This window comes from Dromiciops gliroides, chromosome 1 (assembly GCF_019393635.1).
Source record: "Dromiciops gliroides isolate mDroGli1 chromosome 1, mDroGli1.pri, whole genome shotgun sequence".
In the NCBI taxonomy this organism is placed as follows: Eukaryota; Metazoa; Chordata; class Mammalia; order Microbiotheria; family Microbiotheriidae; genus Dromiciops; species Dromiciops gliroides.
Genome location: NC_057861.1, coordinates 491,048,138 through 491,120,226, shown reverse-complemented (window position 1 = coordinate 491,120,226; position 72,089 = coordinate 491,048,138). Strand labels below are relative to the sequence as shown.

The 72,089-nt window shown below is 36.3% G+C and overlaps 1 non-coding gene across 1 annotated transcript; it reads left to right on the top strand.

Moving 5' to 3' along the window:
- Window positions 1–41,447: 41,447 nt before the first annotated feature.
- Window positions 41,448–41,554, top strand: LOC122737418. Its single transcript, XR_006354254.1, has one exon. It is a non-coding gene; the product is annotated as a U6 spliceosomal RNA (small nuclear RNA).
- Window positions 41,555–72,089: the final 30,535 nt, after the last annotated feature.

The window sequence follows — 72,089 nt, the reverse complement described above, 5'->3', positions numbered from 1 at the left end:
TGATTATGTATATTTGTTTCAATGGTTTTGATTTTTTTTTCCAGAGGAAGGAGAAAGAGGGGGAGAACAACAAATGCTTGATAATTGAAAAAAAATAATTTGATACCATGAGCTATTTGGGAGATGAAAAAAAAAGAGTCTATTGGGAAATTGAGAGTTGATTGTTCTGGAGAGACAATTATAATGGCTGAAGAGAAGACAGAGGAAATAGACTGAGAGAACATATTTCCTGAGACAATTGACACAATTAACCATTATTTTGTGAAGAATTCTTGAGAAAAGATGTTAATTTGTATTCAGAGAACTGAATGGTGCAACTGTATTTCCAAAATTGAGAAGTTAGCAGTTGTAGTGATGGTTAAAAGGAACTTTGGTTGGGATCTTTCTCCTATCTGATTTATTGTTAGTAATTATTTCTATCTTTGTTTTATTTTTTGTTATACTAAGAAAATAGTATAATCAATAGCCTTGATATCAATTTAATCCTAAAAGATTATGATAAAAGTTCATAGAGAAAAATAAAATGCTTATAAATAAACATTTGTCAAGTTTATTTTATTGTTTGTTTTTTGAGGGGCAGTGAGGGTAAGTGACTTGCTTAGGGTCACACAGCTAGTAAGTGTCAAGTGTCTGAGGCCAGATTTGAACTCAGGTCCTCCTGAATCTAGGGCTGGTGCTCTATCCACTGCACCACCTACCTGCCCCCAGTTTATTTTATTTTTTTTTAATTTTTTTTTTTATTTTTGTAGGGCAGTGAGGGTTAAGTGACTTGCCCAGGATCACACAGCTAGTAAGTGTCAAGCGTCTGAGGCTGCATTTGAACTCAGGTACTCCTGAATCCAGGGCCGGTGCCTTACCACTGCGCCATCTAGCTGCCCCCTCCCCCAGTTTATTTTAAAGTATTAAATGAACAGGAGTGGGAGCTCAAGGTTAATTGTTTAATTAATGAAACATGTTGCAATTTTAATAATTAATGTGAAAATAGCATAACATACCCATTAATCACCTTATGAAAGAACAAACAAGGAAAACATACTGGTAGCAGGAAGAAAATAGTAGATCATATGTGGGGCAAGAACACTATTAACCCTAAACCCCTACACTATGATAACAGTATGTTGGGTTGTACAAATGTATTGAAACCTATTGAAGCAGCTAAAGCAGTAGTCCCCTGAAAAAAGGCTGCCCTGAAAATGGGAAAAATATTTATGACAGTATTAATAGTTTAAAATAATAAAATAAAATGGAATTCTAGAATAGTCTTTGGTAGCAGCAGTTTTTTGCTTCTCACTACATGCTAATAAAATCGAAATGGAAACACTTAAAGGTCATATGAATTTTCTTCTTAAATTTAAAAAAAAACTCACAAAACACTCAATGGAGCAAAAGGCAAAGAAGTAGCTGAATTTCAACCAATAGGGAATGCACTACAATGTGATTTCATAGTTTAATCATCTGAATTCTGTAACACCCCAGAAAGGGTATGTAAAATTACACCAATGTTCACCAATTCAATGGCAAAGCTCAGCAATCTGTGGATGAGATTGTTGGAGAAGGGTTGGACATGAAGGGTTACACATAAATTGAATAGGAGATCACCTGTTTGAAATGACTTGCAGTGTTATGGAGACTCTAAGATATGCCTCTCACTTCTTAGTTTATACTCAAAATTACCAAGAGAAAACCAATATATAATATTATATTTCATTTATGTACATACATATGTATGTATGTATGTATGTGTGTGTATGTATATGGGAAAGAAATGAAAATGCTATTTTCTTCCAGATGGAATATTGGGTAGAGACAAGACGATTTTTAAGATCATTTGCCCTGTGGACTAATTAGCCTGATGACTTAACAGTAAGGGAAAAAATGAGGTGCCTTAATTTTTAAAGCATTGTTCAAATCAAACAGTATATAAATGATCTTATTCATGTAGTTCATTTGTTTTTAGGAAGCCAAATTTTCTTGTGTTTCATAAAATAACAAACAGAATGATGCAAACTTTGTATATAATAAGAGAAAAGTATCAGTAAAGTAGACAGCAATAAAGTAAGGAGCTGGGATTTCATTAGCTGGTTTAATGCCAACCTTAGAAAGCTTATCTTTTAAGCTGCATCCAAGACAGCACAAATTCTAGTTTTATTATGTTATTATTTTAATGCAACCATTAGTACACCCATGCCAGATTTTTGTAACTTGTTCCAACAAAAAAAAATGAAACAAGTAAGAAGCAAATAATTAAAATTGATTATGGTTTTACACATCAATAGCTGAATATAAATACCATCAGCTATAAATGAATATGTCAGATTAATATTTCAAGGGAACTCTGGATATATTTATTCAATATCTTCAGCAGCTAAAAAACAACTCTGAGTCTATACCACATAATTTACCACTTGATTATATACTATCTTGAATAGTTCCCTTAAAAGTAATGTCTTTTAACCTACAACTACATTATGTAATTCTAAAAAGGTTGTTCATGTTTTGTGCTTCTTTTGAATCACCTCTATGGTTCCTTAAGAAAAGGCAAGCACAAGACAAATTGTTTATCTACTTGTTCATCTGTTTGTCTATCTTTTTCTGTCTACAGTGTGAGGTAAATGCTAGTTGATTGACTATCAGTCAATCTATACGATAGACTTCTGATTTCATCTGAGTGAGGAATTCTCCACATGGAAAATCCCTCCATACTCTGGGACATTGGAGATTAAATTATTTACCCTTGATCACACAGGCAGTATGTGTCAGAGTTACGACTAGAACCCAGGTCTTTCTGGGAAATAGTGTGAAACAAGAGGAAGAGCACTGGCCCTGAATTTAAAAAAAAAAAACTGGGCTTAGAACCAAAGGCTTTCCAATATTTACTACATGTATGACCTTAGATTATTGAACCTTCCGAGGCCATGGTTACCACATCTGTAAAATGAGAAGATTGGACTAGATGACTTCTAAAGTCTCTTATAGTTCTAGTTCTATAAAGAATTACACCCTCTTGCACACAAAAGCAAGGAAGGGAAGGGAAGGGACTTTAAAGAGGAATTCCTAAGGACCCCAAACCCCTATCCCTTACCCCTTACCCCATTTTCCCCATGATAACTGTAAAAACAATATAAATAATAAAGAGGTGGAACATAGACTTCTGACCTCATCATTCAATTGAAATTCGTTCAACTCTTTTCAAAGTTGCCAGTCATCTCCTTCAAAGTTGCCAAATCTAATGTTCTCAATGTTTGTTCTTCTTGACTTCTCTGAGGCATTTGACACTGTTACCCATTCTCTTCTATAAACTCTCTCTTCTTTTGGTTTTTATGATTCTGTTTAGCCTGTTTCTCATCCTACATGCATAGCCTTTTGAGTTTCCTTTACTAAATCATCATTCATGACTGTAGGTGGGCACCAAAGGCTCTGTTATGGACTTTCTTCTTTATTATTTCTATATTGTCACTTGAAGATCTCATCATGCTCTACTCTCACTTGAAGATTTCATCATCCCCTTTGGGGTTCAATATCATCTCTATTCAGAGATCTAAATAGCTAGCTTTAGTAATTTATATGTTTTTTAAAGTTTACAAAGCATTTTACCTTCATCTTATCTAATTATCAGAACAAATTTATGAAGTAGTAGTTTTATATTCATATCACTTTATAGATGACACAAAGTGCTCAGAGAGGACTTAATCAGAGTGATGGACTTTTTTAGTGTTAGAGGCTGGACTCAAAGTCAGATGTTCTAATTCTGAATTCAGCAATGTCTTTGCTTTGCTTGTAATTTGTGGTACCATTTGTTATGGGCCCATAGTACCCCAGAAGTTCTCTGGGGCACATCAAAGAACCTTCTCCTTGAGGAACCAAACCAGAGGACAGACACACCTAAAGAGATAAGGTGAACCAGATGGGACTGAGCTATCTTGGGGACCTCCATCCTTCATTTTAGTCTCCTTCAACCCTGGGGCAATAAGATTAGGTGTGGCTACTTCCTTTGTGTCCAGAGGAGAGAGATGGCTTGAGAGAAACCATGAAAGAAATCCTTGGACTTCTCATGGGGAGAAAGGCATGGCAGAGAGCATGGCTCTGAGATACCAATCTCCTTGAGCAGGAGACAGGCAGGTACTTTTGTAGAGGACTGATGGGGGTGACCATCTGACTGAGGAAAGTTTCTTTAGTGAAGGAGGAACATCCCCCACTGATGTTGGCTGGGGGAATTGGGTGAGGGGTTGCTGCAGATCTCTAAAGCCATCTCTTTCTTCAGGACACAAAGGAAGCAGGCACACCTAATCTTATCGCCTCAGGGTTGAGGGAGACTAGAATGAAAGGGGGGGGGGGGTCCCCAAGCTAGCTCTGTCCCATCTGGTTCCACTTATCTCTTTAGGTGTGTCTGTCCTTTGGATTAGCTTCTCAAAGAGAAGGTTCTTTGATATGCCCCCAGAAACTTCTGGGGTGCTCTGGGCCCATAACATTCCCTACTTCTCTCTATATAAGGTAAGGGGACGATGATTCTTCTGAAACTGCTTCAGGCTGAGAGGGGCGGGGGGGGGGGGTGGTCAAAGAGATCATGGTGCATGGGCTGGTGAGGAGAGAAGTAGAGAAAGCCTGGTCCCCAGTGTGAGGAGCTGCAAGGTCCAGAGGATCCAGAGGGTGGGAGGCAACACATAGGCACAGTGCCATGAATCCTTGAGCCTAGATGGAAGAGACTTAAACAAAGATTTTAAAAGAAACCAGGGCAAAAAAATGAAAGAGTTTATCAGATAAGGAGTAAAAAGTGTTGCCATTTTTTTTCCCCAGTGGAAGCTGGAAAGGCTGAATGCAAGACAAGTGAAGGAGATCACACAGGGGCCTGAGGAAAACCCAGCTCTTTTCATGAGCTGCCTTGTGGACTCTCTGAAGAAATATACCAACCTAGACACAGAAAGAGATGTAGGAATAACTGTCCTCAGTATTCATTTTATCAGCCAATCTGCTCATGACATTAGGAAAGAACTCCAGAAGTTAGACTGGGGTCCCCAGACCCCATCCTCACAACTCCTTGATATTGCTTTTAAGATTTTTGGTAACAGGGACCTTGTGGTAGCCAGAGAGAGAAAAGATGGCTTGTGCCCGCTCCATAGACAAAGCCTCGCTAATAGCAGCAGCAATCACATCTGCTACCAGCAGATCTCCAGGTGGCCGAGATTCTAGCACCTGCAGTAAACTGGGACACAGGAGTGGGGGACACCGCACGAAGGTGAGTCCAGCTCTCCTACTTCTTTGTTCCCACGGCAGCTTCCAAGAGGTTGGCCTAGCGAAAACCCAGCTCTCTGCAGTTTGGTCTCCTGGCCAGCCCCACTGAGACCCAGGCTACCCCTCTGCTGTTGTGTGCAAAAAGCTGACCATCTCTACCTCCCTGCGACTCAAACAGGAGGTTGAGTCAGGTGGGAGAGGGAGAAAAGAAACTCAGAAAGGAGGCCCCTGCCTCCAGATTTTGAGTGCCAAGCAGAAAGAGGAAATTTCCTGTACCCTTCAACGTTTGGGTGCCAAAAATGTCATGGGGAAAATAGGGTAAGGGTTTTGGGATAGGGGTAAGGGTAGGGGTAATGGTAGGGGTTTGGGGTCTTTAGGAATTCCTCTTTAAAGAATTACATCATCTTGCACACAAAAGCTATTCAAATAAGATAGTAGTTTATTTAGAGGAAGGGGAAGGAAAGGGAAGGGAAACCATGAAAGAAATCCTTGGACTTCTCATGGGGAGAAAGGCATGGCAGAGTGTGGCTCTGAGATACCAATTTCCTTGAGCAGGAGACTGGCAGGTACTTTTTGTTTTTGTTTTGTGTTTTTGGTTTTTTTTTTTGTTTTGTTTTGCTTTTTACAGGGCAATGAGGGTTAAGTGACTTGCCCAGGGTCACAGAGCTAGCTAAGTGTCAAGTGTCTGAGGCTGGATTTGAACTCAGGTCCTCCCGAATCCAAGGCCAGTGCTTTATCCACTGTACCACCTAGCTGCCCCCAATATTTTTTGGTTTTGGTTTTTTGGGGGGGGTTGGGGGGAGGGGTTTGGTAGGTACTTTTATAGAGGACTGATGGGGACCATCTGACTGTGGAAAGTTCCTTTAGTGAGGAAGGACCATTCCCCACTGGTGGTGGCTGGAAGAATTGGGTGAGGGGTGGCTGCAGATCTCTCAAGCCATCTCTCTCCTCAGGACACAAAGAAAGTAGCCACACCTAATCTTATTGTGCCAGGGTTGAGGGAGACTAAAATGAAGGGTGGAGGTCCCCAAGATAGCTCAGTCCCATCTGGTTCACCTTATTTCTTTAGGTGTGTCTGTCCTCTGGTTTGGTTTCTCAAGGAGAAGGTTCTTTGATGTGCCCCAGAGAACTTCTGGGGTACTATGGGCCCATAACAAATGGTACCACAAATTACAAGCAAAGCAAAGACATTGCTGAATTCAGAATTAGAACATCTGACTTTGAGTCCAGCCTCTAACACTAAAAAAGTCTATCACTCTGATTAAGTGCTCTCTGAGCACTTTGTGTCATCTATAAAGTGATATGAATATAAAACTACTACTTCATAAATTTGTTCTGATAATTAGATAAGATGAAGGTAAAATTCTTTGTAAACTTTAAAAAAACATATAAATTACTAAAGCTAGCTATTTAGATCTCTGAATAGAGATGATATTGAACCCCAAAGGGGATGATGAAATCTTCAAGTGAGAGTAGAGCATGATGAGATCTTCAAGTGACAATATAGAAATAATAAAGAAGAAAGTCCATAACAGAGCCTTTGGTGCCCACCTACAGTCATGAATGATGATTTAGTAAAGGAAACTCAAAAGACTATGCATGTAGGATGAGAAACAGGCTAAACAGAATCATAAAAACCAAAAGAAGAGAGAGTTTATAGAAGAGAATGGGTAACAGTGTCAAATGCCTCAGAGAAGTCAAGAAGAACAAACATTAAGAACATTAGATTTGGCAACTTTGAAGGAGATGACTGGCAACTTTGAAAAGAGTTGAACGAATTTCAATTGAATGATGAGGTCAGAAGTCTATGTTCCACCTCTTTATTATTTATATTGCTTTTACAGTTATCATGGGGAAAATGGGGTAAGGGGTAAGGGATAGGGGTTTGGGGTCCTTAGGAATTCCTCTTTAAAGAATTACACCCTCTTGCACACAAAAGCAGTTAGAATATTATGGTAGTTTATTTAGAGGAAGGGGAAGAGAAGGGAAGGGAAACCATGAATGAAATCCTTGGACTTCTCATGGGGAGAAAGGCATGGCATAGAGAGAGTGACTCTGAGATGCCAATCTCCTTGCACAGGAGACTGGCAGGTACTTTTATAGAGGACTGATGGGAGTGACCATCTGACTGTGGAAAGTTCCTTTAGTGAAGGAGGACCATCCCCCACTAGTGGTAGCTGGAGGAATTGGGTGAGGGGTGGCTGCAGATCTCCCAAGGCATCTCCTCAGGACACAAAGGAAGCAGCCACACCCAAACTTATCTCCCCTGGGTTGAGGGAGACCAGAATGATGGGGGGAGTTCCTGAAACTAGTTCAGTCCCATCTGGTTCCACTTATCTCTTTTGGTGTGTCTGTCCTTTGGTTTAGTTTCTCAAGGAGAAGGTACTTTGATGTGCCCCAGAGAACTTCTGGGGTGCTATGGGCCCATAACACAGTCAGTAAAGAACATGTTAGCATTTTTCCTTTTTCTATGTATTTAAAATGTCTCTGTGCTCTAGCACATGGTTTCTAAAATTCTCTAAGAGTTTGTTCAATTCTGTACTATGCTTTTATATCATCTTTCTTTTTTAGATTTGCCTAGTTCCAAGGGAGGAATACTAAAGTTTCCTATTATTATTATGTTACCATATGTATCTTTTAGATATTCAGCTAGATTTTTCTTTATGAATTTTAATGTCATATGGCAATATATATTTACAATGTTTCTTATAATTATTATGTTGCTATATATTAACAAACACAATTGCCTGAAAAGTGACTGGACTCCACCTAATTTTATTCTCAGGCCAATAAATTGCCTGAGGCTAACTCACACTACTATTCTGTCTTCTGATTATTTTGTAAAGTCCCAAACTCTTCTCCTCCCTGAGATTCCCAAGGTTTCTTCCTGGATTCTAGATTGCTATGCAAAACAACTTATCTTGTGAAACTATGAGATACGTAATCCTCCCCAACACAATCTTGTCACTCTCTGTTTTTGTATCCTATATAAACCCTGTACCCAGTTCCCTTTTTCAGGTACTCTTAGCACTTGCTATGTGGAACCATGAGCTGTAGCTCCTCTGCCCCAATTAAAGACCTTAGTTTTGTTATATTGATTATTTTCATTAATTTTCAGGTTGACAATATGTCTTTTACACATTCAATTGGATTTTCCTTTATGGGTTTTAATGCTATGTGACATATATACACTTAAAATAGAAAATGTTTCATTGTCTTTTTGTACCTTTAAGTTCAAATCATATGTACTTTCTTTGTATATCTCACTTAATGTTATGGATTAGTATATTTGTTTTGCCTATTGACAAATTTTTCAACTTCTTCTGTTTTAGAATCACCTAATACGTAGAAAATTTTGTTTAACCTCAATTTTTTATTGAGTGTATCTTATTTTTTAGATATGTTCCTTGAATGTTAAAAATCGTTGGGTCTTTAAAAAAAATACACTCCTTTCAGTCCCCACTTATAGAGAGGCAGCATGGCATAGAGGATAAATTTCTGGCTTTAAAGTCAGAAAGAGCTGAGTGTGAGTTCTGCCTCTGACACAAACTGGTCATGTGATCACTTTTTTCCCTCCATGCCCCATGCAACTCTCAAAGATTATAAATTTCAGAGAAGATGCTGACCTGCATTAGTAGAGAGAGTTGTATCGGTGAAATCACAGTTCCAATCTCTCTTCTTATAAGGGAAAGTTTCTCTTTACTTTCCAGTTGATTAGAAAATGGAACTCTCCTCTCCTAGGCATTTTACTATAGTTTCTTCCTTTCTCCTGTTTAATCAGCAGATCTTTAAAAATAACTATCTTCATCATTCTCATTCTTTCTATTACCACTACAGTCAATTCTTTTCCTATTGGCACCACCCCCAAGAACCATTTGATAGACATCTTTTCATAATGAATATCTATGAAAATATTGAAATAACATCATTAATAATGGCCATCATTCCCCTCCTCTCCAGGGATAGTGCCTCCCTGTTAGCCTGAGGTAATATAGCATAGGGCATTAGGGTGTTTAGCTTGGAGTCAGCAAGAAATAGATTTGAATCCCATCTCAGATACTTATAAGCTTTGTGACTATGGACAAATCATTTAATAACCATAAGCCTCAGTTTCCTCATATGTTAAAAAAAAAGAATAATGATAGCTTCTATCTCATAGGATTATTGGGAGGATAAAACTGAGCTAATGTATACAAAGGATTTTGTAAATCCAAAAGTGCTATGTAAATATAAGGTAGTATTTTCTGTAAGAGCAGCAGCAGTAGCAGTATGGTCATAACAGGAACACTACACTAGTAATACTAGTAAGTTTCCATAGGACTCCAGTACTAGAAGAAACTTTTTAAGGTTCTTTTAATCCACTCTACAACCTCTAGATAGGACTGAATTTAAATCATCTCAGAAAGAAAATTACCATTTATTATCTGTGTTCAAAAGTTAAAGTGGCCCACTTTTAAATATTAGTAAAATTACTAACCCTTCTTCTCATTTGAATGGGGAGATTATACATCCTGAGAGCTATTAAATGGTCATTTCTTTTTAATTGGTGCCTCAGTTATCACAACTGCTTTCAGTGAACAGTGAATATCAAAGGAAAAGCTCTTGCTCTGCCAAAATCCTTTTCACCCCAATATGTTTTTCCCAGCTGTAGCTCATTATATTTAAAGCTCCTTTCCTTCCCAAGCCCCATGTGGTAGCCTATAAATGGCTCCATGTGAGGACCATATAGGAGCATCTCAGACAAGTTGTATTTTATTTTCATATTCACAGCTAAAGATTGCGTCATCTGTCCTAAAGAAGAGATAATGAATCATAACTCCTCCCTCACAACAGAGAGGTGACAGACTATTATTATATCTACCACCAGACATAGCCTCTATAGTGGATATCTTTGCTTAATTGCTTTTCTTTTTCAAAATCCAGAGCAGGGTGGGTAAAGCACCAGCCCTGGATTCAGGAGGACCTGAGTTCAAATCCTGTCTCAAACATTTGACACTTACGAGTTGTGTGACCCTGGGAAAGTCACTTAACCTTCATTGCCCCACAAAACAACAACAACAATGACAAAATCTAGAGCAGAGTTATACTAGAAAATGACTATGTCATAAAGACAAAAGGTAGCAATAGAATGCATTAAAAAATATTGTTGTCTTGGCATGCACAATTCATTTCCCTAACCCAAGTCAGATTTTATTTTCTGATAATACTTCTTCCATGTAACCATTATCCATGCATTGCTCTTACTTGTAGATATACATAATTTTATCTGGTAAAACTTCACCAACCATCACTCACTTTGTAGCCTAAATGATTGTTCCACATATAAAATTAATAACACTTAGTTTGCAGTTTTATTGCTTTGGGGTTTGGTGTATGGCTAGAGTAACTACTAGTTTGCAGTAGTCAGTAGAACCTCATGAATAAATACAACTTAACAAATCATAAATCCTCCATTTTATCTCCATCTTGCATATTATCTAAAATAAATACATATTTAATGTATAATAAGTGGTAGAACCTTTTAAAAATGTTCTTTAAAGTTTCTCATTATTGTAGCCTACTCATAATTGTCATGATATTTTACATTGACCATTGCACAACGTTTACTTTCGATTCTTAGAAAAGTACCATATTTCATGCCTCATTACCATACAACAATACCAGGAGGATATTGGTATTTAAAAGATCAGCCTTTTTTTCTGAAGAGAAACAAAGTCATTAAAGGATTTTGCAATTTCCCAAAGGCAATTGAACCCACTTTCCTTCCCTTTCCACCCACATCATCTGCTGCAGATAGTCATATTAATGGACAGAATACATCATTTGTCCACACAAATGCATGTCATCATTGGAACAATAGTTCATCAACTTGTTCTTGATTGTGTGGATGGTCAGGCCATAATCGCTTGAAATATTATAGATCTCTTCTAGGAGGTTCTGTAATGTTTCATACAACAGTGTCATCTTCAGAAAGGAGCATCTGGAAGACTTCAGCAAGCACTTGGACTTTTCAGCTTGACCTCTGCACAAGATATCCTCCATCACAGTGGCAGACACTTTTGGTAGTCAAACATCTCCCTGGTCTATGACTTACATAAAGCTTCTGGTAATTAAATACTCAGGGTTGTTTTTTTTTTTGGTTTTGGTTTTTTGGGTTTTTTGCTATATCATTTGAGGAATATTGAATGACTAATGTATGGATGGGTGATACCTTATTGGAAGAGAATACATTTTGTTCCACTGAAATATAGATTTTTTTTTGTTTTTCTCAAACTCAACATATGACATGAACGTTAGGATTGTGTACAATAGAGAATATGAACTGATCACATGGTAAGGATGAAGGGCGACAGGGGGACAGAAAGAATGATCCTCTGGCATCCTCAAATTATCCATAGGGAGTGAGGAGCTAGCTGAAGGGTACCCCCTCTGTTGCAGATATCTGGGAAGATTGGGCCAGAAGTTGCATAAGATATACAGGCACAGATATATTGTGCTCTACCTCATTAGAGGGAACATGAAAGTAAATGAGATCACAAATCCACCTAACTGTTTTGAGTATCAGAGGGAAATAAGAATGTGGGGGAAAACCCAAGGAGAACCAGCCTGGTATGGTGGAGACAGAAACAGTTCAGAAATTGAGACTTCAAATCTTTTTTCCAACAACAGTAGTGGCTTTGTGACTTTGGATAATCCACTTGACATCTCCAAGCCTCAGTTTCCCCATCTGTAGAAGCAGAACAATAACACTTGCACGACTTGCCTTGCAGAGGTATACGAAAAGTGCTTTGTAAACCTTCAAGTGCCATACAAACATGAGTTCTTAGGACAGTAGAAGAGAAAAACTCTAAAATCAGCTCTTTTCCAATGCCATTATCAATAAGAGTAACATGTATAGAACAAAGAAGGGAGATATGTATAGAACCACTTGATCATACATCTAAAATTCCTCAATTGGTTGTCATAAAGAGAATGTTTTGGGGGCATACAGACAGCAAGATTCAAGAAAAAAATCCTTGTAGCACTTTCCTTAAGGGGGTTTGCCACCTGGTATGAATTTAAGCATGTATGGAATTGTGTGTATATATACATATATATACATATGTGCATTTTAAATAGGTTTCTGTGAATATGTTTCTGTATACACATGTTTATGTACACGTTTTGTGTGTTTATTTGGGGCTACTGTTTTTCAGAGTTATTCTAGTGGTGGATTTGTTTCAATGTGCTCTATTTATTTATTTTTCAATGTGTTATAAATCTATAACATATATAATATAAAGACAGAGGAGGGATAATATAGGAATGCTCTATTGGATCCAGGATATCATTGATGGACTTCAGTAGTCATCTGTAAAATAAGAGAATTAGACTAAGATATCCCTCCAAGCTCGAGACCTAGAATCTAATACAATGTGGATATTCCTTCCAAAGAGGCAATCTGTAACCAATCCACAGTCTATCTACTCATTCTTTTTTACTCTTCTCTTGGCTATTTCTCTTATAAATTTGCCACAGCAAACTGGAGGCTTTCCTCATGTTCTCTTGATATTACACAGTTCCCTTTTTATTTCCATATGATCAGCCCATCATTTTATCAGGTGTTTATTTCTTTTTTTTTTGGGGGGGGGGGGCAAGGTTAAGTCACTTGCCCAGGGTCACACAGCTAGTGTCAAGTGTCTGAGACTGGATTTTTTTTTTTTTGCGGGGCAATGGGGGTTAAGTGACTTGCCCAGGGTCACACAGCTAGTAAGTGTAAAGTGTCTGAGGCCGGATTTGAACTCAGGTACTCCTGAATCCAGGGCCGGTGCTTTATCCACTGTGCCACCAAGCCGCCCCCGAGACTGGATTTGAACTCAGGTCCTCCTGAATCTAGGACCTGTGCTTTATCCACCTAGCTGTACCTGTACCACCTAGCTGCCCTATTTATTTCTTTGATAATCTTTTTTACACCATTTCTCTTGCAAGATTTCTTCTTGTAATTTGCTGCAGTCTGTCATGCACTTGTTCAAGGAATGATATTTAGGAATTATGGAATGGAAGGACATAAGTTTGGTTGTTTTTTTTTCTTTCCTGGATGTGGGGCTATTTTTTGTGATACTTAATAGGAATTGGGTTTAGTTAGTTAAATTTAAGGTTAGTAAAGGAAGTCATAACAAGCATAGGATCATAGCTCTAAAGCTAGAAGATGACTTAGAAGGCATTTAGTTCAACCCCTCATTTTACAGATGTAATGATTGGAATGACACCACCTGCTGGAGACTTACTGTAGGAAAGCTCCAATATGAGGAGAGGGTCTCTGAGGGCAGGACCATGAGGCTTTCTTTGGCATCAGGAAGTGTCATTGGCTTGTGGGAGGAGGAAGGGGGAGGCTGGCACACTGGATCACTCTCTTTCCTGAGGACTCTGGTAGAGAAGGGAGCTAGGAATGCTATCTCCCTTTAATAGATAGATGAATCTAGGCCTTTCTCTCTCTCTTTACCAAATTCTTGTTCTTAATAAATACTTAAAAGCCTAACTCTTGTAAAGCTTATAAATTATTGGCAACCACTCATTAGATATTTTAGACAGTATAGCTAGAATTTTAGCCCTTATGCAGATAAACCAACTGAGAACAAGAGAGTGGAAATGACATGTAAAAATCCCTTGTGAAAAAAATTGGAAATAAAGTGACAAATTGGCTAAGGAGACAGATACTTCAAGTTATAAGCTCTTTTTTTTGTGTGTGTGGTTTTATGATATTATTTAATTTAATAGTATTTTATTTTTCCCAATTACAGGTAAAGCTAGTATTCCACATTCATTTTTCCTTTGGCAAGGCATTCAGGGTAAAGTGACTTCCCATTGGGTCACATAGATAATAAGTATCAAACATCTGAGGCCAGATTTGAACTCAGGTCCTCTTGACTTCAGGCCATCCTCTACCCATTGTATTACCTAGCTGCCCCCATATCTATTCTTATAAGATTTTGAATTTTGATTTTTTCTCCCTCCCCATGTCCTTCCCTCCCCCACCTCCCCACTCTCTGAGCATACAAGAAATCTGATGTGGATTATACATGTGTGTTAAACATATTTCCACATTAGTCATGTTATTAAAGAATGAACAGAACAAAAGGGGAAAACCACATAAAAAGTGAAAAGTATATGTTTTGATCTATATTCAGACTCCATAATGCTTTCTCTTGATATGAATAGCATTTCCCATCATGAATCTTTTGGAATTGTCTTGGATCATTGTAATGTGAGAAGAGTTAAATTTATCATAGTTGATCATCACACAATGTTGCTGTTACTTTATGCAATGTTCTCCTAGTTCTGCTCACTTCACTCAGCTTGTCTTTCCACATTTTTCTCAAATCTGCCTGCTCATCATTTCTTATAGTTAAATAGTGTTCAATTATATTCCTATATTAAGTTGTAAGCTCTTAAGGATGGAGAGTGTGAGGGCCAAAATTTGATATACGGAGCATTATTTGGGTGACTCGCCTTAATATTTGGGACCCAGGAAATATGAGGGACCTTTTAGGTTTAACCCTCCCCTCTGAACTGCCCTTTTTAGATTTTTCTCACAGGCCAATAAGAAAGGAGCCTCTAAGCTTTAGTTCACAAAAGGGTCAGATTTTATTACTTGGGAATTAATTAAACAACAATGGTGAAACTAATAAAAATCAAAGATAAGGAAATAGGAAAATAGAAATACAGACAGATATTCTTAACTCTAAACTTAGCCTATGCAATCCCCAGACCATTTTCTATTAAGCTAATTCAAAGGAATTTAGGGTTTTCTGTAAGTAACTCACCCAACACCTGAACAGCCTGCCAGTCTAAGGTTGCTCACGCACCACCAGGACAGCAGTCCCCAAACTGAGAGAGAACTAGCATTCCAGAAGTGACTTGAGAGCTAGCATTCTGGAAGTGACTCCAGAGCTAGCATTCTGGAAGTGCCCTTTAACCTCCCTTAAGGGAGCATTCACTCTTTTCTCCCCCAAAAGGGGAGGTCCTTCAAAAGCTGCCTATACCACAAATAATTTTTACCACAAGAGAGTATTATTTTGTCTTTGTAGTCTGTGTCCTAGCACAGTGCCTAGCATATAGTGAGTACTTTTTGAAGTATTTGACTAAACTAAAGATCCAGTATATATCTGCAATTCTCCTGGGGAAAAATAGGATACCTTTTGGGATACCTTTTGTGTATGTGTCTGTGTAGTTATGAGTTTTGGCCCTGCTATAGAAGCGACATCCTCTATCTTAGACATTTGCATCAATGTCATCTGGAGCCATGTTTAACCTTCAATGGCAGGAAGGAATTGCCACGAACATATTGTGGAACATATCCAGGATGCCAGGAGAGAAGTGATGTTCATCTCAGTAGAAAGCAATTCTGGCAGACAGGACATTTTCAGAGGATGGATGATAGCAGGATATCAAAGTGAGCTAAAGTGAGGAGACCACAAGCTGAGTGAGCAAAAGCAATACTTTGAGGACGCACTGAAGGGCATCTCCAAGAAATGCTAGAAAATGTATAAAGTACACAGGACAACTTAACAAAATCAACATGAAATTAATACACAGTTGGCATGAGGTTAGCACACAGCATGTGGGGTAACTTTGGGGGGATGTGTAGATCACAAAGAGGAGCAAAATGGCAAACAGAGATTCACTTTAAAGGACACATAGGGGCACAGATGTAGAGTAGGAAGGGACCTTGGAAACAAACCTCATTTTAAGGATGAAGAAACTGAGGTGCAGCATGTAGTGCCTTGTCTAAGGCATTAAGTAGAAGAGATAGGTCAAGTCCTTTGATTTCAAATTCATGCCACAAAAATCTTCACATGGTCATTTAACCTTTTCATCTAGATTTGCTGATCTACTGGTCTTTTATCAATGCCTTACCTGTTATCGTTGAGAAGTAATGAGATTGGGAGCGGCTAGGTGGCACAGTGGCTAAAGCACTAAAGCACTAAATTCAGGAGGGCCTGAGTTCAAATCTGACCTCAAACACTTCACACTTACTAGCTGTGTGACCCTGGACAAGTCACTTAACTCTCATTGCCCCCAAAAAAAAAGGAAGAAAGAAAGAAAGAAAGAAAGAAAGAAAGAAAGAAAGAAAGAAAGAAAGAAAGAAAGAAAGAAAGAAAGAAAGAAGAAAGAAAGAAACAGAAAGAAAGAAAAGAGAAATAAGATCACTGAGAATAAAGAAACATTTAAAAAGTCATTAGAATCACTGTTAGTGCATAATCACCTAAAAAAGGTAACATCATTGTTGAGTAAAAGCCAATCCAGTAATAGCAATTTGTTGAAAACTCAAAACACAGTTTAGCGAGGAAACAAAATATTTAGAGTAGTGAATTAGAAGCCCACATAAGGAGTCTAGTGTAGATAACCTTCACAATGGTTAGTTTTCATAATGATAATTAAAAGTTGATTATATTTCAAATATTGGGTGTGTGAGTTACCCATGTTGGTTTTGTATGTATCCTCACAGATTTGTCTAAATTCAGCTCTTGGGAAAGCATGAATAAATTTCTCTGGAACCTTGCCTAAGATTTCTGCCTGAAGAACAATTGGAGAAGTCACAAGTGTGGTTACTCTGATCTCAAAGAGGATACTGTACTAGAATTATATAGATAGATACAGTGAAAGAGAGACAAAGACAGAGAAAAAGAGAGACAGAGGCAGAGACAGAGGCCCTGATCTCACCCAAAGGAAAAATCCCCAAAGTCTCTAGGGAGAAAACCTGGAAATCAGGGACACATTGAGGGGCTAGCTTTCCCAAACATGTCTATCTTCCTAAGTCTATTCTCTTTCTTTCTAAATTTCTTTTCCAAAAGGGTTTGTAACCACAGTATCTTTTCTTCAAAAAAGAAAACTGTCTCTTTTCTCCCAACCACCAACTCTACCCCTCACACAGGTCATATTTTCTCGACCAACAAGTGCCACCTAAGTAACAGCTCAAAAACACCTCAGAATTTCGAAGCATGGGTTACAGTGCAACAAAGTTTTGTTGTCCTTCTGTAGAATCAGTGTGTTTTAGGAGATACTTTCTTGGATTTGGAATCCAAGTTCAAATCCCATTTCTAACATTTCTAAGCAACCAAGAGCAAGTTACTTAACCTTGCTCAGTCTCATGCAACTTTTTAAGACTATAAGTCATAAAGGACTTGCAATCTTCAGAGTGGAAAGAGTTAATACACTGAAAAAAATCATAGTATACCCATACTATTTATATTATTGATATAAAAATAAAGCTAATCTTTGTTTTCTGCCAAAATTAATAAGCATATAAAGAAGACTATGTCTTAGATTATTTATAGAGTGTTACTTATTTTGGTTCATTTTGAAAGAATCATAAAAGAATAAAAAAAATACAGAACCATGCTTTCAGTTAAGGACCATTTGAACTGTCACCACCCACCCACCCCCCCAAAAAAATGATTCAAAGATTTTTCTGCCTAAATCTCTTTATCAAGGAAGCGTTTCAAGAGTTTAACACAGGGTAGCTAGGTGACACAATGAATAAAGCACTGGCCCTGGATTCAAGAGGACCTGAGTTCAAATAATCCGGCAAGTCACTTAATCCTCATTGCCCCACAAAAAAAAAAAAAAAGTTTAACACAATGTCTTTCTGTTCTCCTCCCTGATAAGAACTCAGGAATTAACTTTCTGCTTCTGAAAAGCTCTCATCAGAGTGGCTAATGAATCATTCTTTACTGGCCTAGCTTCTGGAGCAAATCTGCTCACATTCTCAAATGCCTTCTGCAAACTCAATGTCAAGTTTCTGAAAGACATTCATCCATCAATGTCGTTACTCTCGAGGTTTTACAGGCATTCTGGAGTTAAAGAAAACATTCTTTGTAGGTACCAGTAATATCTCAGCCCCACAGCAAGACTAGTTCTGTGCCACAATGAACTTTTCTTCACAGGGAAGCTGACATAAGGTACATTTGCCTTTTAGCTTACTTGCTTTGTAGTATGTAGAAGGAGATTAGAAAGCAGTATGGTCTTTTCTTCCACATGAACATTGTGACTACAAAATTTCATTATTAAGGTACATTCAAATTATTCTCCCTCTATATGATAATTTTTAGCATACTAAGTAACTTAGCTTTGATAAGTATTCAGCATTCCATCACTAAGCCTGTACCTAAAAGTAACCTGGGGGGTGAGAAGGGATGGGGATGTTATCATTATGAGGATTTGTTCATTTTGACTTATTTATAACTAATGATGTGCTAATAAATGTTTTACAACCAGGTGTCCAGGGAGAAAATACATATGCACAACACACTTTTAAGTTTATTCTGCACTTTTAACATTTTCTCCATCACTTCTTTAGGTCTAGACAATCAACAAAACGATAAATCAAGCCCTGAATTTTAATTTGTCAATTTCCAAGTTGTAAATGTTTATACTAAAAATGAATCTCAGAAAGAGCCAGAAGATCCCTGTCCAAGATGTATCAAACTCAATCAACAGGAGATGTCAAAGAATTAAAAACTAAAATGTGAGAGGTGAGAGAAAGATATTTCTTTAAAGCATATTTAAAGTACTTAGTACAACAGTAGCCCTTCTTGCTCCAGAGTGGTCAGCTACAACCCCCAACACCTTAGCAACCATGTCGAAGAGACTTGCAGTTGGCATTGATCTTGGTTCTACTAATTCCTATGTGAGAGTCTTCCAACATTGGAAAGCGAAGGTCATTGCTAATGGCCATCTGAGCAAAGAAGACATTGAGTGTATGGTCCAGGAGGCTGAGAAAAACAAGGCTGGGTATGAGAAGTAGAAAAGGTGTTTTCCAAGAATTCTCTTGAATCTTATGCTTTCAACATGAAGACTATGGTAGAGGATAAGGAACTCTAAGGCAAAACTGGATGAAGACAAAGAGAAAATTCTTAATGAATTTTATGAAATAATCAACTGGCTGGATAAGAACCAGATTGCTGAGAAGGAAGAATGTGAGCATCAACAGAAATCATTGGAAAAGGTCTCCATCCTCATCATTACCAAGCTGTACCAAAGTACAGAGGGCATGCCATGAAGCATTCCTGATGGGTTCCCAGGGGAACCACGATCTGGACGTCCTTCTTCAGTACCTACCATTGAAGAGGTCAATTAAATGCATCAGAATAAAGAGCATTCCACACAGCTTTCCAAAAATTTTAGGACTCAAATTTGTAGCCAAAGCAGTAGAAATTTAAAAGTAACATTTGTGCTACTGTGTAAATCTGGGAATTCTGAATAATTGAATGTGTTCAGAGGGAAAGAAGTGAGCAAAATTATACTTTATCAATACTGTAAAGAAGTGGAAATGCAATTTTTGTCCTGGAGAATAAAATCTATTTAAAATTGGCACCCTAAAAACTTATTTAAAAATGTGAAATAACTAAACTATTTATTGTTTTATGACCCAATATCTTCCTCAGAATGCACATTATGCTGGCCAGAAGACAGTTCTTTATCAAGATCCTTAAGATTGAAGAGACACTAAGTGAGTTTTAAAGGGACAGTGTTGATTTTGGAGGACAGAGGGTGGCATTACCTCCTCTCACCTTGGAAGAGAAGTGAGGGAAAGGGGTAAGAGAAAATATTGAGCCATGATCTCTCACAGGGTTCAATCAGGTGATCGAAAGAGAAAAGGAGATGGAGGCAGCTAATTTAGCCTGAGTTATAGCCACAGATGGGACTCCATTGTTGGAGTCAATTCTCTCCAGTTACATTCTTCTGAACTATGAGAGAGAATCTTACTGATGTATGAAAAACAACAAATTTCCCAAGTCAACACAATCAAGCTAAAATAATTTGGGGAAAGAGGTTTAGCAAACTCAAGGCTTCTTTCCTGGGGTTAGTTAGTTAGTTTGGGGCAACTTTTCCTCCCATTGTTCTCTACCAAAAGAGTCCCAAGCATTATTCTACTCAGGATTAGAGATGGAGCCAAAGAATTGACAAAAGGAAAGCTACTATACTCCGGCGGAAGATTGAAGAGTGTGGGTGCATGAAAGGGGCTCCACCTATACAAAGATTGAGGGCAGCTCAGAGGAAGTAGCAGGTTTTCCAATAAAGCCTAACCAGTATGTGAGGTTCCCTTTATATCCCTAATTTTCTTCAAGAGATCTCATTTTTCCCATTCTATTGTTTTCTTCTATTTCTATGCTTTGCTCATTTAAGAAAATCTTTTTCTCTCCTTGCTATTCTCTGGAATTATGCATTCAGTTGGATACATCTTTCCCTTTCTCTTTTACCTCTTGCTTTCCTTTTTTCATCAGCCTAATATATGCAGCATCTCTATTTTTCATTTCCATATGAATACTATCCTTTGATCGTATCAGGGGATGTGCTGGAACCAGCTCAAACTGGTTCATAAGAACCTATTGTTAAATATTCAGTATGGGAATTTTTCCCTCAAAAATAAGAAGACACTACAAATCAGGCTTTGATTTATCTTTTTATCAATTTCCAGATTTTAAAGAATTATAAAGAAAACATTGATAATGTAGATTAAATTTGAAAGTAAGCTCTGTGTACATTTTTGGGAGGAAGCCAGTTGTTAAACATATATAAGCATCCTTCTGACTATTATTTGGTTGCCTATTGGTATGCAAATTGGCTGCTGTTGCTTTTATTGTTGCTAATTTACATAGTTGCTAAACTATTTCTTAATACATGTAAATAGTTTTAGAGCACTGATTTTAAATTTCTGTATAATATAAGTTTTACCAGTTAGGCTTCCTATCACCTCTAGGATCAAATATAAAATGCCCTGTTGGATATTCAAAACCTTTCATAAATTACACCTCCCCATCCCATCCAGTCTTCTTAAATCTTACTCGCCACCATATACTTTACTGTCTAGTGACATTGACCTCCTGCCAGTTCCACAAACAAGATACTCCATCTCTTAGCTCCAAGTGTTCTGGCTTCCTTTAAGTCCCAACTAAAATCCTATCCTTTACAGGAAACCTTTCCCAACCTCTCTTAATTCTTGTGCCTTCTCTCAATTATTTCCAATTTACCCTGTATATAGTTCATTTGTATATATTTGTTTGCATATTATCTCCCTCCCCTTTAGCACATAGTAGGTGCTTAATAAATGTTTATTGCTTGATTGTTAGAATATTTTTCCTTCAGTGATTGGTTGAATATTGACTTTATGGATTGATATTTTGAAAAAATATTAGCATGTCATTTGAAAAATAATGTCATCTTATGGATATCAACATGGAGGGAGTACTTATAGTTGGTGTGGACATTGGTTTTACAAGGAGTGAAAACTATAAAGGTTTTGAAGGACATAGAAAAAGGGTTGTGCTGTGAGATAAGAACAGTACACTAAAGATGTGCTCTGAATTACCAGACCAAGGTGTTCACTCAAAAATACCTGTCAAAATCTAGATAGTAGATAGTACCTAGGACTTGTAATCTTCCATCTGAAGTGGATAACTTTTGGTTTTTTTTAATGTGATATTAATAAAAGAGTAAAGGATACGACACTATCATAGTTAGATACAAGATTAGAGCTACACTAGGAAACTCACCTGTAGATGAGGTTGAGACAAGATTTTTGCCATCAGAGATGGACACTTCATTTGTGAATGATCTCATATTCTTTATGCCAGAAACAGAGACTCTACCTTTTTCTAGACTGAGGGCTATTTCCACTAAGTCAAAGCAATATGAAATGTGAGAAGGGCTAAAACTAGGTTCACTACAGTGAAAAGAGATAACTCACCTGTATCAAGTGGGGTTGTATCTCCTGAGTTGAACAGAAAACCATCTTCTGTGAACAGGTCTTAGAAAGACTACCTTGACAATAAAAAAAAAGTCCAACATATAACTTTTCTCAAGACTAGGCTATGGAAGATTCTAGAGAAGCCTAGACTGGGCATGCAACAGAGTTACCAAAGATCTGATAAGTATCAGAGAGGGAAAAAATGAATTATCTGATAGCAAGTGTCAGAGCTTCCCTGCATTTTAATACTTATGGGGCCTAAAGGAAAGGAATCTTGGAATCATGTAATGAGAGTGCTTGGGGAAAACTTCAGTCATTTTATACTTAATTGAAAAAAGGGTTCTTTCAGCATCTGATCATATCATTTAGTATTTAGTATCAATTTTTGGCATGAGTGGTTGAACACATTAAGACAGGAAAGGAGAAAACTGGTACCTCAGGGAAAAAAAAAAACAAGCATGATTACAGTAACCCTAGCCACACAGGTCTAGGGTTGGCTTAATTCAAGAGTATCCCTAAATAATACTATAGAAATGCAACAAGCACAGCCCTGTGACAAATTGGAAAATCACATGAGGACATAACAAAAGTGTGACAAAATGCCCTCTCTCACAAATGCACAAGCCCATCTACATTAGTAATGCTTTATCATATATAGTCCATAGAAAATAAGCAGTGGGGCAGCTAGGTGGCACAGTGGATAAAGCACCGGCCCTGGATTCAGGAGTACCTGAGTTCAAATCCGGCCTCAGACACTTAACACTTACTGGCTGTGTGACCCTGGGCAAGTCACTTAACCCCAATTGCCTTACAAAAAAAAAGAAGAAGAAAATAAGCAGGACCTACCCTCCAAATGCAAAGTCAGCTAAAAAGACTCACAGAAAATCTCATAACAGGTGAACAAATGGAGGGAACTACCCTACCTAGAAAATAGAACAAAGTATTGAAGGCTTCACCAGTCTGACACAGGAATAAGAGCCTCAAATTCCCTCCCTTTCTTCTGCTCTATTGACTTTCCTGACTTCCTTTAAGTCCCAATTAAAATTCTATCTTGTAAAGGAAGATTTCCCCAAATCCTTTTGATTCCAATGTCTTCCCTCTCTATCCTGTATATAGCTGTTTTTCCTCTCTATCCTGTATATAGCTGTTTCTATTTGTTTGCATATCATCCCTCCCATTGAATTTTAAGCTCCTGGAAGGCAGGGATTATCTTTTGATTCTTTTTGTATCCCTAGCACTTGGCACAGTGACTGGAACAGAGTAGTTCCTTAACAAATGTTTATTGATTGACTGAAAGAGAAAACCAAAAAGGCATAACTAACTTATGTGATGAATGACCATACACAGGACCAGTGCTCTCATGAAAAGAATGCAGCTCTGGTGATGCAGAAGCTAAGGCCACCAGCTTTGGAAAAAGGAGATATCTCCAATGAAGGAGGTTGCTTTCAGCCAGTAAGCATCACCTCATCAGCAACTCCTTATAAGTCTTTTCTATTTGGACTCATAGGACCTGATATAAAAGTGATTCTGAAGATCTAGAATGTGAATTGCACTGCCATTCTATTCATGGTTTGGGGTTTGGGCTATTTGGGGGGAAGGGGGCCTGCTTTTATGTTAATATTATATATATATATATATATATATATATAGTAAGCTATATTAGGTTATTAGGTATCCATAGTTTTGGCATTTGTTTATTTGTTCATGGGTTACTGTTTCTGCAAATATGGATATTTTGTGTTACAATTGCTTTACTTTTGCTTTGTTCAACCTGGCCCTTCACCCTCCCCACCCAGGACAAGGTGATTGCCTGAAATCTTATTACCACAAAGATTGACTCAGGTTTTGAACCTCAACACCTTCTCAACTCACCCTCAGTTGCCTTTGCCCTCTAATTAGAGAGCTAAATGATGGAGCACTAAACTCCACCCAAAATCATTCTTTATGTAGGCTCACAAACTTCCTGGTAACTCCAATTTTTTTTTTCCTTCAGCAGCTCCTCTACTCCACAGAACACCCATCTTTTCAACTTACTATTGTGTTTATGTTCTCCCATTAGATCATCCTTTGCAGGCAAGGACTGTCTCTTTTTCATATTTGTATTCCCATTCACTTAGCACTGTACCTGGCACATAAAAGGTATGTTAAAATATTTATTGAAATGTATTGAATGTTAAGTATGCACTGGCTTATATTTCATGTAGTACTATGGAAAGCTCCTATGGAGCTAACTACCTTTGAGAGCTTTGACAAAATCACTTCATCTTCCAAAGTCATATCCTACTTATCTGTAAAATGAGGAAGTAGGACTAGTTGGCTTCTGAGGTCCCTTTTGACCCTAGATCTGTGATCTAAAGGAATATTATGTATTATTAATACTATTATGTGTCCTGCACTTGCTTTATACCTGTAGTCACTGAATTCAACTAACAAATACTTATTGCATCTATTTAATTAGATCTATAATCACTGTGAACTGTGCTATAATTATTATATGTATAATTGATGTATATTGGCCATGAATGGTACCCTAAAGTGTCATTACCTAGTATGCTGAGTTAATCATCCTTGTTTTATTGAGTTGATATTTATTCTGATTCTGTGTTATATAATTCCAGGTATCAAGTGTATCCCCTGATTTTTCAAGGTACTGCAAAATTCCTAATTCCAGGGAGCTATGGAACCTCTCTGTCAGAGAGGAATGAAGCTCTACCAGCCAGAATGAATTCTTTTGCTTCTTAAAACCCTTGGGCCAAAGAAGGACTGAGTCAATTTCAAAGGCAAAGTGTCGTTGTTATTCTTTTTCCCCATCACACTGGTAAAAAAAAAAAAGCAGCTGAAAAATGAGAAATGGAGATAAGCAAGGGCACTGGGCACATAATTAGCACTCCAATTTGAGCAGTCAATTTAAGGATAATTAAAAATAAGAGGTTTCCAGAATGGTTGATATTTGAGCACCCCCACTCCCACCCCCCAAAATAATAATAATAACAATAATAAATCAGCCAGAAACAATGCCTAGAGTAACTGCTAAGTGGATATTTTTCCCTCAGCAATATCTATTTTTTAAAAAGAACAGAGAAGACACTTTGAATAATTATAGAAGGGTTGGGGGTTTCCTTTAGGGATTCCTGGGATGTATGAAAATCCTATTAATGGTTATATTTTATAGACTTCTCAAGTGAACTAATATAAATCCAGACCACATTATTTCCCCTTGAATATAATTGAGGTAAAATAGTGACATGGGGTGGAGGTGAAGCTTGGTAAGCAGTAGAGTACTTACCTCAGAAGCAGTTAGACTGGGACAATTTTTTCCCATTGTTCTCCAGAAGTGCCACCAGCCTCATTTTACTCTGAATAACAGAAGGGTGAAGGTACTGGTTGGAAAGATACTAATATCCATAAGGATATGATTTGGGAATATGTTTCTGTTCCCATGAAGGTCAGAGCTGATGAAGAGGGAGGGGTTAATTGTCTTGAGGCAGCTGGTGATGTAGCAGATGGAATTTTGGGCCTGAAGTCAAGGAGTCCTGAGTTCAAATTTGACCCTAGACACTTACTAGATGGGTGACTCTGGGCAAGTTACTTAAATCTGTTTGCCTCTGTTTCCTCACCTGTAAAATGGGCATAATAATAGGATCTATCTCCTAGAGTTGTTTTGAGGATCAAATGATATAAAATTTGTAAAAAAAAAAAAATTAAGCACTTAGCATAGTGCCTGGCACATAGTACATGCAATATAAATGCTTATTCCCTTCCCTTTCTTCTTTTCCATTCCCTTCCCTTCTTGTTAAACTAACAAACTAATTGTTAGCCACTGGTACAACCTTGTAACCTAATATGAAGATAAACATATTTCAATCATTGAGTGAGAACTCTTAAAGCACAATTTATATTTCAAACCAGTATTTTATTCTCATAAATTAAGGTTAAATTGCTTCAGTCTCCCTTTTGACTAAACAGGCAAAATGGAAACAATTAGGAGGGAAGGAATGGAAAGAACGTTCTAATTCTTTCTAAAAGTAATTCTTTCCCAAATCTGACAATTCTTTATAACTCACTTTTATGAATATAGAGAAAATACCATGGGTGTATATAAATATGTGTGTGTGTATATATATATATGTATTTATATGAATGTGTATGTATATGTGTGTGTGTGTGTGTATATATATATATATATATATATATATAACAGGCACATATGCCTGTACAATTAATTATTTAAATGTTACATACACCTAAATATCCATAACTGTTTTTGTCTGTATAATATATAAATATAAACATATATATTCTTTTTTCCTTGCCAGATACATAGTGATATGTAGACATACACAGTATTGTTCACAAGATTTCCAGTCCCCCTTTAGTCTGCTTACTATATGGCTTGCCCCCTCACACACACACACACACACACACACACACATTCACACACACTCCATTTTTTAAAAATGCCTTTCACTTTTCCACTTAAAAGGACGTTTTAAAATGCTATTCCTGTAGAGCATGGAAACCCTTTGACAATTTATTTGGGCTTATAAAAATGAGCTACACAAAATTGTCAGATTGGGAAAAGAACCACTTTTGAAAAGTGGTAGAACATTCTTCCCCCTCATAATTCTATTTTCTCTTTACCTCTATTTAGCCAAAGGGAGGATGAAGCAATTTACCTTCCCTAATCCAAGAGAGTGAAATAGTGTGCAATTGAAATTGTGCTTTCTGAAAGAGTTTCCATGAAATAGTTGAAATATAACCATCTTTTAATCATGATGAATTAAATCACAAAGCAGTGAATGAAATTAAATTGCTATTATATGTGTGTGTTTATAAAATTTTCCTTCCCATGTGTGTCAAGATTTAATATTCACTTTGAGATAAGATTCCCAGTCCTCATTTAGGCCTCTTACTGGATGGTTTGACAATTTCAAAGAAATATCTCTTCCACAAAAGAGCTCCCATCTGCTATTTAGAAACCTTGTGTCCCCAACTCCTCTACTGAAGAACAAATAGACACCAATCTTTTATCATTTCACTGCTGCTAATAGGGTGAAGGATTATCTGCACTGAAAGCCTTCCATGTGTCAAATCTTTCTCCCCAGAGAATCATTCATTTCTCAACAAGCTAAGACTAAGGGATGTACTATGGACAGCAAAGGATACAAGAGCAGTAACAGGTCAGGAAGCTTTGAATCTCATGAGATTCATTTCTTGAACCAGAACAACATTAACCTCAGCTGTGCAATTCAGCATTTCTGAGAACAATTTGCCCTCATCAATGCAAAGTAGCACCAGAATAGACTATACTGCATAGAGTTTGACTCATAAACAAGAGACTGGCTTGTAATGAGGAAAATACAAGTAATGGATAAAACACAATATCTCAAAAAAAGATGCTCTCTAAAGCATTTTGGTCTAGAACATGACAATATTCATCCTCTCCAATTCTGTATTATTTTAAAAAGCATTAAGCACATGCACTATTAACCTTTTTCTTAAGAAATGAAAAATTCCAGTTGCCATTAATAGTTTAAGGGACTCTTCTATTTTACTTTTTTTCCAATTAAGTGTTCCGGCCACAGAAGGATAAGCCTGAGTGGAATCTTGCTGTTTCTAACTCCTATGGCTATTACAAATGCATTTGAAAAGCAAAAATAGCAGACACTAGAATCAGCTTCTGAATAAAGAGTTTTCTGTCAATTAGGGGCTTTTCAAAGGACTACTTGGATAAACTTTCTATCATCAGGTTTCTATAACATATTGTCCTTTCAGCAGAACTTAAATACAATTGAAATTGGACATTGTACTTCTTGTAACATTTCAGCAATAAGGTATTCTTGCCTAAACGTTGATTAACAGAAACATGATCAACAAATAGCAGAGCTTCCAAATCAAAGTAAAAAATACTACAAAAGCAGCCAGAAAAGATTGAGACCAAGTACCAAGAAACCACAGTCAGCATCACAGGATTATGAAGCAAATATGAGAAAGGAAAGCTCAGGATAAAATATACCTAAAAGCAACATAGAAAGACTTACAACCAAGAATAACTAATTCTATAAACCTGAACATAATCCTACATGGAGTAAATGGATAACTTCTAAACAAGCAGAACAGAGTAGAAACTTTGAAATGAAAATTCAAAAGTCAAGAGAAACATAAAAATAAGTAGGTTTAAACAACTTAAAGGATAATTCTATCCTAAGCAGGAGAGAAGAGACTCTGATCTATTCAAAATACTACCATCTTTATGGAACATAAAACATACAATAAGCTCAAAGTGGAAACATAACATTAAAAAAATTAAAAGAGAGACAATGTACTTGTCACAGCTACAGTTAAGGGAATATTTCTTAAATAAGAAACAGTCAATTACAAAAGATAAAATTAGGTCATTTCAATTGCATGGAATTAGAAAGCTTTTATATCACCCAAATTTACACAATTAGAGGAAGGAATGTGGTCAACTGGGAAAAATATTTTCTTTTCTTTTCTTTTTCTTTTTGTAAGACAATTGGGGTTAAGCGACTTGCCCAGGGTCACACAACTTGTAAGTGTCAAGTGTCTGAGGCTAGATTTGAACTCAGGTACTCCTGAATCCAGGGCCAGTGCTTTATCCACTGCGCCACTTAGCTGCCACTTAGGGAAAATCTTTTCATCAAATATTTCTGACAATGGTCTGATATCCAAAATATATACAGAACTATCATAAACACATAAGAATGAGCTATTCCCCAATAAAAAGGGAAAAGATATAGACTAGTCTAAAAACAAGAATTGCAAACTATTAACAATATGAATAATTGTTCCAAATCACTAATAAGAAGATTAATGCAAATCAAAATAATATTGAGACTTCAGCTAATACCCAGACAATTAGTAGAGATGAAAAAGGATAGGAATAGGCAATGCCAGAGAACTTGTGAAAAGATGGGTACAATATTATGCTACTGGAAAATCTGTCTATTAATCCAACCATCATAGAAAATAACGTGAATAAAATAAATACCCAAATTAACTACAAAGGACCTATGAAGGAAGATGCTATCTGCATTCAGAAAAAGAACTGATAAATGGAAGTATATGTACAATGGCTTTACATATATACATATTTGTTTCTAATGGTAGCAATATACAGGGTAGGAGGGGAAGAAAAAAGTGAATAAAAGAAAGTGACATGATAAGTTTATTATATATTTAAAAGGAATAACAAGTTGTACATAATAGATTTGCCATTTCATATGCAATCATTTTTCCTATTCTGCTATGTTATGGAAATGGTTATTTTATTTCTTAAGTTCAGAATAAAAGAAAAGAAAAAGAAAATTACTAAAATGCCTTTTGACCCAGAGATTCTACTGCTAGGTTTATTCCCCAAAGATATCAATGATAAAAAGAAATATCCCACATACACTGAAATATTTATGGCAATATTTTGCATAGCAGGAAAAAGGTAGAAACAAAGAAAATGGCCATTAACTGGGAAGGGTAAACACATTGTAGGACATGAATATAATGGAATATTACTGCATTGTATGAAACAATGAAAATTATAGATATAAAGAATTAGGAAAGAACATATGAACTGATGCAAAGTAGCAATGCTAAGAAAACATTCATGACAACTACTGACATGTAAATTAAAAGCACAGCCACCACAAAATAATAACTATTTTGAAATTATATTGACTAAGTTTGGCTCCAAAGAAGAGGTATGAGAATATAAATAACTTTCTTCTTTTCAAATATGGGACACTATGACTATGACATATGTAATGTCAGATCTCATTTGTTTGTTGGTTAGTTTTTTTTTTTTTTTTTTTTTTTTTTGGTGAGGCAATTGGGGTTAAGTGACTTGCCTAGGGTCACACAGCTAGTAAGTGTTAAGTGTCTGAGGTCAGATTTGAACTCAGGTCCTCCTGAATCCAGGGCCGGTGCTCTATCCACTGCGCCACCTAGCTGCCCCTGTTGGTTAGTTTTGCAAATTATTTTCCCTCTTTTATTTTTGGTTATAAAGGATGGCTCTCTGAGAGGAAAGTGGGAAAGGATGTTTCAGGAATTATGGATAATGTAAATAATTTAATTTAAAGAAAATTTTAAAAATGTTTAAGGGAAAAAAATCTATAGCTTTTTAAAGTCAGGTAACAGGCTGAAGGGTGAAAGCTATAAGTAGTAGAGCTATAAGTATAGTTGAGGATCCATGTAACCTTATTTTACATAGGAGGTTGTCCTCCTATCCTGGAGGAATTACAATATAAACTTTTGAAGGCAAGGGCCCTAGAAATTGGGGAATCAAGAAAAGCCTCATTTCAAAGCTATTTCTTAAAAGTTTGGAAGGAAACAAGGAATTCCAATATTATATTCACCTACCACACTTTACTTAGCCATTCGATAGTTAATGAGTATCTATTTTGCCTTTAGTTCCTGTCAATCAAAAAAGTGCTGTTATAAATATTTTTATATTTATGGAACCATTCTTTTTTTTTTTCTTTTTGTCAGTGACCTCCTTGTGGTATATGCCTAGCAGTGGAATCTTTGGGTCAGAGTCTATGGACATTTTGCTCATTTAATTTCCATAATTCCAAAAAGCTTTCTAGGATAGTTATATCACTAGTAAAGTTTTTTTTAATGATGGAGGAGACTTGAGCATGTTTCTAGATAGAAGGGAAGGAAACAATAGAGATTAAATATTAGAAGAGGAGACAGAATTATACCAGAACCAATATGTTGAAAAGATGGAAGAGGATGCAATCAGGAATACATATTGAGGGGCTGACCTCAGTATAAAGAAGTTTCATTTCATCAGAGAGCAGTCTTTATTTTCTCTGTGAAGTGTGAGCCTAGGTCTTTACCTGTAAAGGTGAGGGAAAGGTTATGTGATGTTGAAAGACGGAAGAGGCTATTTGGAACAGCCACTCCAGAAAGTGAAATAGAATAAATTAGTGTGGTGAATAAAAACTTATGGGGTGTCCCTGTAATTGTCGCAAGTATAAGGAAAATTAGCTGGGGTTTGTCACATATATGTTACTTAGAAATTAGAGGCTACTGCACCAGTTTGGGGGCATTAAGCATTTATTAAAGTATATTAAATATTAGTAAAGAGAGAACACATGGCTCTGAAAGATAGGAAAGCCAAGCTAGGATCTAGAGGAGAAGAAACACATAATGGGGGACCATAATGGGCTGCCTCTGCTCTCACCAAGTTCCTGGGCCAGGAGAGAGATCAGTGAGCTCTCTGAGAGAAGCAAGAGAGGCTGCCCTTATACACTGCTTAAAGCTAATTGGCTAGCATCATTCAAATCTATTGGTTCACTGGATTTGAGGGTGGTTCAGCTCAGTCTTGCTAATGTCAGAGCCCAGAGTACAGATTCGCTGGTGGGAACAAGGCTTCCAGGTGGGTTTGGTTTTGAATGAGGTAAATTCCTGACTCTGGGCTGGCCTTAAGAAAGGTCAGGCCAGGCTCTCTCAGTGGGGACCTCTGGGAGTCCCAAAACCCCATTATTTTCTCACAAACCACCCTCTGCTTTGTTAAGAAACAGGGTTTCCTTAAATGAAGTAGTGAATATGACAGAATCCTTATAAAGGAGTTCTATGATGACTAACAATATAAGGGGAATGAAAAGAGAGAAAAGAATTTGAGGAATCCATTGACAAAAAACTATAGGGGCCAATCCCCTTTAGGAGGTGGATATTACAAATTAAAAAAAAAAAACTAAAGGCAGCAGTCCTCTTTAGGAGGTGGATATTACAAATAGTTTATGCAATAGGAAAAGGAAAACAGGAAAATGTCCATTTAAGTCTTTGAAAAGTCTTATCTCAGATGACTCTTGCGATATCATCTGAGTGTAGCTCTGGATTCTGGCTCTGAATTCTGGGCATGGTCTAAGGTGTGGTTGTCTCAGGTGTTACAGATGCTGATGATCAGCCAGAAAGTCTCCTCAGCTGGGAAGTTTCCTACAAAATTGATCTTAATACAACTTGAAATAGCTTTGCCAATAACCAAATCAAACAATGAGAGCTCTCAAAAACATATGTCTAAAGAACTTCAGAATCTTTTAGAGATTTTACAATTATTGTCTGGTTTTTACACATGAAACAGATATAATAAAAATAAAAGTTGAAACATTTTTAAAAACTTAATATTAATACATACCCTCTTATTGAAACATTTTCTAAAACTTAATATTACTACAGAAGAATAAATTGGGAAGATGTAATATAAAATTTGTCAGATTAATTTCAGTTATAATAACTTTTAACAAAAGTGGATGTCTCTTAAAGTTACTTGCAAAAGATTCCTAAGTTATGCTGATTATACCCTTCTTTAATACAGGGTTAAGACAATTGTGATATTAATTAAGAAAAGGATTTATATCCTGTTTTCATAACTTGTTGCCATCATATGCCTAATTATCCTCATGCCATTATGAGAAAGTAAAGAATCTAATATAACTGGTAACAGATGCCAAGGCCAAATTCAATATTGTGTTTATCATGATACCTGAGATAATTATGGGATTACCATAAAAGAACAGAGAAATAAAGGAAATGAATGTTGCCAAACTGTGTGGCTCTTCAGAGAGCCAATGTAGTATGTTGAAGGGAAACTGAGTCAGGCTTAATTAGATGCACGGGATTGAGACGTCCATGTCATCAAGCACAGGGAGGGGAAATTAAACCAAGAGAATCCAACCTCAGACCTTGCCAATGGCCATCCTCTCAGTCTTTCCCAAGGCAGTGTAGTACCTGGATTCCATGCATATCACCTGTCCTGTGACAGTTCAGTACCTGTTCTTGTGTGTATTCCCCTCATGAATGGCTGGCATCTTGGATGCTCTGATCTGATAACTCAGAATAAAGGCAATTAATATCTCAAATGGTAAGTTCCCATAATCCAAGGCTCATATAGATTTAACAAATGAGGATATTGATAAAAGTAAAACATGGGAATTTTCTTTATGACTCAGGATATAATATACAATATACAATGATTCCAAATAATAACTACAAATATATAATCACAATCACATAGAAAATAGATGACAAATGTAAATGACTGGCAACGTTATTCATTAATACATAATTTCCATTAATGCATTAATAAGTAAAATCACATCACCTTGAGAATCAATGTAAGCTGCCCATGAATCCCTTATTATATATGTATATATATATATATGTATATATATACACACACACACATATATATATAAAGCTTAGTAAAAAATAATAATTCTGGAATTAACTTACACTTGCCATGGCAACCAATTTACCAAAGAAAAACTTAATAGAATTTGATCAAATAATCAGTTGGAAAAATGAACAATTAAGAATATGGGAGAATAATACTTCCAGAATTAATATTGTATTATGAAACCAAGACCATCTTGCATTGGTTCAAAAATAGTGAGATGAATGAATGGAATAAACTACACAAAGAAGAATAAAAGATAATGAAATTCAATAGCCAAGTGATTTTTTAAAAATGGAAAACATGAATGACCTTACAATGCAATAACATAAAAAAGAAACTTTTATGTAACATTTAAACTGGCATTATTTCTCTGAGTGAATCTAGAACATTTTTTATTTTGATATCTAAAATTCCCAAATCTCATATTAATATCTTGCTGTCTAATTCTGCATTTCTGCAAAATATGTCCCCATTTATGACAATAGAAACAAGTCCTTAAAGTCTGATAATGATTGTATTGCACATCTTTATTCAGCCCAAGTTTCTCTTGTTTTTCTTTAACCCCTTTATTTTCACTGTTGGTTCTTTCATAATACAAATGCATTATAAGGTTATTAATTAAAGGCAAAAGAAGATTAACCAAATTATAAATGAAATGAGCGTTTCTGAAATTTAAAGAATTTATCCCACAAGCACTCCCATCATGATTAAGCATATCTAGTAGAGGGAGAATCTTAAACTGTTTCTGTTCTGTAAAGAATTAATTGTAATTTGAGGTTTTTATACCTCAATGCGCACTGGCCTGGGGCTCTGCAAACTGCACTGTGCTCCACCCACTGGTTGTAGCCATTGCCAGGGCTCTGGCACCCCAAGTCATCACCACTCGCCCACACCTACATGGGCCTGGCAAAATTATAATGATTGGAAGCCTAGTGAGGGCAGTCATGTGACTGTCAGAGCAGCCATCCCATTGGCTGGGACTGTGTGGGGTGTTTCTAGGTTTGGAGGAGGAGAATTGGGCATTCTATGTGGAAGCTGGAAAGCGACAGGCATTCTGCTGCGTATTTTCAGCTGATTCCTGGGTGGTGGTATTTTTTCAGGTATTATAATTTCCCTTTCCCCATTTTATTTCCTTTCCCTTGATCCTACTGACCCTGTTTGTGTTGTTGGGTTTTTTTAAGTTCATTCTTGTTAAAATAAATCTTGTTCTATTTTGAGGGAGACTGCCGATCTCCTTCCTTGCCCCCCAATATTGCAGCTGAGCCGCTTAGCTAGCACTCCCCAAATAAAAATTGGTCCCCACAGTTTCATTAAGAATGAGATTTCTAAATGACAGCACTGCTCCTTGGCTGTAGAGGCCTTGGAATCTTGCATGGGGGGAGCAGCTCCTGAGTCAGGCTCACACCCAGTGTTAGATGGGGCAGGCAGCAAGCAAGCCTTCGCGACTGTCAGTGAAGAGACTTTCTCAGCCAGAGCATCTAGTGTCACCCAGCTGACCCATGATGACATCTTTAAAATAAAGTTATGGGGTAAGAGGAATGCACTGGAAGAAATGGAAAGAGAGAGGTGGACTGGGGAAAAGTAGCTCACATAAAAGAAATAAGAAAAAGCTTATAGAGTGGAGGGGAAGATGGGGAAGGAGTGGAGGAGTGGGTGAACTTTACTCTCATCAGAATTGGCTCAAATAGGGAATAACATACACACTCAAGTGGGTATAGTAATATATTGTGCCCTGAGGGAAAGTAGAAAGGGAAGGAGATTGGGCTGGGGGAGAGTCAAAGGAAGGAAAGAAGGACAGATTGGGGGAGGGGGAAGTAAAAAGCAAAACACTTTTGAGGAGAGATTGGGTGAAGGAAGATAGAAAATACAGTAAATATCAATGAGAGGGAATAATATGGAGGGTAAACAGTTAGCAATAGTAACTGTGAAAGAAATGATGAGCAGGATGATATCAGAAGGACATATGAAAAATGCTAACCATTAACAAAGGAAGGATTGAAGTATAATTTTATTTGTTAGCTCCTCTTTCTAAAGTTATCTTGTCTATTTTCTTTCACAACCTGACTAATGAGAAGATGTTTTGCATAATTGTACATGTATGACTTATATTGAATTGCTTGATTTCAAAGGGAGGGTTGAGGGGGGAGAGAGGAAGAAAATTTAGAACACAAAGTTTTAAAAAATCAATGTGAAACATAATGATGAGCAGGAGGAATTCAGAGAAACCTGGAAGGATCTACATGAACCGATGCTGATTGAGAGCAGAACCAAGAGAACATTGTACACAGTAATCGCACCGTTATGTGATGAACAATGGTGATAGATTTGGCTCTTTTGAGCAATGCAATGGTCCAAAATAGTTTCAAATAACTTCATGGTAGAAAATGTTCTCAACTTTCAGGAAAAAAAAAGAATTGTGATTTATGAATGCAGATTGAGCCATACTGTTTCTACTTTGGGGCTGGGTTTTTTTCCTTCTTTTTTGAGGTTTTTCCCTTGTGCTCTTATTCTTCTTTCACAATATGACTAATGCAGAAATATGTTTAATGTGATTGCACATATATAGCCTATATCAGATTGCTTTCTGTCTTGGGGAGGAGGGAGGGAAGGGAGGGTGAGGAAAAAATTTGGAACTAAAAATCCTATGAATACAAATGTTGAAAATTATCCTTATATGTAACTGGAAAATAATAAAATACTTCTACCAAAAAAAATCTTAGAAATACCTAGGAATTACATGTATAAACTAAATATATCCAGTAAAACATCAGAAAATATTTGTTGACTTTTAATAAGCTAGACTAGCATATAAATGCATATATTAATTTGTTCCTCCAATGTACATTATTCTTAACTTAAATAATGAAATTTCTATGTTACACTGTTTTCATTTTGTGTGCCAAAAATGTATTGATGCATTAGAATCTTAAATAATTTTGCCTCAAGTTTCAATAGTAATTGCTCCACTTTAGACTTTTAGATACTAACTCAATTCACTTATTTCATCTCTTTGTGTGAAACATAGTCTTATCAATAGAGTTTTGTGGTTTATAGATAATCTAGCAAAGCTATTTGAAACTCCACATAAGAATTTGATACCCCCTCGGGGTCCAAATCAAGTTAACAGCCATTAAATAAATATTTAGATATGTGCCTAGAATTGTGTTAGCTCCTGTGTTAGGAAAATGGCTCAAAAAATGTAACATAGTCCCTGTCTCCAAATATTCAGCACAATCACAATGGCTCATTGTTAAGTTAGGAAAATTTCTGACATGCAAGCAGAAGTTTGACTTTCTGCCTTCATTTAAATTTTGGAGTGTCTCCAGATAACAACTAGTTAGATAGGTACCATTATTATTTCCATTTTACAGATGACAAAACTGAAGCTCAGTCAAGAGACTTGCCAAGAGAGGGTCACAAGTAAGTGTCTGAAGCAGGATTCAAACACAGCTCTTCCTGACTCCATATCTAGTACTCTATGCACTGCCCTACCTAGCTTCCTGAAATAAGTATAAAAGACCAAGGCACTGGTGATTTCATTTTTCATCCATTTTCTCATGGAGAAATTCTCTTTTTACATCCACCCAATCCCAATATATTTCCTTAAAACCCAACACAATGACTAGGAAGTCCACATCTTTCAAAAACCACTATGAAAGAAATGCTACTTCTACCTTTATCTTGGTCATCCAAAATTACTTTCCCAGTGAGAATATGCTTATTTTTATATGTGCCATGAAAACAGTCTCTATACTTTTTTTTTGGTGAGGCATTTGGGCTTAAGTGACTTGCCCAGGGTCACACAGCTAGTGTCGTGTCAGTCTGTGTTTGAACTCAGGTCCTTCTGAATCCAGGGCCAGTGCTTTGCCCACTGTGCCACCTACCTGCCCCTCTATACTTTTGTATTTATTAATATAATCAGTATACAATATTCCACTCTAAATAGGTATATTAGTTGCCCATTAAAATTTTGAAAGTGTGTGATAATTTTTACTTTGCTTCTCTGGGTTTGATTACTACATACAAGCTAAAATTAATTATTTCAATGGGATTCATATTTCATATATGTTGAAGCTGACTCCCTGCTGGCTACTTGCCAATATTTCTTCAGTAAAAAAAAAAGATGGGGGGGAGGACAACAAATCATCTAGTCAGAGCAAACAAAATGTGGCACAGTTAAGGTATCCACCTCCCCAGATGGGGAATGTCACAAACATCCCAAAATGTGAGTTGGATGTGAAACATCAGTGATATAATGTAAAAGGGATTCAAAATCAAGTACCTAATTTAAAATTTTGCTTTGGCTATTTACTACCTATGACAATAATCAAGTCATTTGCTTTTTCTGTGTTTCTATTTCTTTGTCTTTAAAATTAAGGGATAAGACTAGATGACTTCCACGGTCCCTTCCACCTTTTAAATCCATGATTTCATGCTTCTCGTGTGCTGAGGCAGATTAGATGGATGGATGGATGAATGGGTGGGTGGATAGATACATTTATACAGAGATAAGACAAAAATAAATTCTAAAAGGCAGTGTGCAACTTGTAAAATATGTGAAATCAACAAAAACTAGAGGACTTATGAACAAGATCAAGTGGCCTAAAGAGACATGATGGTGACCAGGAAGTGACATTGCCAAATTAAAAGCAGAATCCTGTTACAGCTGGCTCCACAAATGAGCAAACTACACATAAGGCAAAAGCAATGACCATCATAAATCCTGATGTCCCAGAGGAAGGACTGGCTTAGCCATCTTAATGATGACCACCTAGGATGAATGTATTATCCAAAATTTAATTTACCTTAGCTTTTCCATATGGCTAAAATAGAAGAGAAATGTTTATTATCCAGTTATGGCAGATCTATAATGATCTTATATATATATATTTAGCTTTACATCTAATTATTTCCTGATATACATTTATGTTGCTGTCAGAATAATGTTCTTTCCTATATTTGAGACATATCTTCATATGATCCATATCTAATGGATTGGGGGAATGGGGTGCTGGGAAGAAAGGAGATTGCTGTTTGTTGTTTCCACAAACATCTACCATGTGGTTGCCATCATTGAATTCCTAGGGTAAATGGAGCACTTTACCACTAAGCAGGACATTTGTCCCAGTGAAATAGAAGTTAAGTATTTTCTCTAGGGCATTTTCCAATTAAAATGAAGTCTCTCCATAGGGAATTTCATCATTGACTGGCTGCAGCTGACTAAAGGTCTGATTTCTCAGACAGCCAGAATGCTGCCATGGCTTTCAACCATGATACTATTGGCATGGTCTTTGAGTTTCCATTTTTAGGCCTTCCTATTTTCCAAAATATTCTCCATTTTTCTCTCTCCATTAAGGCAACTTCCATTTCGATTCTATTTTTACATGCGGTAACATTTATGACAGCATAGAAGGAACAGTCTTTCAAAATTCCCTCCTCAAATTTCCTTATAAACTATGAAGCTCTGAAACATTATTCTATTCTTAAACAAAACTCTTTTAAAAGATAACTTACCCAGTAGGATAATTCAGTTCCACTTAGGGAAACATAAGCAAGCCTTTCTATAGCCTCCATAGTCTCTTCTTATGACTCCCTAATAAGTTGACTTACTGAAGATATACCAAACATTTTGTTAAGCCCTAGGGATACAAATAGAAAAGACACTCTCTGTGCTCATGAAGCTCATATTCTAATTATATCTTCCTTATATGTAAAATGTGGATAATATTTACTTACTTCATAAAGTAGTTATGACTAAGGTGCTTGGTAAACTGTGAAATATGACTTACTATTATTACTTCATTCTTTTTGTACACCCATTCCAAGTGATCCAGATTTCCTATAGGAAACATATATACCAGATAATACTTAAAACAGAACAAAATTAGAAATGCTGCAGGAGAGAAGCAAGGGCTAATGGAATTCATTTTCAGAGACTTTGTTCAAAAGAACACTGATTTAAACTTAAGGTTACTGAATATGATAACTTCAGTTTTTGTGGTAGCTATCTTTTCTTGAAGGAAGGGGATAATGTGTACAATTCCTTTAGGTATGTGAGATCTCATAGTTTTATTATTGAATACTGTTTTCATACAAAGATTTTTTTTCACCCCTGTTCTGTCTTTAGGTTACCTGGGCCTTCAACAAAACTCTGTGGACATGTTTAAGTTGAAATATAGAATTCTTTAGTAGTTAAACATACTGACAGCATAGCTATTCATTTGCATATTCATGTGTGATCAGCTAGCAGTATTCAAGCTCAAAATAATATTCTCTCAAACTTTTTGGATTCACGGTTCAGAACTGAAATATAATGTAGAGTGTTAAGTACTTCCCAAGTTATTGGTGAATTTCATTATTAATTTTTTTTAATTTATGGCTCTCCTACATGAATTTTCATTTCTTCATTAGAATGTAAGCTTCCTGAGAGTAGACATTATCTCACTTGTTTATATTTTTATTCTAAGCACTTAGCACAGTGTCTGATACATAGTAAGTACTTAACCATTCATTCATAATTCATATATAGAAGGGTTTACCTGCAGAATGGATTAAAAGGGCCAATGGTTCTTAGGTAACAGTGACTGGTCAATTAACAAAGTGCAGAAGTCCTGATGCTTCAATAACTGGTCAAAAGCCCATACTTGAGAAATAGAAGAACCTATGAACAGGTAAATGGCATAGCCCAAATGTCACCAGTTTATTGGAAAGATTTTATTTAATGACACCCATTTAGTGTGATTGACCATATTGTGACTATTGTGGAAGGGGTAGTAATCAGAGAGGGGCAGAACTCGGTTTATCTGAAGTAGGTATGGAAGGAATGAAAAATCAAATCCACAGGAGCTGTCCAAGGTCCTGATAGAAATTGAACAATGAGGAAGGAGAGGATAAAGGGAAAGAATGTTTCATCTGGGCCTGTAGGTCTATGAAGATATGAGTGACTTTTAATGAGCTGGAGCTAAGAACTGTGGTCCTATAAAGTTCTGTAAGCTCCTTTTTGGGTTTGGCCTTTGGGTCATTAGGATCTGGGCAGCTGTTGGTGGCTGGATAGGTAGGCAAAGTTCCAATATGATCCAGAGGCAAGACTTGAATACAGACATTCCTGAACCTCTCTTTTCACTATATCGAATAGCCTTATCCTAATATGTAATAGTGCTGAATTCAGAATCAAAGCTTTCCAATACTGCTAGGACATTTCAGAGCCTGTATTCCTCTAACACGGCATTGAGAACTCAGTATCTCCTCCATTAAACAGTGATAGACAATTAATAGGACTTGAGTAGTTATTTGATGTCCAGAAAACATAGCAATATATTATTCTACTTGAAGTAATAATCTTGTATCTGAGTTACTAAGTTACCTTCAAAATGTAATTTCCAAAGAACAATCCAATATTCTTTGGAGTGCATGCAAATCATAAACCTATACAAGAATAATGTACTTAATTGTAGAAACATAACAATACCAAAGAATTGTAAAGCACTATGAACCCACCATATATTCTATATGAGAGAGGAGGGGAAAGTGATGAGGGAGGATAAGGGGGGAAGAGTTCTTTTCTTTCATTAAAAGTAATATGTTTGTCCATCCCTCTTCTGTAAATACTATTTAATTCCCATTTGAAATAATTTCCTCAAATTCATGTACCTTTGAGAGGATTCACAGCATAGAGCTTTTATTCTTTTTATATTCTTCATTTCTGAGGTTTAGAATTTTCCTGAGAAGTAATTCAAGAGGGTCAATCCCTAAAATTTAAGTGAGTAAACTTCAGATGCATTAATTATAGAGGTAACTGGATGGTAGAGTGCATAGAGTATTGGACTTGGAAAAAAGGAAGACCAAAAGTTCAAATCCTACTGCAGACACTTATCCTGGATAAGTCACTTAACTTCTCTCAATTTTAGTAAACCAAGGCTTATAAGAGCATTTATATAGCATTTTAGAGTTTGCAAAGTGCTTTACAAAAGTTATCTCATTTGATCCTCACAGCAACCTTAGGAAGTGGATGTTCTTATAAATGTTAACTATTATTATCAATAAACCTATCTGATGACCCCTCATCTGAACAAAAACTGAAGCAAAAAATATATAGGGAAGCTCCCACTGCCCTGGGGTGTCCCTTTTCTTCTGCCTATAGACATCTTGTCTAAGCAAGAGCAGCTAACTCTACATGATCACAATGTGTAGAGTCTTGTGGGAGTGGAGGAGCAAAAACACAATCACAAACAGACTTTGATCTTAGCAGGCTTAGGTCCTCTAGCTAAATTTTTTATTAAGACTGATGTTTATGTGCTCGCTTCGGCAGCACATATACTAAAATTGGAACGATACAGAGAAGATTAGCATGGCCCCTGCGCAAGGATGACACGCAAATTCGTGAAGCGTTCCATATTTTTTAATGGAAAAAATAAAATACCTCATACATTAAAAAAAAAAGACTGATGTTTAAAGGTACAGATAGGTGGCACAATGGATAGAGCACCAGCCCTGGAGTCAGGAATAGCTGAGTTCAAATCCAGCCTCAGATACTTAACGCTTACTAGCTGTGTGACCCTAGGCAAGTCACTCGACCCCAATTGCCTCACCAAAAAAAAAAGACTTATGTTTAATTAGTCTTCAAAGTTCAATAATGATTCAATACTGTTTGTGATAATGTAATGTCATACTTTTTCATTCAGTCCTTTTGGTATTAAACAGAAGGGTATCCAGATTAATTTATTAATGTTAGTATTAATTATATTAATTTATTATAAAAGATTTTAGGAGAATTCTAGTTTTGCTTCTTAAAGGACTTTTCATACCCAATACATCTAAAGTTCTAGGATATAAGGTTTTATTTGGATGGGTACTCTCTCCATTAATGTAAATCATATTCCCTCCATGCCTTAGTAGATTGTTTAATGCTTTGCTGTGGCCTAAAGTATTCATTTCCTGGAGCCCAACCTTTTGGTAATGAGCCACTCAAAACTTGGAGAGGCTGATGCTTGGATAACAGACACAGAGTCCATTGCTAATTTCATAGTGGAATCATTCCTGGCATGGTAGAGCATTCCAGAGCTTGTATTCCTCTAGCAAAGGATTTGAGAAACCCAGGTCACCTCCATGCCACACTGAGGGGTACAAATGGGACTTTAGAGGGTCCTTGATTTTCTACAAACATTTATTCACAACAATTCATTATTCTATATTCAACAATAATCTTAAATCTAAATTACCTTTTGGAAGGGAAAGCACTTTTGAACAGTATTTAATCCACACACTTAACAAAAATAGGCTTAAGCAATAAAAAATAATTACTCTCCAAGTGCGTGTCTGCCCTAAACCTGAAATGAGAATAGGGTCTTTTGTCAAGAACCATTAAATGCAGTTCCTTAACTCAGTGTCACTTAATCTTTTTGTCCCCTTTCTCTACATGCAATATTCAATAAGGAATAAGGTTGAGCTGAAAATAACAATTTTCAAAGAGCTTTGAAATTCTGGAGAATTTGGTTCATAGAGTTCTATAATTTGAAGTCAGGAAGATATAAATTCAAATCCTGACTGAGATATGTGCTTGTTGTGTGATCCTGGCCATGTTAGTGAACCATTGTTAGCTTCTGTTTCTTCATCTATGAAATGGTGATAAGATAACCTACCTCACCTGTCAGGATCAAATGAATTAGCATATATAAAAGACTTTGCAAACTTTAAACTATGTTTTAAGAAAGTTGTTGCTATTATCATTTGCAGTTATATTATTCACAGAAGAGTTTTTAGTTTGCAAAGATATTTACTTCACACAAAGGCAATGTGGATTGCCTGTTTTCTAATAATCCACGTTCTTAAGAAGTAAAGAATTTATGAATTGATCCCAAAGGACTTCAAAACTACATTTTCATGGTGGGGACTGACTAATAGTTCTCACAATTAACAACTGGTTAACATATGATTATTGCGATTATATGTGCTTGTTACTGCATTGAGTGGCAACATGCTCAGTGCTATAGAGATGATAAAAGGAAAAGATGTACCTCTAAGATTTTTTGCATTAAAACTCAAAAAAAAAATTGAAAAGTGAGGGAATTGAAGCAACAAGTGGTGGTGAGAATTGAGTGCACCATACTGATTTCACCTTAGAACTCAATTCTTGAACTAGCTTAGTTCTATTTCTATTCAATTATGGATCAAGTCCAATTTTTTTGTCTCATGAGAAAACTTTATTCAGTTGCAGAAATCTTGGGAGAACTTTGTTGCATTGTTTGATCCTGTGCCTACATGGCTGGTAAGCTAGACCACCTCTACCTGCTGTTTAGAGACCCTTAACTAAGGGACTAAGTTACGCTTACCAGAGACCCAGTTAGATCCTAAGATTGATGCAAGGAGTTTTCTCAAAACACGTCTCACACAACCCATATGTTTTATCTGAATACTGGCCTCATACTGATCAATCAGGTATTCTTTCCATTTTCCTTTGATTATTCATAGATACTTGAGGGATCTGGGACACGTCTTATTCTAATTTCATGGAACTGTGCATGTTTATGCTTTCCCCTCCCAATTTGGAAAGTCCCTGATCTTTCCTCCAATTAGAAATTAGATTGCCTAATTTCGTATCTTGGTTAATTGTTTTCTTTTCATTAATTGGCCTTATTTGATTAATTATTTTAATGTATAAAAAAAAATCTGTCTCTCTCTGTTTTCAGGATCCAGTGACAAAGCTGAGAAAGATGACTGGTCTTAATTTGTGGGACAGTTGTCATGTATTGTTTAATTTTAAAAAATGGATATGTACAAAAGCTCAACCCTTGTTTCTTCATTCAATTCATCTTTCACCCAAAACAAAAAGTACAGACATAAGTAAGTCTCTGTTTGGTGGCTTCTTTCCTTTCTTTAAAAAGTTTATCCATTATATGTTGTCTATGGCTGAGAGAAGTTGCCTGTCATGTATGTTTGCCAAGGGGTCCTATGATACAATGTTAGTTATTTTTTAAATTGCTTTGAGTGCCTTAATGCTTTTATTTTTTCCTTTTGACTTCCTGTATGCTACAATGATTTGTAATAATTTGGTAGCAATGAAATACTGCCAGGATGAAGGCCTACAAATTTCTTACCTATCTATAGTATGGAGTAGTGAGAGATGAAGCACTGGGTAAGGAGAACTGGCTTTGGCGTCAAAGTACATCAGATTAAATCCTAGTTCTACTCCTTATTTCCTGGGTTACCATAGGTCATTGTTTTATATGTTTAGTTCTGCTTCTTCATCTGTAAAACTGGAGTAGAATGTTGAATAAAATGGTCAACAAAGAATATTTCAACTCTAAATCAACGATACTCACTATCCACTCAGTCAATAAAGATTTCTCAAGCACCCACTATGTGCCAGATACTATGCTAAGTGATGGTGATACAAAGAAAGGCACAATTAATTAATTAATTAATCATTTAATTAATAAATCCTTTCTCTCCAGAAGCTTACATTCCAATGAGGAAGACATCATGCAAAGAACAATGTACTAATATCAACAGAAGAAAGGCACTAGAATTAAGAGAGATTGTGACAAGTTTTCTATAGAAGATGAGATTTAAACTGGGACTTGAAGTAAGCTAGGGAAGCCAAGAGTTAGAAATGTCAAAGAACAGTATTCTAAGGATTGGGAACAGTCAACAAAAGGCCCAGAATTGACATTGGAGTGTCCAAGGAACAACAAGGAGATTTGTTGCACCAAATTGCAGAGTATGGGGGGGGGTGGAAAAGGTTGTAAGCTGAGAAAAAATGGGAAAGATAAGGAGGGGATTACAAAGCACTGTGAATAACAAACGGAAACTTTTATATTTGATCCTTTTGGTGATAGGGAGCCCATATAGCTTATTGAGTAGGATAATTACATTGTCAGAGTTGTGCTTTAGAAAAATTACTTTGACATCTGGGTGGAGGATAGAATGGAGTGGGGACATCAACCAGGAGGCTATTGCAAAAGAAACAAAGGAAGGAAGGAAGGAACGAAGGAAGGAAGGGAGAGAGAGAGAAGAAAAAGAAAATGTAGTAAATAAGTATACGTATATGAAATTCAAAAATTGAACTGATTTGAAAGTGAAACTGACCATATAGAAATCCTTAGGTCCAGCATAGAAGAATTATTAGTAACAGAGATAAAGCAATTTTTAACCAATAAAATTTTACCTCTAACCATTAAAAAGAGAGACAGAGAGATTCTTCTCATGTAGTTGAATAGAGTGCTGCGACTGGTGTCAAGAAGGCCTAAGTTCAAATATGACCTTAGACATTTACTAGCATGTGACCCAGGTCAAGTCACTTAAACCTCAGTTTACCTGTTTCCTCATCTATAAAATGGGATAATAATAGTGCCTAGAGTTGTTGTAAGGATCAAATGAGATAATATTTGTAAAGTAATGTGCCTGGAACATAGTAAGTGCCCTTCAAATGTTAGCTATTATCATCAATATTATTCTAGTCAATATCAGTGGCTATAACTCACAATGCATAGACTTCATAAACCTTTCAAGTATTTCAAGAAGCTTCATAGTTTCTGCTGAAAAGATAAGCACCCTAGTAATTAAGGACAACAATAACAAATAGCATTTATATAACACCTTAATGTTTGCAAAGTACTTCACAAATATTTTATCTGATCCTGACAACAATCCTGGAAGGCAGACACTATTATTATCCCCACATTACAGATAAGGAAACTGAAGCAGACAGAGGTCAAATGACTTAACCAGAGTCATACAACTAGCAAGTATCTGAAGTCAGATATGAACTTGTCTTCCTAACTCCAAATCTAGGACTCTTTCCATTGCACCATCTAGCTGCCTACATTTTTTTTTTGCAAGGCAGTGAGGGTTAAGTGACTTGCCCAGGGTCACACAGCTAGTGTCAAGTGTCTGAGGTCAGATTTGAACTCAGGTCCTCCTGACTCCAGGGCCAGTGCTCTACATTTTTAATATAATAAAGAGCCAACCACAGATGAGCTTTTCATATTAGTTAATATTCTGGGGACAGTCCCAACCTTCTCAAGACCCCCTGAATTATCAGTATAGACTGCACCCATACATTCCACTCCATTCTTATGGTGTTATCAAAGAAATGTTAAGCAGAAAAGGTATATTTGCCTACAATTATGCAAATTGAACCATGCATAGAATGCCCAAGTCCTGTGAGATTGGCTGGAGGAGGACACTGAGAAATAGACAGGGAGCTAGGATATATCTTGTCTAGCAAGAGGGAGAAGAAGGTATAAAAGGAATCAGAGCAATGTGAAGGCCTCTTTTACAAGCAGTCCAGCTGGACCAGTGTGGGTCAAGGGTTGAGAGGATTAGCCAGACACTACTGGGAAGCTGATCAGTAAAAGCAAAAGGTATAAAATTGAAGAGGTAATCAGAACTCTTTGTTTCTCCTTTGCTTTGGCCCAAAGCCTCCATTTAACTGGCTATTGATTCACATCCTGTTCCCTTCTACCTGATGGGAGAAGGCATGAAAGAGAGACAAACTGAATATGCCTTCTAGGCTTCTAGTTAAAAATAGTTGGCATTACTCTTGTTGCTGTAGCCCCATAATGAGGCCAATTCCCTGAAATTCAGAGGGAGTTTTCATCTACATGGACATTTGATAGTTGCAGTCTTAAGGGACAACATTCCCTACACAACTCAGAAAGAGACTAATTGCTCACCACTTCAGGGAGGGGGAAGAGTAGGGAGGGAGGGAATGAGAGAGGGACAGTATTTGGAACTCAAAACTTCAAATGAACAAACAAGCAAATAAATAATGAATAAATAAATATATGAATAAATAAATAAATGGACGAGTGAATGAATGAAGAGACTAGATCTCCCAGAGGCCTGAGCCTAGATACCAGAATTCCACTTGGCTGAGAAGATTTTGAACTGTTCAGTGACATAACAGGAGAGAGAACAGCTAGAGAGACTTAAGAGCCAAGAGAGATGGGAAGTGGGGGGCAGAGGAAATCAATGACAACCACAAAATAGACTTTGATTATAGCAGGTTTAGGTCCTATGGCTGAACTTCTAATCATGAAGAAACAAACTTAAATGAAAGGGCTTAAATTGCTCTCCAAGAGAGTGGAAAAACTAGTAAAGTACTGCAACTTCTCCTTCCCCTTCTGTTTTTTATCTCCATCTGAAAAAAAAGAAGCATTTACTCTATGTTTTTCTGTTTCTTAAGCCTATTACAACTTCTAATTTAATTAAAGAATTTGAAAGTATTTTTTCTTGATATTAAAATCCATGATTGATCAATCAACAAGTGCTTCCTATGTATAAAGCACTGTGATAGACACTGAGGACACAAATATAAAGAATGAAATAATCTCTTGAGGAATTTTTTTACTTTTTTTTACTTTTTTTCAAATTACATGGAAAGATTTTTTTTTTAGTTCAAAATTTTTCTCCCATACTCTCTTCCTTTCCCCCTCCCAAGGTCAGCAAGCAGTCTGATATAGGTTATACATTACAATCACATTAGACATATTTCCACATTAGTCATATTGTAAGAGAAGAATAAGAACAAAAGGGAGAAAAAACACAAGAAAGAATAAATGAGAACAATAACAAAAAAGCAACAGCAAAACTGAAAATAGTATGCTTCAATCTGCATTCAGACTCTGTAGTTCTTTTTCTGAATATCAAGAGAATTTTCCACCATAAGCCTTTTGGCATTGTTTTGGATCATTGTATTGCTAAGAAGAGTTAAGTCTATCAGAGTTGATAGATAATGTTGGTGTTACTTTGTACAATGTTCTCTTAGTTCTGCTCATTTCACTCAGCATTAATTCATGCTGGTCTTTCCAGGTTTTCCTGAAATCCATCTGCTTATCATTTCTTACAGAACAATATTATTCCATTACATATACCACATTCATATACTACAACTTGTTTAGCCATTCCCCAATTGATGGGCATCCCCTCAATTTCCAATTCTTTGCTACTAAAAAAAAAGCAGCTATAAATATTTTTGTACATGTGAATCCTTTTCCCTTTTTTATGATCTCTTTGAGATATAGACCTAGTAGCGATATTGCTGGCTCAGAGGGTATGCAGTTTTAAAACCTTCTGGGCATAATTCCAAATTGCTCTCCAGAATGGTTGGATCAGTTCACAGCTCCACCAGCATTAGTGTTCCAATTGAGGAATTTATATTTTAATACTAACATTATGTATTGCAGCTTTGTCTATTAGGCAGAGAGGTTATAATGGAAGCTGTCAATTGCTAGCTGGGATACATAAAAATAAAAATTAGGTCAGAGGATTAAATTTTGTCCTGGTAAACAGAAATTATTTTCATATTGGGGACTGACAAGCTATGAACATGTGAGAGGATCCTATAGTTCTGATTTTTTTTATAATTTCTTATAAATTTCCCAAAAATCAGGATAAAATGTATCCTGTAAAGCACAATAAACTGACTTTTCCTCTGCACCACCAAGCTAATTGAACTCTTTGCTGTAACCAGGTGTGGCTGAACAGAAATGTAGATTCCTCGGATAAGGCTCCAGACTCTAAATTGTTGTTGTTGTTGATTTTCTTGTTCATGCCTCATTCTCTAAGTAGAGTAATGACATCATGAGGGTGATGTCTTGACTTTCATATAATGGATAGAAGGGAATGGAATAGAGGTGACTCCCAAAGAGAAGGATTTCTCTGAGACAGTGCAATGAGAGGAAAAAGCCATGGTCTGGAGAGGAATCAGTTTCTCTTCTTTTTGCTGTTGGTAGAGAGAGGGAATGAATGCCTAAGCAAAACTTTGCCTCTACAATACCTAACAGTTACATTTCTTTGAGTGTTAACCATGGTCTCCAGGTTTCACATTTCACTTTTATTTCATATTCTATATCAGCCATTAGCTATTAAAAATAAAAATAAAAACTAGTGGCCACCAACATAAAACAATGTAAGGAGGGGCTAGTCAAAAGTCTTTATTATGATGAGCAAAATAAAGGAATTTCTAGAAAATGTGATCTATATCAACATGCAATTACTTTAGACTAGCATTTAAAATGTGTAATATTCAGTTAAGAAATCAGCACTGAAGGGCTTAAACTATTACGTAGGTTAAAATGACATTATAATATTATTTGCTGAAGTGTTTTTTGTTCTGTTGTGGAGAAAAGTTATAGTATACAAATTAAGAAACTCACTGTGTGACATATTCATCAGCTATGATACCTATACAAGATGCAAACTCAAAGTGTTTAAATACAGCTAAATCAGATTTATATAAGGGACTTGGCCTTTTAAAGCTCAAGACCCAACTACACAGAGTAAGGAGCTTATAAGGAGGTGCTAAATTAAATGAAGTCATGCCCAGTGATCCTTTTAAGAAGTAGGAACAAGTCCCTTGATTGAATTAGAAAGGGATCAATGGCAAGCAATGATTGGCCATGCCCTCATGTAACACTAAGAAAGATAGTAGAATAGATCAAGAGGAAGTCAATCCAAGAGACCTTAGGAAAGAACTAAACTCCAGTAATGAACTGTGTAGAAGAGATATAGAATTGGAGAAATCATGAGAAATGACATGGAGAGCAGAAATGTGGGTGGAGGCAGCCACCAAAAGGGTCACGGCCAGGACTCTAGGGGAAAAAAAAAAGGCTGACTGGGCAGATCTGGGTGACAGAACTAGTAGGATAGATGGTTTGTTATTGAACAGCCCCCTACAAACCCCTTTCCAAGGCAATAATTCTGTATTTACACTTTCTGATTCTACTCCCTCCTTCATTAGAGCTTGAAGCCCTTTTTATGAGTAGGGGAATGTTTAATTTGCCTTCACTGGCATTTGTTAATCTGGATGTCCTTACTGGCACTACACTTAGAAAGAGGACTGGGGAGGGAAGAGGGAAGGGAATAATCCCAGGAGAGTAAGAAAAAGAGAGAAGGGAGGTTTAAAACTGAGGCATTTGCCAGAACTCAGAAGTAGAAATATAGGGAATTGTAGGTTCCTTCTGATATAATTTCCCTTAATAGAGAAAAAATGTTTATCCCAGAAAATGCAGCTAGGAAGTATCAGTCATATGGTGTTTGTAGCACAAACACAAGTAGCTGAACCATTCTATTCACCATCCCTCCCCACCATTGCTAGACCTCTTGATGGAGGTGGCCAAAAGGGTTAACAAAAAATCTAAGTTCTTATAAACCAGAAGGTTCCAGTCCTTATCAACAAACACTGTCAACAGAAGTTTAAGGAAAAAGTAGCCAGGGATTAATAATCCTGGATGGCAGGAAACAGAAATTGTACCTAGAAACCAGATATTAAAACAAAGAAATATCCTAAACAGAGAGACCCTTGGGGTCTGACAAGTTTAAACAAGTTTTATGAACATGCACAGAAAGACCAAATGTGTCCTTAGGCTCACCTTATGATGTTTAAACCCCAAAACAAACTCCTAGGGAAAAAGGTACCCACCTCGGGGGACTCTCAGAACCCCAAGAATTCTAGAATACGATATGAACCTCCCAAAAGGAGGAGATTAAGATAATGAGAGAATAACCTACATTTCTCACTATAAATAAAACCATTTTCATCTCCCTATTCAAGACACCATTCTGCTTTGGGTGTTCTCCCTGTGGCTATGCAGTCTTTTACTAAAACTTAGGAACTGAGTCTTGTAATTCTTTTGGATGCTTCATGATCAATTTGATCTATTAAATACATCCCTACATCACTCTCTCTATTAGACAATGTTTTCACAGAAACTAGCTCGGGTGTAGAATTATAAAATTCAAGAAAACTAAAATAAAAATTATTTTTGTAACTAACCAGTTGGACTCACTCAGGCATCATTTACTCCTGATTCTTTTCAAGGTAACTAATTTGATAAAATTCAGATTTTAAAAGGATAGTTTATATTTACTACTATTAAAATCCTTCATGCTGTATGTAGAGTAGTTGTAGAAAGGATATCTACGAAGAAATAATTCTATTATTATGTTCTCTTCCCTTCAAACCAAAACCTATCTTTATACGGTATACATCCATTCATGCATACAAGTTGCATACAATGACATATGGGCTATGAAAGTTCAATTATCATTTATTCCTTATAGTGATACAAACTTTACATAACAAAATAAATCAATACAAAAGAAGACTGTTGCTTATAATTTTCCAAAAAAATTATTACTTTTACCCAGGAGAATGGAGATATACATATATAAATGCATATAAGTATACATAATTATATATGTATGTATTTATATATAATGTATTATCTTATTATTTTATTGTATAACACATATTCTATATAACCTGTGATATATGTACGATGTTTTCTGAATTGGCCTTCTGGAAAGACCTCTCAATATGCAAAATGTAACTTTATTATAAGGATAAGTGACAACTAAGCTCCCTCCATTCAGTTCTATCTGACCCAAGGAAAGAAGGAAGAAAAGAAATAAGCATTTATTAGATATCTATGATGTGCCAGACACTGTACTAAAAACTTCCCAAATATTATCTCATCTGATGCTCACAGCAACCAAGAGAGGTAGGTGCCATTATTAACCCTGTTTTCTAATTGAGGAAACTGAGGCAAACAAAAGTTAAATGACTTGTTTAGGGTCACACAGCCAGTAAGTGTCAGAAGCTCAATTTGAGCTCAGGTCTAGTAGTATTAATAATCACATTAATATATATTTCTTTACCCACAACTCCCTATACAGACTATAATATAAGGATTGTTTATATCCCAAGTTTCAATAACTTGCCCAAGGTCATAAAGCTAGTATATGGCAAAGGTAAGATTCAAATCCAGGTCTCTCCTGACTGCAAGTGTAGTGCTCATTCCACTATTCAATGCTGTCCCTCAATACCAACCCACATGTCACTTTGTCATCCTTTATCTCTTTTTGTTGTTCTCCATATCACTGTGAGGAAAGAAATAAAAGCACCTGCTTTGATACATTTGGGCCTAAACTACATAGTCAATTTTTATTTTTGTTTATTTAAGAATAACATTAGCTTTTGAAGTGTTTACTAAACTAATATTTGCCAAAATGTTGAGCCGGTAATGCAATTAAATAAAGGTCATTCAATAGAACAAGCATTTATAGTCTAGTTGACTGAGTCTTTTTAGTACAGAGTCATAGCTGGAAAGGAGCTTGGAGATCATCAAATCTAATCCTCTCATTTTTCTGAAGAAGAAACTGAGTCAAAAAAAAGTTAAACAACTTCCCTATGTCACACAGCTAAAAAGTAGCAGAGCCAGAGTCCAGATTGTCTGATCCCAGACCTAGCCCTCTTTCCTATACTGTTGTTCAACCTACAACCTGACCCAGCAAATTAACGACATGGTCAATTGTGATTAGTGGCTCAGAAAACAAACTATATACAACACTTATGTCAGAAGCTTGCCACTAACACAAAGGCCCAGCTGTTTTGGGGGAAGTTCTCACTTCCTTGAATCATGGACCCAACTTAGATCACCCAAGAACATATTTATCTCATCCTTCTCAAAGGGTTGCCACCAGGCCCCCTGACAAACACTCAGTCTCACAAAGCTCAAAACATAAAATAGTTTTTGGTTGTTTATCTTAAACTCCTTAACACTGAAAAGATTTCCATCTGAGTGTCATGAAAACATGTTCTAGATCACTTATAGTAGAATTTCAAACTGAAACAGCTCTGAACTTTTAACCATACACTCTGAAAATTGACAAAGATACCCCAAAATAAGAATAGTCAATGTTGGAAGGATTTTGGGAAGGCAGGTGACTATTGGTGAAGATGTGAACTGGACCAACCATTCTGTGTAATGATTTAGGATTATGCAAGAAAAACAATGACACTATTCATTTGAATAGTTCAAATATTCATCTTTGAGCAAATGATCCAAATACTCCCCAAGTTGTTCCAATGTACATCAAGCTCTCAGAGTTCTAATGTGTATCAAAATATTCATAGCAACACCTTTATGGTAGCAAAGATCTAGAACCAATATGGGTACATTTTTAAATCTAATGGCGGAGTGTAGTTCATGGATGTAAATCATACACTTTAGCTCAACCATAAGGCTTGGTCTTATGATGATGAAAGGGGGTAGTCTCCATACAAAAGGTTCACAGTAAGAAATGGCAAATTAATTGGGAGATTACTGAAAAAAATGTCATGGTATGTTATTGTACAGTAAGAAGTGACAAATAATGGGAATTCAGAGAAATGTAGATTTATATGTACTGATTCAGAATTAAATGACATGGGGCAGCTAGGTGGCACAGTGGATAAAGCACTGGCCCTGTATTCAGGAAGACCTAAGTTCAAATGTGGTCTCATACATTTGACACTAGCTGTGTGATCCTGGGCAAGTCACTTAACCATCATTGCCCTGCAAAAAAAAAAAAAATTAAATTAAATGACTGGAACCATACTCACACACCTAACAACAACAACAATGTAAATGAAATGACCACTAAAAGGAAGTGAAACCCTGAGTAACTAAAAAGCCAATAATGGTCCTAAAGAACATATTATTAAACACATCTCCTTCCTCTAAACAGAGAGATGAGGACTACTGGTATAAAATGTCATAAGGATTATCAAACATGGTCTCTGTGTCAGTTGCTATTGCTTGGAAGCCTAAATTCCTAGGGAAAGAGATATAGGGTTATATCTAGAAATGACTGTGATATCAAAAATAAAAGGCAGGAGCTAGTAGAAATATCACCAGTTTTGGAGTCAGAGGACCTGGCTTCAAATCCCACATTTGACATTTATTATAAAATGAGGCAAGTCACTTAAACTCTCTAGAGCTTGGTTTTATAACTTCCAAAAAATGAAGGATTAAAGTAGATGACCTGCCTAATTTCCCTTCCAGATCTAAAGTTATCATCCCAAGAAAACTTATTTTGAAAAAATTAATAGACCCAGAATTCACATTTGAGCTCTTAGTATATAAAGAGCCCCTCTCTCATGGAATACAATCCTCCCCCTTTGTTAAGAAGCATAGATCTTGGGGCAGTGGATAAAGCACCAGCCCTGGATTTAGGAGGACCTGAGTTCAAATGTAAGTTCAGACACTTGACACTAGTCATGTGACCCTGGACAAGTCACTTAACCCTCATTGCCCTGAAAAAAAAAAAGTATAGATCTTAACAAATGTATGATAATTACTGCCAAATTCTAGTCCCTAAATCTTTAAGGTTCTGTGAACATGACCAATTCAGGAGTGTTTCTATAGTATCTTGTAACGATTAGAATGACGCCACCTGCTGGAGACTTACTGTAGAAAAGCTCTGCCATGAGGTGAAGGTCTCTGAGGGCCAGACCATGCATCTTTTCTTTGGCATCAGGAAGTGATGTTTGCTTGTGGGAGGAAGAAGGGGGAGGCTGGTGCTCTGATTCACTCTTTTTCCTGAGGACTCTGGTGGAGAAGGGAGCTAGAAATATGCTCTCCCTTTAATAGATATTTGAATGTAGGCCTTTCTTTTTCTCTTTACCAAATTCTTATTCTCCTTAATAAATGCTTAAAAGTCTAACTCTTGATAAAGCTTATAATTTATTGGTGACCACTCATTAGATAATTTTAGATAGTTTAGCTAGAATTTTAGTCCTTAACAATCTTATCTGGGTCAATGCCTACATCTGCTTAAGATACTATACAGTGGTGTGCTGCCACATGTTTAAAGATCAACTCTCTGAAGACTACTGCCAAATTGAGGGAGGGAGGGAGGGAGGGAGGGAGGGAGAGAGAGAGAGAGAGAGAGAGAGAGAGAGAGAGAGAGAGAGAGAGATTTGTATCTATGTAGACATAGATATAAATTCTTATTTATTTAAACATAGTTGTTTGAATGTTATCTTTGCAGATTAACTGAGCTTCCTGAAAGCAAGGACTGAGTAGGAATTTTTGCTTATTTGTTTTGCTTTGTTTTTGTCTTTCTTTGTTTCCTCAGTGGTTAGCACTGTGCCAGACAGTTAGCATGTGCTCAATAAATGCTAGTTGACTGACTGACCCCAAGTGAAAAACCTGTGCTCTATGCAATCCCACACTTTTCATCAGTTTCTCCTCATGTTGGTTCAGTGTCTTTCCAAAGACAATGCAGCCATAAACATACACTAGTATTTCCAGGTAGTTCATGTCTCCAACTATATTTTCCCCATTAGTAACTAAAAAGTGGCAGGTGTCTCTGAGATTCCTTGGGGCATGGATTTAAACTAGCAAAAGCCAGCTGGGCAGAAGAAAGCAGTCTTTTACTGATTGTCCTATGCCGAAAATCTATTAGTAGCCACTGTTTAAGTCCAACACTGAAATTGACTGGCTGCCTAACAGACAGTCTAGGACATTATGAGGATTTGGCATGGTTTGCTAGTCCACTTTAGGTCTCTGGTATAAATCCTATTCACCAGTGGGTGCCTCACTTACCACTGGACTTAATATTTTCCTGCTGGCTAGTACTAGGATCACTGCCAATTGATAGAGATGATTCAGATGCAGCAGATGGTTCTTGTTCAATGTACTTTGGAATGGACGTCTTCTGACAATGTGAAACATGGATTGAAGTAGGGAGGTCCTGGCACTTGACTGCAGTGTTGGTGGTAATAAGAACTTGACAGTGGACCATCTTTCTGGAAAGTATTTCTATTGATGGACCATCATAAATTCAAACAACACTCGGGATAGAGTGACATTGTTCCTCTGGTTCCCTGAGAGTAAAGAAAGCATTTCACTTCAACACATTTCATTAGTGCTTTACAATAATTCAAAAGCAATATCATCAACTACCAATTAGATAAGTAGCCTGACACAGGAAGTAATATAGAAAAGCTAATGGGTATTTAAGTTAATAACCCATATGGCATAAGTATAGTCTTCTTGAAAGTTGATCTCATGCTCAAGAGATTAAAAGCAGGACATCTGGACATTAAAATCCTAATTCTAATATTAGCTTCAATCTCCTTTTTAAGGATTTAATTTTGCCCTTCTTTTACCCCTGCAAACTCTGGGTGAGGGTACTAGTGAAAATGCTGTTAAATTTTCAAAATGATGCTGATGTCCTCTACAGTACCAAAGCTAGAAATAAATTTATTGAAATGCAACTATAATAGCACCTGTTTTCTTTCAATGGAAAACTTTAATTCAACCAGACTGTAACAAACAATAATAACTATACATATATGTATATATTTGTGCTACATATATATGTACATGCATATATTTGAAAGAACATTTTTGCATTTTAATAAAAATCATTTTAATAAAATTAATTTGTACATCTGCAAAAGGTCTTCATCATATGCCTGACATATGACTTAAATAGTACTTAAACAGTACTGTTGGGTCATGGAAAAAGAATTTGAAGCAAATTAATATCTTTTAAAATCTTTTCAAAAGTGAATGTCCTCTAACTTTTTTCAGTCATACCCCCTTTTTCCCCTGCTGTGCTATTTTGTGGTGCACAGTAGCAAAATATATCTTTGTGGGGGAAGGTATGACAAAGGATCCTGGAATCAGTACAAGACCTTGGGTTTCTCTAATTCCTTTAATGAGTACATATCCCACATCAACATCCTAGAGTGTGAAAATTACTTAAAATTTGGTATGTATGACAATTAGAAAATTACTTTATAAAAAACAAAATGGTTATTCTCTTTATTTTGATCACGGTATACTTAAGGACATATAACAAAAGTGAACACATCATAAAGCATTTTAAGTATTTCCTGTAATAAAGAAATATACTCTAAAAATAGAAAAGGTTGTATTTCTATGATTGTATCAGAAAATTGACCCAAGGTAAATAATCCTCTATAGAATGTTTTGGGGTCAAATTTTAAAGAAATAAGAATCATCTTAGTATTCTCTTTTGCACAGACTGGGTGTGTTACAGGTAGTAGTCATGCTGAATTTTTTTTAATCAAGTCTCCAATTGTTCTTTGTATTGTTTTTCTTGGTATTAGAAATTTTAACAATAGAAGATACAATAAAAACTAATGTTAATACCTAAGACTATTAGTATTTTCTCTTAAAGGATTTTAATTGATTTGGGGATTTTTTTAATTGTAAAATGTAGACATTTATATTTTTAAAATATCCTCATTCCAGTGTCTGGCCCAGATTTTTGCATCCCAGAACTCAAGTATACTTTTCAAAAGAGTAATTTTCTCTAAGTCAGACTCTCTTGCTCTGGCCACTATTTAGAAAGATTGCCATGTGGCAGAGAACTCAGTGCAGTCATAAATCTCTGCATATCCTAGAATAAATGTGTAGCTGCCATACATAAACCAAGCTGGAACACATTCTTCTGGACTGAAAAATGTTAGAACCCCTGGTACCCAGTTCTAACTCTCAATTCATGTAGTCTTATACACAGAAAAGTCAAGATTATTGAAGGTAGGGGAGCCAAGAGTTGTCTGAGAAAGAAGGTCACAGGATTCAGTTCAAGGAAAAGAAATTAGAACAGAAATTCTCTCTACCTTTAACCCAGAAACATGGTCTTAAATCAGTCATCCTCTGAATAAATTATGGGAGAGGGAAAGGAAAGATTCCCTGTCTGAAACAAACAGACAGACAGACAATTCATACCAGGAAATCATGATTTATGCTGGGCTAAAAAAAAAAAAAAAAACCTGGTAACTACCCGCTCTTAATTTCTTAGAGGTTAGGAAATCAGGAAGAAAAGAAAACCATCACCTCATCTGGGCTGGCAAAATTCATTTCATTCAGCAAAACATTCATTGACTCCACCTAAAAGAAAACTGAATCAATTTCAATAATTGTTGTTGTTGTTCAGTTGTTTTCAATTGTGTCTGACTGCGACCTCATTTGGGGTTTTCTAGACAAAAGTACTAGAATGGTTTGCCATTTCTTTCTCCACCTCATTCTAGAGATGAAAAAATAGTAAGGAAAACAAGGTTAGGTGACTTGGCCATAGTCACACAGAAAGTGTCTGAGGGCCAGATTAAGATTCAGGAAAATGAATCTTCCTGACTCTTAGGCCTGGTATTCTGTCCACTGCATCACCTAGCTGCCTTTATTTCAACATACTGCTATGGCAAAATCTTATCTGACTTCTAGCACTAATATAATATCCTACTCTAGCAATAAACTCTCTTAAATTCTTACTTTGATAATTGGGACTATGAGGTTTAGGGAAGAAAAGTCTGCTCTACTTTTACCCCCTGCTTAATCCAAGGAACAAATCCAAGGAACCTACTATTGAAGAAAATAAGTTGAGTTACTCAATGTTGTGTTCAGTTATCAAACATCTTAGGAACAAAGATTTTTATTAATTATAACAAAAGTTATTTGAAGGATGATTGCTAATAAAGAGGTCTGCTTTTTATTCATCAAGTGTTCTAGTTTGTCACAAAATATCTAGTTTTTATGTCACCCTTATAGAAATACTCTCAGAAAGTTCTAGAAATTACCTCATACTACAGAGTTTCCATAAGAGTTACAAATCAAGAACAGATTGGTATTTATCAAATTGTAAGAGAAACCAAGTCAAAGATAGAAGTTATGATATTAGATCATGATAACCAGTATCGCATAGCTTCAAAAATCCTCAGGATGGGATAAAAATATTACAAATCATAAAGATTCAAACAATGACAGTTTTAAGAATTCATTATTATAAATATCCAAATTAACTACAGAGGACCTATGAAAGAAGATACTATCTGCATCCAGAGAAAGAATAGATGAATAGAAGTATGTATAGAATGATTTACAGAGACATCAGCATGCCATTTTTCACTTTCATTTTTTTCTCTTATTCAAGTTGTCTTATACAAAATGACTAATATGGTAATGTTTTACATAATTGTACATGTATAACCTGTATCTGCTTACCACCTCAGGGAGGGCGGATAGGAGGGAGTGAAGGAGGGATAACATTTGAATCTGAAAACTTTAAATAAAAATATTTATTATTATTTTAAAATAAATAGATAAATTTCTGCTCATTGAAACACAATGAAGAAATGCATATATTCAATAAATATTTATACGAATTCACAAAAAATATTTTATGGGTTTTTACTAAAAAGCATTCCAAATCTTGTAAGGCACACTTTATACTTCCAAAATTGTACCTTCATATTTATATGGCATACGTGTAAATCACTTTAAGTTGTCCTCTTTACATATTCATTACCATATTTCTACTTGCTATCTTCATTTTCAATGTGTCACCATGGTACTTGTAGGCATTGCCTTTACCCACTTGTTTGATGTGACTTTCAACTTCAACTTCAACTTGAAACTTTCCATCTCTATCTTTCCTTAAGAATTTTATACTTGGCAATATATTTTGTCAAAATGATATTTTGATGTCATTAAAGATTTATAAGAAAAGCAGATTTTAATATGTTTTTCCATATAGATACATATCTTGTTGCTGCCTATGCTCTTAACCTGATTAATAAGATGTTTTGGCTTGATCCCTTCTTTAATTCAGAAGCCATAAAGAGATGAGGTTGGTTTTAGGCTAAGCAGAATCACAATGGGCTTCCTAGAAATTACCACATTACATATCAATTTTTCTTGATACTATTTGCTGGTGGCATTTTTTGAATAGGGAATGGTTTTCCATGTAGGCCTCAAATACTCTATTCTTACTTTACTTGGATCTATTTCATATATTGCCAATATCTGAATAAGTCATGAATGAGGAACTCAGTCAAAAGTTTTGTGATAACCAATAAAGGTAACATAGGGTCATAGTAGTGGTATAGTACTTGTTCAATAATTAGCAAATAGATAATGAATTATTCATTATACCACTGGGATTTTTGTTTTACTCTTTTTACTTCTGATGCAGCTAGGTGGTACAGTAGATAAAGCACTGGGCCTGAAGACAGGAAGATTTGAATTCCAATTTGAACTCAGTCATTTACTAGCTATGTAACCCTGAACAAGTTACTTAACCTCTGTTGGCCTCAGTTTTCTCATCCTAAAATAGAGATAATAATACTACCTACCTCTCAGGCTTGATGTGAGGTGCAAATGAGATAAGATTTGTAAAGCACTGAGCATGGTACCTGGAGCAGAGTAAGCATTATATAAGTGTTAGTTATTACATATTCTTTTGCTGTAGGATTTTATAGGTTTTTAAGTAATAAAATCTACTAATGCTTTATATAAAGTACATAAGTATAAAATTAGATAATATATGGAAGGGTCACTGATGTTCTCATCTTTTGGTAATAGTTGTATGATGCTTTCTGTTAAGAAATACCTATCCAAGAGGAAATTGGTATGTAGTCCTTTTCTAGAGATACATATACCCCTAGAGGTATTAAAGCCAATAACTGTGATCCTATCTAGTCCTGCTATTTCCCAGTTTTTCATAAGAGCTAGAGTGTCCATTACCAATCTTCACATAGTTATTCTATTTTGCATTATACTAATGATGTAAAAGCTTTCTATTTTTCATTTGATACAACTCGTGCTTTCACATATTGAATTTTTCATAATAAGAGAGGTGACCAGAAATGTTCCACATCCTCCTCCTTTGAGAATTCTTTCTCGCTTCTCTTGTCTTTTCTTCTCATGCCTGTGTAATAAAGTTTTTAATTAATGTTCAATTATTTATTTTTTTTCTTTATACTGCTATGCACCTAGCATAGAATTCTGGACAATGTGGCTTCTAAAGTGTTTGTCAAATTAAATTGATCCTTAAGATTAAATAAAATAAGGTAAGATTTTACTACATATAATTTTGGACATATTATATGGATTATCCCTGGCTCTAATAGTTCTTGGCATAAAATAAAGTTGCATGCTCATACAGCTTCACAAGATTGATTATTTAATCTATGCTAATACTTTTTCCACCAGCAAATCACAACCCTTGCATACCTTAAAAGTTGGTCTTTATAGGTTGTAGCCAAAAATGTGCATCATCTGGTGGCCATACTCCTAATGATGAGACTATCCATACAAAGGTTTGTTCTCAGAAAGCACACTGTACAATGCCAGTCTTACAATGGAAGTCTTTCCATTTTGCTAGTATTGCCCAAGCTTAAACCTTGTTGGCATAGACTTGAAGAATCTAAGGTTGCCCCCACACCATTATAAAGCATCAGAGTTGGTCTTTAGGGGAGAAACATAGTCATAAAATATAGCACTTACGATATTAATGGAATTGCCTGCATTTCCTTTCGCAAACCAAACATAATTTCTCCTTTTCTTTTTCCCCCTTTGGAATTGAATAATAAGCTTAATTTTACATGATGGGTTGGGCATCTATACATGTATGCTTTCCATGAAAAGCAGGGAATGGATCTTTGATTTCAGTTAGTCAGTCAACAAATATTAAGTACCAATGGTGCTAACCACTGGGAATAAAAATATGTAAAAGAAAGCCAGTCCCTACCTAAAAGTGGTTTACAATCTAAGGGAGGAAGACAAGACAGAAAAGAAAGCTAAAAAGCAGAAGGGGATAGGGGAGGGGGAGAAGGTATAAAGAAATGCAAAAGAGTATATCTGGATAGGAAACAAAAAGATGGCTGACCATCATTAATGCAGGTTTGGGGAAGACTTCTCTACCCTACCCTTCATTGAAAGGAGTCCCAGGAGCTGACGGAACTGAAAAGGTATAAGTTCCAAGGCTGAGTGATCTTGAATGATGGTGGCATGATGAAGAAATCCATTCACATAGAGAACTCCCAGAAAAGGAAACTCACTTTACAGTAGCAAGTTGATGTCTTCTCTGCATTTATTATAGTCCTGGTGAGTAGCCTAAGTGACTTGCCCAGGGCCATACAGCCCACATTTACCAAAACCAGGCCCTCCTGGTTCTGAAACTAGCTCTCTATTCACTATACTACCCCATCTATCAAGTCTTAAAAATTTTAAATAAGATCAAATGAATTAATGTATACAAGGCATTTATATTGCACACTCAAAAGTTCAAGATAAATGTTAACTCTTATTGGTACTGGTATTCTCTTGACACCCTTGGCTAATTCTAATAAGGCAAGTACATTTAAAATTTTAATAATTAAAACAATGACAAGTATTTCTAAAGTGCTTTAAAATTTGCCAAACACTTTGCATATTTTAAATCATTTGATCCTCACAACAATCCTATGAAGTAGATGCTATTATTATCCTAATTTTATAGACAAAACTAAGTATGGCAGAGGTGACTTGCCCAGGGTCACACAACTGTGTAAATGTCTGAAGCAGGATTAAAACAGAGGTCTTCCTGATTTCAAGTCCAGCACACCAGAATCAAAAAAGAAGAGAGCCAAAGTCTCTTCCTTATGGGCAAGGTTCATAGTCAGCCTGCACTGTTCCCACACTGAATCCTGATTTTCTTTCAAGATCAATTTCTTGTAGTGAGCAATTAAGTATAAAATAAATGATCAAACAAATTATTTCTGGATCCTGACAATAAAATAGTGGGGACATTTTAAAAATTCATCATGAATGATGGCAAAATATAAGACCAATGATTCTTCGTTTTTTGTATGCCTCCATAAACATCTCAGAACTAAAAACATTTTTCTCAGAATGTAACATATCCACAGAGTTAGCATTATCTTTGTTCCTACTTACAGTGATTCTATGAGAATAGTAGTTTACTATCTCAGGTCATTGTATCCTTTACCATCAATACTGAAGCTAACACAAAGGGTAAAAGACCACAGGTTTCTATTAATATGAGAGCTCCTAGGAACAACAATACTGCTAATTCTTCTGAATCTGATAGTTTATCACTGTTTAAAGGGATATAATTTTTAGCATGAAAACTTATATTTCAGAAACCATTTTCTTCTTATATGAAAAGGGAGAGAATAGCACACAATTTAATGGGCATTCTTGCAAATAGCACTTTGCTAGTCAAACTCATGCCCTGGATAATTTATTTGTAATTTTGAGTACTTTGTGTTTCAATTGAGATTCTTGTTTGAAAAACTGAGATGTAAATTCCAGAGTGCTGAAAAGGTAACAAGGGAAAATTGTTTGATCCTGTGGCAATTCATAGCTTTTTAAAATCTAGACATATGTTGTAAATCATTCTCTCTTTCTTTAATCTTAAAAACCAAGCAGAAAATCTCCATGAGTTTTTTTTTTAATGTGAAAGCATCTCTGAAAATACTGACTTATAGATGAAGAAAGATATAAAAGCATTATGTGGTAGACTACCAGACCTTGGGGGGAGGAGGGAGAATAGAGAGATGGAGAGTCCTTGTAGATTCTAGAAATCTCATTGACCAAGAGTCCAAAGCTTCATAAATATAAAACTTGAAATGTCTGTCCCTTGTTAAATGGCTTCTCCCTCACCCCGACCCCTTTTCCCTTTTAAAATGCTTTATCTCTCCTGCCCCACTTCTCTCTTCTATCAACTTTTCTCCTCCCTTAATGTGCTGCCTCAGCCATGGCTGGAAGGTAGTTAAATTTTAATGTTGAAAGTAACAGCATTTTGTATGCCATTATTCCAATGGCTGGGCTATTAGTGGGAATAAAAATTGCTCAATAAATCCTAGCATTTCACTCCCGTTGGTGACATCACAAGTGGAGAAACAGATAAAGAATATTCTGTGTCTAAACAGCAAACACATTAAAAAAACCTAGTCTGCATTAATTCATGATGGGAAGGGAGCAGATTAGAAACAAGCTAGAAAATAATGGGAGTACCATATTGGCCACAATTAGTCCTTTTGCTATATTGCCCGAAATCTGCATTAACATCACACTGTTAGTGAGAATGAGTTTTGATTCACATTATTATATAGTGGAGGAAATATGAATATGTAAAGAGAGGGAATATCAGAGAATACACCAGTTGGTCCCCCTAATGTCACCATTATGGAAATAATTTAACAATATATAAAACATGGCCCCATAACATTGTCAGGGTTTTTAGAATCAATTATTTCTATTTCCTGGACTGTGACTATTAAGAAGATGAATTATCACTATTGGTATGTAACATGTATATATGTATATGGGGGGGTAGTAGCAAACATAGGCAGCTAGATGGTATAATCGATAGAGCACTGACTAGAATCAGGAAGATCTGAGTTCAAATCCAGCCTCAGAAACTTGGCAGCTCTGTGACCCTGGACAAGTCATTTAATCTGTGTGCCTTAATCCACTAGAGAAGGAAAGGGCTATCTTTGCCAAGAAAACTCTAACTGGGTTTTTGGATTGGACCTGACTGAAAAAGATTGAACAAGAACAAAATCAGCAAACAGACATTTGTTGAGTACTTGCTATGTGTAAATCACTGTGTGGGGAGCAAAGATGAATAAAAAGCAATTCCTGCCATCAAAGAGTTTATAATTTAGTAATAGAGACAGGACAGGCATTTAAATAATATTACAAAGTAGAGTATTTTAAGTATATAAGATAGGTACAAATAGAGATGGTCTAGTATTCTTCCCACTATCCCACATATATAGAAAACAGTAAAGCCCTACAGTGAGATTTCCTTGTCAATATTAACTCATTCTGGCATTGGTGATATCTCCTTGGATGAATTTTCCCCCTTGGTGTATATTTGTAGGCCCCCTTAATAACATGCTAAAGATAATTTGTTGATTCACTGACACTTTCAGAATAACTGGACTGCACTCTTGGCCTTGAACTTAAAAAGATATAACACACACACACACACACACACACACACACACACACACACACACACACACTAGTTCATTGGAAGGAAGACTATGTGTCCCTGCATCCCATCCAAACAACTGAGTGCATCAAGTGATCACATGGCTCTAGGAATGGCAGGGGAGAGAGGACAACAGGAGATCAGAGGAGAGTTCCCAAGCCAAGTTACAAACTCCAAGAATGTAAAACAGCTATGATAGAGCAAAAATATGCAGTCACTGGATGAGCAGAGGAATTTCTGAACCAGATAAATTATTCATGGCCCAAGTAAAAGTCAGAAGAGGATTTAAAGGCCAGTGACAGAATCAAGATATGGAGGAACAAAGCTAGACTAGTTCACCAGTTTTGTGAAACATATAGGTACAGGGTATCCGGAATTCTCTCTCAAACAACCTTAGTGCTTTTCTTTTAAGGGAGTATCTCAGTACCAGGGGAGTACTATGTCAAGAAAACTATTACACGATACTTGAATAAATAACAGAGAGTTCACTGATTTTAGTACCTTGAGTTCTTTCCACTTATTAGAGAACCCACCCAGGACAGTCATGAGTACTGTATAGGTATCTGGGGAAAGGCAGGCTCATGAGAGAGAAGAAAAATGGTTTAACTGTTTACAGTTTTATAAGCAAATCCTTTATACTTTCTGATAGGTGAATTAAGATCTATCCTATTTAACTATATTTTTAGCTTAAGATCTTGCATGGGAGCTGAGGGCACTATACCTTTTCTGTAGAAAGCTAGACCTTATTAAAATTTTGAGGCTCCCAAGAGAAAACTCTGGGATATTTCCCTAAGATGTAACACAAGACCCAGAACTGAAACTCTAACTTAAGTCACTATTTAGGACATCTCACTAAAATCTCTCTTTGGCTTCTACCTTCATCAAGAGTTTCCCATGGGAATATAAAACTTTGCCTTGTCATTTACTCATTCAGAGTCTGCCTTAGATATATTAGAGCTCAGCTCTTATCTAGGTCTCTACAGAGAAGAAGAGTCCTAAACTCCCATATAAGTACTCCAGTTAATAATAACCTCGAATACAAGACAGATTTAATTTTTAAAATGCAAAATATTTACACCTAATCCCAATATATAGTAAACTAATAACCAATATGGAGTCAAATGCTTTTCCTTCCCTCTCTTGCGAGCCCTATCTCCCAGAAGTACCTATATCATCTGTCTAATTTTATGAATATATGAGGAACTTTTCTCTCTCCATGTCAGCTCTGGTTATCTCAGTATGTTCTGCTCTCCCTATTAAAAGAGAAAGACCAAGTGCTCTGAAAGTGGAAGTTAATCAATCAATGCATCTTAACATAATGTCAACAAGGGAACAAGTAACTGAGGCAAGGGAAATTGAGCCCCTAAAATCAGTCTTCATGTGCATAGGATTCACGTTGGAATTTAAATAGGAATTCCATGAATGTTCTAACCCAAGTCAAATAGTTGTCTAGTATAATGGAGTTTGAATCATCACCAGACAGTCAAAGGAACAGACTTAATCTAGGGCATGTCATCTGTTTTTTACATTGCTTTGTTGTTGTTGCTATTGTTGTTTTGCTGTCTTGCCCTTGGTTAAGTATGGAGGCTCATAATCCCAGGTTCTGTTCGGTAAAAGAACTATCAGTGTGCCCTTGTTAGAGAGAGGTTGTTTTTATTCACTGTACCTTAGTGAATGGAAGCCAAAATGGTCAGAAGATAACCTTAAAGAGCTAAATCCCAGAAGCTAGTAGCAAAGAAAAGCAGTGATCATGAGAGTAGGACAGGAACATCCAGCAGAGAAAAGTAGTGACTTGATGCCCAGCAGAGATAATGTCTCCAGTGGTAAGCAGCATGATAATAGCATCTGCCCTGCAGCATCAAAGGGATGAGCTTCCCTGGCTACCTGTGGCCTTTATGTCTGTGGTTTCTATGCATGCATACCAGTTACATGGATTCCTCATGTGTGCCACTTCATGTTATTCTTTGGCCATGTGTTCCCTATGTCTTTGTTTATTTTTTATTTTGTTTATTCTCCCTTCCCAATGGTGCTAGCTTAATTTGTGGAAGAGTATACTCCATGTGTACTCTGGGGACACTTTTCTCATCACTTTATTTCCTTGTTATTAAATGGTGTGTTTTTTGTTTTTTGTTTTTTAAAATGTGTTCTCTAGTTGACTAGCTAGCTGGCTGGTAAAAGGTAAACATATAAGGTGGTGATTCATGAGTTATAGGCTTGAGTGAGTATTGACCCACAAAGTACCTCAAATATGAGATAGCCTTTCTAAGACAGTTTCATGTGTAAGTGGAGATGTTCCAGGTGTTATATACTTGAAGAAGCTCCTTAACTGAGCTTCAATATATTTCTTTTAGAGCTGCCTGTCATGGACATAAAGGCATAATGGATAAATTTTATGAAACCTTACCATTTAAGACTACAGCAGCAAATAAATTGAAGCTCAGTCTCAGAAACACAAGATCAAGATAAGCCTTGGCAACTGAACAACAAAACCCAGAAAGAAACCCCATGAGCTAAGTGTAACTATAGATGACCCAAATTTATGATTTTTAGTAATATGATTCCGTTGACATCTCTGTTAGTACAAGATATAGCTGATGGTGGAGAAGGAAAGAAGGAAGGAGGGAGGGAAGGAAGAAAGGAAGGAAAGAAGGAGGGAGGGAGGGAATAAAAGAAGAAAAGAAAGAAGGAAGGGAGGAAAGAGGGAATAAAGGAAGGAAGGAAAGAAGGAGGGAGAAATAGAGGGAAGAGGAAAGGACATAAAGAAGGAAAGAAAGAAGAGCATATTATCTACTTGTTATTAGGTATTCAGCTGTCTCTTTTTAAAAGCGAAAATAAGTATAGGTACGTATAAAATATGTCTATCTACAACTGATATTTTTTTCCAAAATCTGTTTTGTGGGAGCCATAGGAATTACATTTTAATGTGTCTCTATCCAGGCAGAAACTAGAGTAAATCACTGTAAAAGAAGGCCATTTCTTGCTGTAATAGGTTCTAACTTCTCCTGACAGCTCAGGGTCAGGATTCAGTGCTTGGTTGGGGGGCAAAAAACATTGATTAATAGATCTTTCTCAAATTGGTCCTAACACAATGATAAACATCTGTTTTCTGCAAGAAATTGATCAAGATCTTTAAAATATGTTTAAAATTCTATTCATGGTGACAACTTCTATTCAAACTATGCCACATTCCTATTTTCAAGCAGCTAATACTAAAGTTTTTCTTTTTTTCCAACTTTCTAGTACTTCAAATACAATCTGAAAAAAGTCAATCATTTTCTATATTGCATTTTTAAGGTAAAGAAGCACCAAGTAGTGGAAGGAGTTCAAAATCCTTCAAAACTTTTGAGTGAAAAGAAGCATAATTCCAGGTATAACTCTAGGTACCGCTTTCAAAAGTAACACCAGTGGTCATCCTGTATACTTCTATCTGGCAAGATTTGGCTTAGAAAGAGTTTTTTCTAGCACTTTTGGAATTTTAGTCAGCCCCAACTTAAGCACACTACTCCCAGACCACACCTTTCTCTTCCCACTTTTGTTGTTCATTCCTTTCCAGTTGTGTCCGATTCTTCATGACCCCATTTGTGGTTTCTTTGTGTAATATTTGGCAGACACTGGAGTGCTTTGCCATTTCCTTCTCCAGATCATTTTACAGATGAGGAAACCAAAGCAAGTAAGGTTTCAGTTATTTGCCCAGGATCAGATGGCTAGTAAGTGTCTGAAGCCATATTTGAACTCAGGAAGATGTAACTTCCCGACTCTGGGCATTCTACCCACTGTACCACCTAGCTGCCCTCTCCTCCCACTAGTTAGGGACAAATACAAATGCAAGTCTGGTTGGTCATGTCACCTTCTTCACTCCCAATTCAATCAACTCCAGTTGCTCTCTAGTGCCTCCAAGATGAAATATAAAATTCTCCATTTGGCTTATAAAGCCCTCCATAAGCTAGCCCTTTCATACCTTTCTAGTCTTCTAAACACCTGTGATAAAATAATTATTGATAATGGATTTCTTGTAGGGGGGACCCGGAGATTAGTTTCTTGATCCTTTCTCTCTCCTCCCCTACTCCAGAAAGTTCAGATTTTATTTGGGACAAACCCAAGAGAACAAAAGAAATAGAGACATATTCTTTTGTCTAGCTCAGTGAAAGACTGATGGAATCAAACCACAGTAGATAATGAACTTTGGCTTGAGTAATTTTGCTAGGGGTCTTTTGTTCTTCTCCCTGATATCATCTGTAGTGTTCATTTTAATGTGGACCACCCTCAAGTTATGTCAACCAATGGAATCAAATGATGCTAACCAATGGATTTTGATCAAAGTATAATGACCCACCTCTATCAAAAGTGGATAAAAACTTTTGGAAGAAGCCATGAACTCTGGACATGCTTTTGGCCTGGCTCTCCCTCTTAGGACAGTGTAGGTCTTGTGAATTCCCTTGTGTCTCCTTGAGACCAAATGCTGTCTCTCTGAGAGACAGGAGGGGGCTTTGGGGGCTTTTCTCCTACTCTCACTAACTGCCTTGCTGAAGCTCTCTCCCTGCTTTCTGTACTATGCAACCTGAGACCTTGAGAAGTTAGGGAGATATGTGGTCAATCCTTTACAGGCATATGTTAATATTAATTAATAATAAATGCTTACTGCCAAAACTGATATAGCAATAGCAATTAATTTATAAGACACACACCCATCCACAAACATTCTCCAAGATCCAGTGATATTGATCTCCTAGTTATTCCTCAAACACTACACTCCATCTCCCAATACTTGGCTATCCTCCATGACTAGATTGCTCTTCCTACTCATCTCTGTCTCTTGACTTCATGGCTTCCTAAAATCTCAGCTAAAGTCTTTAAAAAAAAAAAAACAAGCCAAAATTATTGGCTATTATTGATTGTTTTCTGTGTTTAACAATCCCTGTATTGGAATTACAAAAATATTCACCAGAAAATGTTTTGATCTAATAATAGGCTCATGAATTAAACATTTAAGAATTACTCCATTCCCCCCAAAAGAGATTTTCCTAAGGGTATGGCTATAGGTAGGCCCTTTGACCAAAACTGGCCAAAAAATCTTTTTTTTTTTAAATTTCATTTATTCATTTGTTTGTTTGTTCTTTTCAGCTAAAGTCTTACCTTTGTAACGATTGGAATGACGCCACCCGCTGGATACTTACTGTAGAAGAGTTCTGCCCATGAAGCGAAGGTCTTTGAGGGCAAGACCAGGAGTCTTTTCTTTGGTGGGAGGAAGTGACGCGGACTAGTGGGAGGAGGAGGAAGGAAGAGACTGGCGCTGACTCTGGGTCTCTTTCCTGAGGACACTGGCGGAGAAGGGAGCTAGAAATGTGCTCTCCCTTTAATAGATAGGAATCTAGGCCTTTTTCTCTCTCTTTACCAAATTCTTATTCTCCTTAATAAATGCTTAAAAGTCTAACTCTTGCTAAAGCTTATAATTGATTGGCGACCACTCATTAGATATTTTAGACAGTTTAGCTAGAATTTTACCCCTTAACACCTTCTGCTAGAAGTCCTCCTCAATCTTAGTGACTTCCTTTAGAGACTAGTTCTATTTTATCCTGTATGGATATCTTGTATATATGTGGTTGTTTTACATGTTGTATCCCCCATAAGAATATGAGCTTCTTAAGACCAGAGAGTGTCTTCTAAATGATTCTCAGCACTTAGCATAATTTAACATATTGTAGACATTTAATAAATGCTAGTCTACTGAATGACTCACAGGTTTTGTTATCAGCATTATCAGCATTTCCTTGGTAGGAAAGATAATGGTGGACAATTTATCCTATTTATCCTTAATGGAGACAGGTACCCCAGAGCAGTATCTAGAGTTACATATGCATTCTTGTTCAAACTCTGCTACCTAACTTGCTGTGTGATCTCAAGTTAGACTCTTTACATCCTTAGATCTCAGCTTTTTCTGCTGTCAAATGAGTAGGCTGGACCAGATGGTATGTAAAGTCCTTTTCAGCCTTAAAATTCTCCAATTCTAGAAATATGAAGATAGGGAATGTGATAGTTTCTTCAGAGAGTCAACATTTCCATATGAGAAAACTAAATATAATTTTACATTATTTTGAAAGAAGAATACAATAATGAGTATAGCTAAGGTTCCTAAAAATAAACACTGGGTTGCTTTAAAAGGGTATGGCTTGGGGCAGCTAGATGGCGCAGTGGATAGAGCACCAGCCCTGGATTCAGGAGTACCTGAGTTCAAATCCGGCCTCAGACACTTGACACTTACTAGCTGTGTGACCCTAGGCAAGTCACTTAACCCCAATTGCCTCACTAAAAAAAAAAAAAAAAAGGGTATGGCTTTATTGAAGCAGATTTAAAACATTTTCTTCAAATGACTTCCTATCTTTGAAGTACTCATCTATTCCAGACTTCTCCAAAGTTGGACATAAGTTATTCAAGAAGCCATTTTTTCCCACTGAAATTTAAACTTGATTAATTATCTTCATAGCCCCTTTTATAAGTCACCCCATAAGCATTAGAAATAGAATGGAAATATGTAAATCAGTCTGTAGTATTAAAATATATATTTTTTAATTTTGTGGGGCAATGAGGGTTAAGTGACTTGCTCAAGGTCACACAGCTAAGTGTCAAGTGTCTGAGGTCAGATTTGAACTCAGGTCCTCCTGACTCCAGGGCCGATGCTCTATCCACTGCACCACCTAGCTGCCCCAGTATTAAAATATTTTTAAATGATCATCAAATGTATCTCCATCCAAAGAAAATTATACCAAAAAGCCAGTCAATAAGAGGAAAAGCAGGTTTCCTCTGGCATGTAGCTGCCTATTTTGAGATTATGCTAGATTAAAATATTAATCAATTAAAATATATTTTAAGAGCCTTTGGAGCCTAGAGACCCAAACCTCAAAAGGGGCCATCTGGTCATCATTTGCATTTAAATGCCTTCCAAACAGTGCCATTCAGTGGACATCTGGGGTTAGTGCAGCTTCCTACGAAGCCCACAAAATGCTCAGCTTGGTAAATTAGGCCTTCTGGCATGAATTCTCATTTTATAATATAAATATTTCTACATTTTAGGACTCAACCATATGGTGCAGGAAGATGGTGATCTTAGTACCACCACCATAATTACTGTTTATCATTTTGAACACAAATATATCAAAACTCATTTTTTCTTTGCAAATTCAGTTGCAGTTTTCCAAAAAATACATATGTTGTTTTCTTTGAAAAATGGATTCCATTCTCCCCCTCCAATAGAAATGAAAGTATCTATGGCAAAACTCAAGACATTACTGTTATTATAACTGAATATTCATTTATTAAATACAGCATATTAAAGAGTAACCACAAAAGTATTTA